The 56,977-nt window shown below is 38.2% G+C and overlaps 5 protein-coding genes across 9 annotated transcripts; 3 read left to right on the top strand and 2 right to left on the bottom strand.

Moving 5' to 3' along the window:
• The first annotated feature begins 345 nt into the window (after positions 1-345).
• ube2g1b (ubiquitin-conjugating enzyme E2G 1b (UBC7 homolog, yeast)) lies at positions 346-4,792 on the top strand. The gene is made up of 6 exons (XM_063478692.1): positions 346-490; positions 870-972; positions 1,069-1,166; positions 3,045-3,223; positions 3,494-3,604; positions 3,830-4,792. Exons 1-5 carry the CDS (start codon positions 448-450, stop codon positions 3,578-3,580), a joined length of 510 nt encoding a protein of 169 aa, XP_063334762.1. The 5' UTR covers positions 346-447; the 3' UTR covers positions 3,581-3,604; positions 3,830-4,792.
• A 190-nt stretch (positions 4,793-4,982) lies between these two features.
• arpc3 (actin related protein 2/3 complex, subunit 3) lies at positions 4,983-8,264 on the bottom strand. Its single transcript, XM_063478690.1, has 7 exons — positions 8,146-8,264; positions 7,673-7,772; positions 7,029-7,105; positions 6,465-6,533; positions 6,206-6,332; positions 5,576-5,670; positions 4,983-5,168 (listed from the first exon to the last, which is right to left on the bottom strand). Exons 1-7 carry the CDS (start codon positions 8,149-8,151, stop codon positions 5,106-5,108), a joined length of 537 nt encoding a protein of 178 aa, XP_063334760.1. The 5' UTR covers positions 8,152-8,264; the 3' UTR covers positions 4,983-5,105.
• Positions 8,265-8,371: 107 nt separating this feature from the next.
• Positions 8,372-11,642, bottom strand: gpn3 (GPN-loop GTPase 3). 2 transcript variants are annotated; one of them, XM_063478688.1, is made up of 8 exons: positions 11,472-11,641; positions 11,226-11,334; positions 10,874-11,041; positions 9,586-9,710; positions 9,348-9,463; positions 9,066-9,162; positions 8,829-8,957; positions 8,372-8,683 (listed from the first exon to the last, which is right to left on the bottom strand). In XM_063478688.1, the coding sequence occupies exons 1-8, from the start codon at positions 11,517-11,519 to the stop codon at positions 8,618-8,620; spliced, it is 858 nt and encodes a 285-aa protein (XP_063334758.1). In that variant the 5' UTR covers positions 11,520-11,641; the 3' UTR covers positions 8,372-8,617. The 2 variants fall into 2 exon arrangements, with proteins under 2 accessions (XP_063334758.1, XP_063334759.1); XM_063478689.1 differs by lacking the exon at positions 10,874-11,041 and having other exon boundaries at positions 11,472-11,642.
• Positions 11,643-12,087: 445 nt separating this feature from the next.
• Positions 12,088-17,355, top strand: rnf170 (ring finger protein 170). The gene is made up of 7 exons (XM_063480703.1): positions 12,088-12,319; positions 13,010-13,173; positions 13,478-13,553; positions 14,043-14,157; positions 14,527-14,600; positions 16,035-16,166; positions 16,602-17,355. The coding sequence occupies exons 2-7, from the start codon at positions 13,034-13,036 to the stop codon at positions 16,869-16,871; spliced, it is 807 nt and encodes a 268-aa protein (XP_063336773.1). The 5' UTR covers positions 12,088-12,319; positions 13,010-13,033; the 3' UTR covers positions 16,872-17,355.
• A 2,243-nt stretch (positions 17,356-19,598) lies between these two features.
• Positions 19,599-44,656, top strand: hook3 (hook microtubule-tethering protein 3). 4 transcript variants are annotated; one of them, XM_063478684.1, is made up of 25 exons: positions 19,599-19,770; positions 26,547-26,632; positions 26,888-26,960; positions 27,102-27,152; positions 28,502-28,634; positions 28,755-28,822; positions 29,112-29,174; positions 30,620-30,703; positions 31,205-31,267; positions 32,589-32,752; positions 32,860-33,000; positions 33,337-33,424; positions 33,694-33,807; positions 33,949-34,059; positions 34,415-34,499; positions 34,605-34,674; positions 36,155-36,295; positions 36,634-36,721; positions 38,280-38,314; positions 38,422-38,504; positions 38,661-38,761; positions 38,873-38,977; positions 39,124-39,195; positions 39,820-39,956; positions 41,508-44,656. In XM_063478684.1, the coding sequence occupies exons 1-25, from the start codon at positions 19,714-19,716 to the stop codon at positions 41,521-41,523; spliced, it is 2,229 nt and encodes a 742-aa protein (XP_063334754.1). In that variant the 5' UTR covers positions 19,599-19,713; the 3' UTR covers positions 41,524-44,656. The 4 variants fall into 4 exon arrangements, with proteins under 4 accessions (XP_063334754.1, XP_063334755.1, XP_063334756.1 ...); XM_063478685.1 differs by having other exon boundaries at positions 40,121-44,656; XM_063478686.1 differs by lacking the exon at positions 31,205-31,267.
• Positions 44,657-56,977: the final 12,321 nt, after the last annotated feature.

Raw genomic sequence — 56,977 nt, 5'->3', positions numbered from 1 at the left:
TCTGTAGTCTTAATGTTTCCCTGGTTAAATTAGAGGTAAAATGATAAAGTTTTTTTTTAAGCTAGCAGATAACAGAGGTTTTTATTTTTTTTTAATGCACGGCATTTGGCTGTTTAACTGTCATTACATGTGCACATGATTTAATTTACGTTACATTTTTTCTAAAAACCCAGTTGTATTTTTTATTCGATTTAATGAAATATTTTAGCAGTTTTAGCTTAGTTTTACCCTGACATCCGTGGTAGGCTACGTCCCTTGGAAGGAAGATTTGCCTGAGAGATCTGACAAAGGGTAAAAATAGCTCCCCAACTTCCTGAGACCACTTTTTTTTATAAGTCACTGACGGCGTTGTCTGAGAGAGAAGAAACGTGGACGGTGTACTTTAAGTCGTTTCCACAGCTTTAGTTTGTGTTAGTTACTTCTTACTGGAAAACATACATTTGTAAAATGACGGGACAGTCTTCGTTGTTATTGCGTAAACAATTATCAGGTAAGTTAGCTAACTGTTGCTGCTAAGTCTGTGGACACTAGCATTTCACTTTGTTTTATTGTCAGTCACAAGTGAGAAGCAGACGTGTTTCGTTTGGTTGTTGTTTAGTAGTAGCAGTGTTTGTCATATGTGACCTGTGTGTTTTATATATAAAAGCTTGAAAATGTAGTTGTAATGCACGTGTCGCGCGTAGATAGCGTGTCACACAGCTGTTAGCGGACATATGACTAAGGCTAGCTGCTATTGCTCAACAGCTACTATTTAAAAGTCAGTACACCCCCATTCATTACATGTGCTTACTCTCTCCATGTCTACCTGACGTTATTCGAAACACACAGTGTGGTGAGTTTAAACACGTTTGATCACTTTGAATCTGCAGAACTGATCAAGAACCCAGTGGACGGCTTTTCTGCCGGGCTCGTGGACGATGATAACATCTATCAATGGGAAGTGGTCGTTATTGGACCTCAAGACACATTATAGTGAGTGATTCTTGTTTATTGATCTTAACTAATGGATTTATATCCATCTGTAGCTAAAGCTGGTCTTGTTAACACCATCCTCTTTCTCGTTTTCAGTGAAGGAGGTTTCTTCAAAGCTATCTTAACGTTTCCTCGCGACTATCCTTTGAAGCCTCCTAAGATGAAGTTCGTCACTGAAATCTGGCATCCAAATGGTAAGAGCAAGCATCTCAGAACCTCTTCCTCTTTATGTAATCTACATCAAAGGCTAGGAAATTAGCATTGGGGGGGCGGCTGTCTTAAATTGTGGTTATGATTATGCAAACATTACTTCTAATCACAGCCAATGGCTTAGATGGTAATTTATATTATTAAAAAATACAAGAATTATGAGTTTTAAAAATATGTAAGCCTTAGCCTACCACTCGGGTATGTACAGTAGTGCTGTGCAATACTGCAGATTTTGGTATTGATCAGATATGAAGCAAATACAGGGCCAGCATTGCCGATACCACTACTTTTACCCTATAAATGCAGCTTATATACCGGAGAGCAGTGTGTGTGATTTATAAGATTAATCATCATCATTTTGCAATTTCTGAACACATTTTAATGACCACTAAACCACAGTGAAAACACCTGATGTGGCTGTCCAACACTCGACTGGAAGACCTACATAAAAAAAAAAAAAAGATGTTTACTTTGCTCCCAAAACACAGATGGGAAAGTAGCAACTGTTTGCTGCTTCTGTGACGTGCCAGCATGCCCTGAGCAAAGCAAGAGGCAAACTGTGTATTATAACTACTTGTAGTATTCAATTAGCTTTAGGTGTTTTTAGTTGTTTGGTTTGCATTCCCAGCATTAAATCAGACTCAATCTCAGTGGGTGTTGGTCTCCGCCAAGGCTTTTGTCACAGACTCGTTTTATGGGGAGAATTTCTAGACACAGCTAATGGGCGGAGGATATCGGGTCTTTTGTCTCAGCTTCTTGCAGATGAAATGGTTTTGTTGGCTACATTGAGAAATGACTTTCAGGTTACACCCGAGTGGTTTGCAGTTGAGATGAGAATCAGCACCTCTAGGTCTGAGGCCACGGTTCACAGCTGGAAGAGGGTCGAGTGCCCACTCTGGGTAGGGGACAAGTTGCTGCACCAAGTGGAGGAGTTCAAGTATATCTGGGTTTTGTTCTCAAGAGAGGGGAGTTGGGAAATTGACAGGCAGATTGGTGCAGTCTTGGCAGCAGTGTGGGTGCTGTACTGGTCTGTTGTGGTGACGAGACTAGTGTAAAAGTGAGTCTGTCTGTTTACCGACTGATCTATGTCCTTACTCTCACCTGTGGTCACAAGCTCTGAGTAGTGACTGAAAGAATAAGATCACAAGTGCAAGTGATGGAAATGAGTTTTTTCTGAAGGGTGTCATCTTTCAGCCTTAGAAATGGAGTGAGGACCTCAGAGTAGAGCTGCTATTCTCTTCCAGGATGTCTCCTTTGCCTGTTCTAGGTGACATGTTTTGGGTCCCAGGGCCGATTCAAGACACGCTAGATGGATTATGTCTCTCAGCTGGCTGATTGGTTTCATCATATATACATAACACAATTAATATTTAGTTGAAATGATTGAAATTGAGTGATACCGGAGTGAAAGAATGGTAAATCTGCTTTTTAAGTAATAATGTGGATTGTACTTGGGACAAAAACTAATTAATTATATTTATAATTAAATTACTCAAATTTTCATTTTATAAAGTACATAAATTGTAAATCTGGAAAAAATTCTTTAAATGACATTAAATACATAACCAATAACACTTTAAGAAGAAATATGTTTTGCTTTTATTATCATTATTTTGCTATTATGATTGCTTCTTCAGTTGGTAGTCCGTGTATGTTAACTATATCAGTAGGGTGAGGATCAATAGATCCATCAATCGTGCACTTTTAAGTGGTATGACATAAGCCACTTTTATCACAAGTGGTATGGAATAAGCCTATACCACACCACTTGTGGTAAAAGTCCCTTAATGAGCTTTTACTTTTTATTTTTTATCTGCAGCACTGTAACAGTCTGTTTATTTTCCTGTTTTCTTTTATGCCAGTGGCAAAAAATGGCGAAGTTTGCATTTCCATTCTGCACGAACCTGGTGAGGACAAGTACGGCTACGAGAAGCCTGAGGAGCGCTGGCTACCGATCCATACAGTGGAGACCATCATGATCAGTGTCATCTCCATGCTGGCAGATCCCAATGTAGATTCTCCTGCCAATGTGGATGCAGCTGTAAGTGCTCATGTTCTCCAGGCGATACTGGATGCTGTCTGTTTACAGGAAACATCTTAATCTGTCTGCTCTAAGTTTGGTTAAATGAGATCACATTTTTCAGAGATGCTAGCTTCAGACAGAACGTGTAAGCTCTAAGAGAAATGAAGTAAACGTGTTACAGGCATCTCTGATTTGTGCAGCTTGTGTGGCCAAGATGTAGAAACGAGAAGTGATGGAGGGAGTAAATGACACTGTATACAATCACTTTGTGTCTATTATACCCGGCAGAAAGAGTGGAGAGAAGATCCTACAGGAATTTTTAAGAAAAAGGTGGCGCGTTGTGTACGGAAAAGCCAAGACACTGCTTTTGACTAAGGCGTCAGTCTGATCATCAGTTCTGTAAGTAAAATCACCCAGATTTAACCTCTTAACATCTGCTAGGCTGCCTTTGAGCAGGTTTGACGTTAGCTGCATTTTAAGAAATGACAAGAAGAAGCTTTATTGTTCATGCATTACAAATTTTGGGGTTTTGAGCCCTCTGAATTCACAGCCTCCTACCATAGTGATTTACTTCCTTATGAAACTAGAACAGAAACTGAAATGTTTATTTTTTTTCTTGGGTAGGAGCTGGATGTGGATTGCCCGTTGAGGGAGATGGCTGGCAGATCTTCGCAACTTTTCGCCAGTGAAGAAACTTCATGAATATTGCTGAACAGCAGTAACATCAATGCTGCAGTTTTATATCGTTACCACTTTATCAGCATTTCACTAGCAGGACATGTGCAGCCTTTTTGTGTGGCTTGCATACTTAAGGAATTTGACAGTACACTGCTCCTATTTAGAGGTTGTTTTTTTTTTTTTAAAGTAAATGTATTAACATAAATTATGGAAATCACCCTAAATATTAAGTAGTGTAATGTTAAATTCTGTGTATTTTAAAAAAAAAAAAAAAACAGATTTTGGAGAAGGCATCTGGATAAGTGCACCTTCTCTAAAGCTTGTTTATATTAATCTATTTATTTGTAGTGAAGCTGTTGCTTGTCGACTGCTCGTTTTTTTTTTTCCTTCAACTTGCAACACTGAGCCACTCATTTCACTATATATGCAGTTTTTCATTAATCGCAGTCATTGATCAGATGGAAATCTAGAAACACATCTTCCTCTTTCTCAGGTGCTTCTTCTTTCCTTTGTTGGTGAACTTGAACACTGCCTTAACTTTGATGGCCAGGAAAAGAAACCCATCTTCAGCAAGGACTGTATTTAAGGGCCTTTTTTTAACTCAAGGAAAAAAAGGCGTCTCATACAAACCAAAGAGAACCCGTGATTTCTTTTTTTTTTTTTTTTTTTTTTTTTTAAATTAACAGACTTTCTTCCTATCCTTGTGATTGCATATGTAGAGTAAATGTATTCTCTCATTCCTATGGAAGAGGTCACAGTTCAGCAGTTATTTTAATACCTCTTACAGAAGTTTATATGTAACAACTTTTTTTATGGTTACAATAGCATGGATATGTCAAATGAAATATAGTTGTATTGATATAAGTGTGAATAAAGTCATGCAGATACTGTTCTGCTTTCTGTAGAAACCTTTTCTTCCCTCCGCTGTACACCAACACATCCTTAAACAGACGTCAAGTCACTGAAATTTTCCTTCACACCTAGTGGCACAACCTGAATACAGCACATTTGGTTAAAAACTAAATGGCAATAACTGCACTAGTTTCGCGTCTCCATAATTGCTTTATTGAATTAAGCACCAGCTCAATATAATCAGCATCCATACAAGTGAAGACATGCTTGAACATAAACTGTATAAAATCTTAACACAAAAGCAGACCCTCCTTTACCACCCCACCCAAAAATCCATCTTGCAAGTGTAGAAAACTGCAGTCCTAGTTGCTCACTGTCCAGGGGCTGACAGGCTTTTGTTCATGAACTGCTTCTTGACGAAGCAAACCCACCACTGAAAGAAAAAAAGAGTTGGTAAACTTTTCAGTCAAAAGGACACGTTTCAGCGTTAACTGCTGAAACCTGCAGATATTTAGTTTAGATTGTAGAAAGCAGCTTAAATCTAGCATTTGAGCCTGTATCCCTCCTGGGTTAGCTGTGTGGTGACCTAGTTTTGATATTGAGTTGTATAAATCTGATAAAGGAGGCAGGAAATCAAAAGAGGAACAACAGTTAATTTTCGTTCGTCTCTGATCCAAATTTGAGCTATGCAAGTTCTTTTCTGTATTGCAACTTAAATCCTACTGGATGCATCAGACACAGTAATTAAGGAACAAGGGGTGCATTAGCCCTGAGACATTTCCCTTACTTGCCATGTTTACAGACCGCAACAGCCAATCACTTTGGACATGCCAGACTTACCTTGCTGGGTTTATCTGTCTGGGGGTCAAACACACGATCGCATAGCCTCAAGCCAGTCTCCTGTCGGAGCTGCTGGAGGTAGGCCCTCATAGTCTCTAAAGAAGGATGAAGAGCAAATATTATCAGTCCAGCCACAGACAGCAACAACTACTGCTTAACAGCAGGAAGGCATGGCTTTAGTAGTCGACCTTCCACATAATATACTGTACAAAAAAAAAAAAAAAAAAAAAGATCCAGGCATTTAGATTTAGGAGTAAGATTGCTGTAAAAGATCTGAGAGGATTCACTTGGATATGGAGTTCAGTAAAATAACTCGATATTTTCAGGAGTTTTTAAATAGGGTGGAATTCCATTAGTTTCATGTGTAACAGAGTTGATAAATAATAATCACACAAGTATAAAACAACATTTTCAGCCCCAGACCCCTAAAGCTTAAAGGTCAGCATTTCTATTTTTGGCTTGAAATATAAGAGGTGTGCAAGGGAACCAGTCTAATTCAGAGTCAGGGAATTGAAACAACATCACCAGTTGGTATAAATATGGTGAAATGTCAAGTTTGTTTTTACTTCTTTACTGATAAACACCCTAAGGCAGACAAACATGTACTAATCCTAGCTTGTGGCTTCTTACCTTCCTCTTGCTTGTTTGCAGGCTTGACATACATAGCATTAAGGGGGAAGCCAGGTTCTCCAGGAATGGGAAAGTTTGTGATGCCCAGAGTGTACATCTCCTTTTCTCCCTGGCTCCTGGAGCTGCACTGTAGAGCCACATATCCCAATGGAAATAGTTTGATTATGTTTTCTGGTCACCTACTTGAATATATATTTAAGTAGCTCATTGCTACAAGTGATGAAACTGCATTAAGCCCTTTGTGGGGATTTCAATTTACCTTCTGTAGTTTCTTTAGGCATTCAGAAATATAGAGTGTGACATAGATCAGTGTCCTGTCTGCCTCATTCTGAAAGAAACACATGAACACACACATTTTTGAAAGATTTATTTATATAAAGCATTGAGGTTACTGTAATTTGTAGTAGTTAGGTCTCAGAATTGAACAGCCTAAACCATGCAAACTATGAAAAGATTGCACTGTTTGCAATCACAGGAAGAGGCAAGCCAGGGCATGTGGAAAAACCAAGTGCTCAGCTGCTCCAGAGAGAGTAAGAGAAAACACAGAGGAAAAGGAAAAAAAAAAAAAAAAATTATATATATATATATATATATATATATATATATATATATATATATATATATATATATATATATATATATATATATATATATATATATATATATATATATATATTTTTTTTTTTTTTTTTTTTTTTTTTTTTTGATACAATGGTGAGGGCACAAATACAGCAAAAACACCGTAAGGTTTATGACTATTTTGGTCTCCTTAAACATGGAACACATGCAATCAAAACAGTGCAAATATCAATGAATTGCTTACCTTGATTTCATAGTTCTTGAAGAAAACATTGGCCTTGAAGTAGTAGATAGCCTCGTCAATAATATCAGAATCTACGCCTAAAATTTAAAAAAAAATTAAAAAAGCAAAGAAGAAATCAACAAATTTACGGTTCTAAATTCAGTATTTGTGCATGTGCATATGTATGTGTCACTGTTAAAATGTCATTTCCCGTTTTGGCCATGCAGGCCTTTTTTGCTACCAGCAGAGCTCCATTCTTGATTTATGAGCTGCTAACAAGCAACTAGAATCACCCAATCGCAAAATATAATAGCTTTATTATTCAATAGCACTGAATCTGTCAAACCCACAACACCATGGAAGACTAAAATGAACCTTTAGGTGGATTAGACACTACAAATTGCACCGTTTTATTACAGAAGTGCTCATAGACTCTAATGAAGAAGTTAGAAGTTGAGGATGAGCTCTTTACACCATATAAGGAAGTGTATCTGATGCATGTATCAGGAAATAAAGTAGGGGTCATAACAAGATACAACCCATTGCCTAAAAATGACTTAACCAAATCAAAAAACACTACTAAAGACTTCACTACAATTGATATGCGTTATGTGAAGGACATTATCGACCTTTTGACACAAGTAAAAGACATCGCATAGCCTTACCGTCTCCTCTGGCTGGTCCTTTAAACTGAGTTTTGACGGGGAGCAAAGCCATGTTCCCCACCAGCCTCGTTTCGGGGGCCATCAGGTTTGAGTGATACGCCTGAAAAATATTAAAAGAAAAAGTTGCTGTCACCTGATTTCTTTGGGAACATTTCTGCCAGATAGCATCATTGCTACTATGCTAGCCTGGTTTAATGGTTATGTTATCGTAGAACCAAATAATAATAAGAAGTATAGGCAGCGTGCTAAAACCTATTTGCAACAAAGCATCAAACGCGAGTTTGCGCTTTCTGACATGTCAAACATCGTTAAATTGCGACCCAAATGGTTAGGTAATTAGCGAACTATGCTAACGTTAACTCGGAGGCCCCTTTTTCCTACTCAGTGGGATTTCAGCGCAATATTTTTGCTCTAAACCTAGCAGTAAAGTTCTCTGCTCGTCAATAATAGTGTTTCTTCTTATTTTTACTCACCGGCATGTTGAATGATAAATATCAGTCCAACTGCTCAGCGACAGAAATATTCCAACACTTGCAAGATGCTGCTTCCGTGCTGTCCCACCCTTCGGCTTTACAGGAAGTGGCCACGTGTCATGTGGCGTATCAACCAGCCGGGGGCGCTAAATAAACACTTTACATCACACGGGCGGCAAAACGTGTATTTTGCGTTGCATTTTATTCAAAAAAAATATAATAGCAATATTTTTTAATAACTGCTAAGCATTTAAATGCATCAAACCACTGTTTTAAAATATAATTTTAAATGAATAGCTTCATTTTCATCAAAACAAACAAAAAAAACATGAAACATTATTCATGATATCCACAATCTTCTTCACGTGTCCATTTCTCAGTATCCATACAGCTACAACAAACAGTCCGATGGAACTCCTTTGCCAGTCTTACTACACAAAGTCTGTATTTGCAGGATTGGCCGTACTCCGCCTCAGCTGTTCGCTTTGTCTTGAAAAATCTCATCATAATTTAGGTTAGCAGGCTGTTCCTCAACCTCCTGTAGGAAAAGAAGGTACAGAACAAAAAAAGTGGTTGATCATGAAAAGCTATATAATGCATCATATAAATGTATATATATATAATTTTTTTTTTTTTTTTTAGTTCTATTTAATTGGGGTGGGTGGGTTGTGCTGTTTCTTCACCTTTGGCTCCTTAAACTCCAGGTCCTCTCCATACTGTATTGAGAAGTCAATGTGTTGCAGTACTATGTTAATACCTTCTTCATCAGTGCGGTCAAAAGGGAGGAATCTTACTATACTGTAGTCATCAATCTAGATACACAAACAGATACAGTCTCATTAAAAACAGACAAATATATTAATAAAAATATCAATCTGGTCATAAACGTGATGCAGTACCAAATCAAGGCCTTTACTTACGAGACCACAAATAGCTTTGGTTAGCTTCTTGAACTTTTTGCTTCTGATTGTGTTGGAGCCGTCTTCCATCATTGAGTACATGTCTGGGTCCAGGTATCTTGTGAAAAAATGCAATGCATAAAAATGTAAGTAAATTAAAACTAAGAATTGTCTCTTCAAACATGTTCAGGTTTTGAATAACACGAAAAGAAAACTCTAATCTAGTCCTAGTACAGACAACAAAGGGAATTACTGTTGTAGATTTTGTGTGCACTTAACATTGTCAATTCATATGAAACTTACTTTTCAATCTCCTTCTTTGCTTTGGGGCTAAGCAGATCCATTTTTGTCATGATGTTTACCTGAGGAATCTCTAATGACACCATAGCACTGAGGGCAGCCATGACTCCAGAGATAAACTACAGTAGGAGACAAGTAAAAGGTGTGCTGTCACTATTATATTATGTGTGTGTTTGTACAGAGATGAAGTTAAAAAAAGGAAAATCAAATAAATCAGAGGAAGACACTGTGAGACTGTTACCTTAAAAGACTCCACCATGAACTGCGAGTCAACAAGGAAAACTCCACAAACCCGAAACTCCCACTGCTGGAGCTGCTCCACCAGCTGCTTCATTACAGGAAGGTGTGTGTACAGCTCAATCTGCCCTGTAAAGAGAAGCCACGCTTCACACCAGTTCTATGAAGCACACACGGACAACCACTTTTCCAACGATAACATACCTTGTTCCAAGACTGGAATAATGAAATATACACTCACCTGCCAATTCAATAGGTTTGTTACTCTCTAATGGCAGCAGCTCAACTACATTTAAGCATACAGACACATTCAATATGCTGAAGTTTAAAGCAAGCATCAGAAAAGGGAAATATGGTATGGTTATCGATGCCAGACGGGCTGGTCCGAGTATTTCTGAAACTGATCTGCTGGGATTTTCCCCAAACAGCCATCAACAACCATCCGTAGGGTTTACAGACAACAGTCCAGAAAAAAAGAGCGGCAGTTCTCTGGGTGAGAATTCTTGTTCATGTATGAGGAGAAAGACCAGACTGTTTAAAGCTAATATGAAGGCAAGAGTAACTCAAATTCATTACAACCTAGGTTTACAGAAGAACATCTCTGAATGCACAACATGCTGAACCTTGAATCGGATAGGCTACAGCAGCAGAACACCACACCAGGTGCCACTACTCTCAACTATGAACAGGAAACTGAGGCTATAATTTGCAAAGGTTCAAGAAAACACAATTTAAACCCCACAGCCTACCTGAGTATTGCTGCTGACTACCTTATGACCACAGTAAACCCATCTTCTGACTGTTGCTTCTAGTAGGATAATTTGTCATGCTACAAAGCTCAAAATCATCTCAAACTATGTCTCGCTGCATGCTCAATCATCCAGGTAATGAAATCCCAAAACATTGATTCTGTCCATCAAAACCATAGCACTGTCAGTGGGAGAAACATTATATCACTCATCCAAGTGCCTTCTTCAGTCTCAGATGGACAAAATCAATGTTTTGGCATCTCAAACAAACTGACAAATCTGCAGCAACTGTGTGACGCTATTCTGTCAGTATGGTCCAAAGTCTATAAGGAATTCACCGTGTTGAATGTATGCCATAAGGAATTAAGGTAATTTTGAGGGTAAGTGGCCATGAGTGTAAATCTATTTTGGTGATTTAAACAAAATTAACAAATAACAGTGCCCAGGATATGTTGAATCCCATCCACACGCCAGCACAAACAAGTGCACTGTGCTGAAGCCAATGGAAGACTGGCTTCAGCATACCCTCTTTGAAACATTTACCTGGGCAGTCAAACAATATGTAGTCATCTTCCACGTGACCCAGGCTTTCCTCCAGCCAATCAAAGTTGTTTGAGAAGTACTCCATGCAGAAAACCAGACCTCCGTTTGGGCCAAATCTTAAAGAATCGTCCTCCATCACGTCATCCACCTGAATAAGCTCACGAATGTCTGAGAGCACCGAAACATAATAAAGTTACCACGTGGGTCGTGTAAAATAACTCCTATATGCTAAATACTAAAGCAAGAATTAATGTTAGAGCCTAATTAAAAGCCATTTATCAGGGTTAATCGTATCCTCCTCTCTTCTATGGACACTACTATGTCATGTAAACTAAAACTATGCTGCATTTACCTGCCATGACAGGGTAATCAAAGTGCTCAGCTGCTGGGTCCAAATTGACCACCTGAACTGAACGGTTTAAGGTCTCTGAATGCTGGACCATGGTGGAGCAGTAGGTACTCTGAAATGAAAGTGAACTCCAGTAAACAAAAAGCAGATGCAGTCTGTGTTGAACACAAGACAACCTCATGCCTTAGCATTAGCCAAATAGCACAACAAGGTATTTCAACAAGTTTAACTGAATGAGTGATAACTTACCTTACCGCTACCCGCAGGACCCATCACTAGCTGTGCATAACGAGGCATTGTGCCTCAGTTAAAGAGAGCTGTGTAAAACTGGGTCCTTTTTGTCGCCAAAAGTAGCTTCGTAGAACTGTTCGTAATATTGACGCACTAGCGGTGGTGGTGCTTGTGCTTCTTCTTCTCCTTCTTTTTCTTCTTCGTCTTCTTGTAAGAAACATCTACATTGTATTAGCACTTCTGCCACCTATTGGTCAAAGCATGGTTAACAAGTCATCGCTTGGATCATTAATATGGCATGTACTAAGAAATCTAATAGGAAAGTTATACACTATATGAAGACGTCTTTCTATTTAAGGCAAGACATTTCCGTCAGTAGAGACAGAATATAAGTCTCTCATAAATAATTAAGTTAAATAAACGAAGGACAATACATAAATTAAAAAGCTAAAACTATTTTTCTGAGCAGTTAAACAATTTCAGAAATTACTCTCTCTGTGTATAATATGTTTAATTTATGTAAAATAAAACAAAAAAACTAATGGGATAAAGGATAAAGTACAAAAATAACGTCATTAATAAACACTAGGGGGCAGCATTCTGTCGTCGTAGCTTCTAACCTGCATACCTCTAAGAGAATAAGAAGGAAAGGAAGTTGTTGCAAACCGAAACAGTAGCATCGGCATGCCAAGCAAGAGCAACAACACGCAAGCGATTGCTCCTGGTCTCCTAATTTGACTGAGCCTCTAAAATCTGTCATAATTGGGGGGGGGGGGGGGGGGAAATGTCTCGATAGAGTGGATGGAGCGGACAGGTGAAGCTTTTGGAAAGAGCTTACCGAGTGGAGGTGGACTTCTTATTATCAGGTGAGCTCTTTCATCATAGTCCGTCTTGCAAAACGTTTCAAATTACTTTGCACGTTACGTAAACAGTCTTAGCTTCATTATGCTCTGTTCCACACTCTTCTGCTATAACTTAAGGCGGCCCTGCTAAGCCTGTCGTCAAAGGGTCGTTATGCGACTGATTTGGGGGCGATAAATGTCCCGCAAGAGCTCAGACTTAAAGACAGAAGCTGTCCTTCTTTCACTGGTATATAAATAACTACAGGGCTCAATATTGTCTATGGTGGAGGAGTTTCCAAAAGCCACACACTGTCATTACCAGCAGTAGCTGTGCTCATTAATGTGTTAAAAGCTAATCTACGCCAGCGCTAAACTTGGCAAGCGGGCGTTGCTAGCTGATAATAGCAACACAGTGAACGGAAGAATGCTACATGCAGGGACAAGTAGGCTAGTAGACTGGACATAAAGTGTCGCTAACCTATTTTTGTAACGTTTTGGTAAGAATGGACTGCTCGCTGCTATTGCTAACAGGTCACTTAAAAACAAGCCTTTAATGTCGCAGCTTAATCCCGTAAACCCACAGATTTGTGGCATTCACAGACTTGGGAACACATTAGTGGAACCTCATAGTCCGTTAAATTATATAGCTTTTACTAACATTTAAAATTATAATTAGTGATATTTTTTTTTTCTCCCCCCCCCCCTGTTTTCCAGAGTTGTAGGCTATGAGTGTGGGTGATGGAGGACGGTCAGCATGGGGACTTGGACTACTTGATCCAAGATGAGGACACTCTCATTGAAGGTGTCAGCAACCAGGTCTTATTTGTGGTGGTGCTCAGTGTCGCCTTCCTTGCAGGCCTCCTCACTCTCCTCTGCAGGTAAGCAATTGATTGTTTAATAAAAAGAAAGTACCGTTTTCTTTTTCTTTGGATGACAGGTGTTCAGGACTGATAATATATGCATATATCTGAGGGTTGTAATCATGTAGAATATTGCACTTTAGGGCTACTCGTAACTCTGATGATGAAGTTCATCAGTGTTACTGTTTCATTACTGTGTTCACAGGCAGTTAGGTAGTGTATTAAAACTTTGCTCACTGTCTTGGATTTGCATTGTCACGCTCTGTTTCATAGTTTACGCTGACAAACATCTGATTGCCAAATCATCCTTTGACATTTGCAGACAAGAGCAGCAAAATATTCATCCTGAGAATCAGGAGCATGTTAGAGCCGTCCGACAACAGCTCCAGACCGAGCAGGTAAAGACGCAAGCGCAGCTCCAGCCTTTTTAGCCCTACGTATTACTTGGAATCCTTTGAGTGGTTTGAAACATCGCCTGAACATTTCAAACTCAGAAAAGCAGAGTTTTGAGGATTATATTTTAATTTGGAGGATGTCATCCTTTACTAAAACTATTATTTTGTTGGTGTTTAATTTCTATGTTATCTTAAGAAAGCAACCTTTAAAATTTATATTTATATCTCTGAAATTTAAAAGAAGCAATTAGTTTTTGTCTCTGGAACTGGCAAAAGTCCAGAAGAAGGAACTGAAAAGGTTTAAATTGTCAAGTCACAACAGGAAGTTGCAAAAGGGCTGATTATAGATAAATATTAATATTCTTTTACAGCTAGTAAATGGTTTATAATGTGTATTGTTCATTTGCAGGGAATGACTCTCAAAATTGTGCGCTCTGTTATAACAAATGTGCTAAACGTTTTAATTTGTATGCTTTTGATTTCATTTTGCAGGATGAAAATCCCCAGGCTGAAGCCAGGCAGCAGTATTACACAGACATGTCGTGTCCTGTATGTTTACAGCAGGCTGTTCTGCCTGTGGAAACCAATTGTGGACACCTTTTCTGTGGTGAGATTATTGTACAGATTTCAGTAATGTGCACTAAACAAAATAATATGATTTCATTCTTTTAATCGCTTATTTCATTACTAAAAAAGTAGTACAAAAAGTACAAAATTGCTACAAATGTCGACATTATTTGAAAATATGCACATTAAGGAAAACATCATTTGGAGTAAATATATATATATATATATATATATATATATATATATATATATATATATATATATATATATATATATATATATATATATATATATATATATATATATATATATATATATATATAATATATTTATTTTTTTTTTTTTAGCTAATAGCTATTGTTTTGTGCTTTAGTTTTACTCATGTGCCATATCCTGTATTCTTACACAGGCTCCTGCATCATAGCCTACTGGAGGTACGGCACCTGGCTGGGAGCTATTAACTGCCCCATCTGCAGACAAATGGTGAGTCTTTCAGTACTTGTTAAAATGCACACTAGGGATATTCATAAGTTGCCAGCTGTTCTGTATTCATATCTTTGAATGCACAAAAATACCTTAATTTTTTTTATTTAGGCATTTAGCTACTGCCACAGTTGTTGGAAATGAGTGTTAAATGGAATAAGTGATGTGTCAGTCAGAGCGGTGCTGTGTGACCTGTCATGCACTGTCATGCACTGCTCTACATATATATATTACCACCCAGTTGATTTATAATATCAACTGGCCGATATAACTATAAATGAGTACATTAAAAAAAAAAAAAAAACTACACATGGCAAATTTTGGGGAAAACTGTTATCTATGCCTCTAATGATTCAGGACTAGATGTTACAATCCCGGACAATGCATTGCTTTTAATGGAGAAAATCTTGAGGGATGGCTGTTATGAGGAAAGCAGCCCAGAAACTTTACCAGCAGCACACATTGTTGTGTGCCTCAACTTTTGTTCTTTTACCCAAGCTAGCCTGCCATTTTCCCTGGTTAGGTTTAGGGATTAGAGATCTGATCTAAATTGTTAAATTTGCGACACATCGTCAGTGGTGGACCTTGGATTCATCGGGTGTTTCAGCCATTATCACTAGACACCCTCATCCAAGGAGGCCCTGCCAGGGTTGATCAGGCCCCAGAGTGTGTCAATGGTTTATGTTAAAATTGTTTTTCTCTTCTTCTTTCTCTTGTTTAATTTTCTACAGTTTATTTTTTATCTATTCACTACAACTGAGAAATACTTACCTCTTTAGCATTTATGGAGCCTCATTTCTTCAAAGGGACAGAAAAGGTGACAGAGAGGAGTAAGACAAGTAAGATAAGATAGGAGAGCCGGAAGGGGGGCGCCCGATCTGGCTTCCCACACCTCCCCGCCGGATCGGGCTGTGCGCTCTACCTCCCCACTGCCTACCAGAAAAGGGAAGAAGAGCAGAGGGGAGAAGAGCAGAACATTTTTCATTCTTCTTTTTAGTTAGTACTACCATGAGGTTAACTGCACAGTCCCCAGGAGGCCCTGAGACAGCTGTAGCAGTCAACCAGCAAAACTTCTAATGTTATGTTTTACCCTTTCGATGCCCCCTGTTGAGGAAGGCCCACCACGAGTCGATCAATCCTTGGCATGTGTATCGCGGTTAGCTGACTGCCTTAGCTGCCCAAGTGATTTCAGCCCTTTTTAGCCATAGCCAGTGACTGCTCCTCTCAGCAGTGTTAGCTAATTCTCTTATAGCCTGCCGTTGTGCCCATCCTCTGATCCCAATCTCTCTAAGCAGTTTTGCTGTTGTACTGGCAACAAAGCCAAAAAAAAAAGTGTACATATGTCGACCGATGTATGTGATTATCATCAATATCAGTATTGGTATCCTTCTTAAAAATATCTTTATTTTATTTTTATTTTTTTTTTAATTACAGGTAACATTGCTCTTTCCACTATTTCATGAGCACGCCAGTCCTCAGAGGGTACAGGATGGGGAAGCTGAACCTCAGCTAATATTAAGAGATATCAATGATTACAACCGCAGGTTTTCCGGCCAGCCGAGATCTGTGAGTATTTCACAGTGATATTTATTTAGATTGGGGCTTTAAGTTTGAATATTCATTCTGTACAACCCAGAATATGGTTATATATTGGGGGGGGGGGAGAAAAAGGGAAAAAAAGAGGGTGCTCACCAGATCGTGACCTGATCTGTCTCCTTTGGTCTTGGGAGCTGTGGACTTTTCCACTGTATAACTCCTTCTTTGTCTCTGTGAGTCATAGTCTGAAACCCAACAACAGTTATATTCTTGATACAAAAGTTAGGAAAGTTGTTAAAGAAGTGGATGTTTGCTCTCTCTACAAGTCTATCATGGGAGACATGCGAAAGAGAGGGATTTAAAATTAGCAGCCATCCATGAAATGGCCGATATGATACTACCTTAAATGAGATAAACGTGAGTTATTATTGACAACTTTGTTTCTGTTTCTGTGGTTTACCTCAGTTTATGGACAGGCTGCGGGATGTGCCCACTCTGCTTCGTCACGCCTTTAGAGAGATGTTTACTGTGGGTGGCCTCTTCTGGATGTTCAGGATTCGAATTCTTCTCTGCCTCATTGGGGCAATCACCTACCTGGCCTCTCCGCTCGACATCCTCCCCGAAGCGCTCTTTGGTCTTCTGGGATTCATGGACGATTTCTTTGTAATCCTACTTCTCTTTGTGTACATCTCTATCATGTACAGAGAGGTGGTTACACAGAGACTGAACGGCTAGGCCTTGGCCTGCTCATATGAGCCTCGGGAAGAGTGAAGTCAACATCTGAGGACGTGCAAAAAACTGAATAAATGTTCAAAGAGCAGTTAGTCGATAATACAGTCTCTCTCTCTCTCTCTCTCTCTCTCTCTCTCTCTCTCTCTCTCTCTCTCTCTCTCTCTCTCTCTCTCTCTCTCTCTTGGATGGAGATGGGTTAGCAAAAAAAAGTACTCTCAATATTGACTCTGTATATAGAATTTACCATTCAAGATTCTAAGGTCATATGAGTCAATACCAACAGAAGTGGAATATAAGGATGCGATGTAAAAATCTACTTGGAGTCAGGCACTGAGGTCAGTCAGGAAAGTCTTTCTTGCCCATCAGTTTACACCCTTAACTAAATAGTCAACAGTGCCATGAACGGGCATTTGGTTAATGTGTATGTCATCATTATGGAGACAATCGTGTAAAACTGTAATGTCTTTATTAAATGGATTTAAAGTCATCAGTCTACATTTGGATTGTCAGTTGACAAGCAAAGGTGTGTTACAAGAACTCTGTTAATGGGGTTATTAGAACCTGCTTTATTCACTTATAGTTATGCCCATATTTCAGTGATCTGTAACCTGCATAACCATGACTTGAAACCAATGTTTGTGTCAAAATCACTGAAGTGTTTTACCTGGAAACGTCTAGATTTATTCATCCATTCTAACATGCTTCGAACTTTCCTGGGCTTACCCACGTGAAAATATAGTGAACAACACCAACCAGTCTGATGATGACTTCTCAGTTAGAGATGACTTTGTTTTTCAAGAAAAGAAAGAACTGATTAAAGTTAATTTTTAATCATCAGCTCACTCAAGTCATGAATGTTAATGTCATATTTCAATGTTTAAAGATTATTTTGAGGATTCTTTTTTTTTTTTTCCTTCACATTTCAGGATCTTAATCAGTTTGTCAGTGTCAGTTCAGCTTCATGCACTACAGAGCTTTTCAGAACATCCAAGTCTCTCAATCTGTCAGATTTTGAAATATATTAAAGTCTTATTTATGTTCAAATTAAATTAATGTTCTATACAAAATGTGTTTTACTGAGGATGTAAATAAATGGGGGATTACCAAACTGTTCAAGTGTAAATCCAGCTTGAACTTTTGACTGGTGCACAGTAAATATCTCCACCTCAACTACTTTTACTTTTTATTTTATTTTTTTTTTAGCTGTGATTACTTAAATAGGTAGTGTTGTCTAGTGGAGCCAGAGATAGAGAGACGTCATTATCTGCCCTTTTCCCTCAAAGTTACTGTGCAACCATGGTTGCTTTTTGAGCGATGAATCCAGGCTATTTGGTTTCTGGGGATTCAAGCCAATGTTTGATAAGCTTGTCATGGTAGGCAAAGTAAAAGGAGCAGGTTAACTGTAAATTTCACTGTATTTCAGAGATTTAGATTACCAAAAAAGGAGACCAGCAGCTACCTCGTGGAATTTCTTGTTTTAGGGTGTGCCACATACCAGTATGTGTCATACTTGAGTACTGCTCCACTAGTGTCCCTTTCAGTTTAAACTAAAGCCAGAGACAGCAGCATATGTTGTAATGCTCCAGGTGAACTACATTTGAGAGGTCTTTGGGAAGTCCCACCCTGATGTAATCTTTATTTTGGAAGCATCATGCAAGGGGCACTTTGTGCACAGACTTTGTGTACATGCCAAAATGCATATCAGAAATGTGTAAAAATGCTGCTTCTCTCATACAATCTATTAACATAATTTCAAAGATATCATGTGCACTCATTTTCTCAGGGTTAGTGGGATTCCATCTAAATTAAATGGAATTATGACAACTGCATGAAGAAATCAAGTGGTTTTCTTTTATGAATCCTTAGTTGCTTTTAATGGGACTTTTTTGTGTGTGGTTAGACCTGCTCCAACTTTTTTCTTTTTTCTTTTTTTTTTAGAATACAATAGAACAGAATAGCCCTTTATTGTCTTTGTGCATGTACAACAACATTTTTGTGTGGATTGATTCTGTGTGGATAATTTGAAAGCAAGAAAAATGCACATCTGAAAAAATATTCAAGACAGTTGCCAATCTTCGCAGGAGTGGATGTCCCCAAAAATCCACCCCTAGGTCAGACTATGCAATGCTCAAAGAAATTACAACAAACCTTAAGAGCTACAGCTCAACAACAATATCATCAGTTGAACAAGTTATTGAATCATAGGTTGCACTTAGTTATTAACAAACTGTTTCTGTATTTTGGCTTAGTTTTCTTTTAAACCTCACTGGGTGTCTCACTGTGAGAAACACCCTCTGGTGCTCTCTATAAGCATTTAGACTTGTGCTTTTACGCAGCACTGAGTCAGCTGTATGTCTCCCCAAGCTTATGCGCTGCTTCCGTTTTGCTTGCCAGAAAAAAAAAGTAATTTCATTGGATTGTTTTGTTTTTTTGCCTGTGATTGTGTCTACATATTTTAGAACCATAAATAGATGAATGTTTCATTTGGTGCTTGTTTTGTGCTAGTTTTCAAGCAAAGGCTAAATCAGCTAAACTGGCACACATGAAAGGCAGAGCAGGTTAGGATTCTTTTGAAATAATAATTGGTTGTGGACTAGCTTTTCCTGTAATTAATACCTGACAGTACATTCAAAATAAAATTGTGAGAACTGCCCTTTAAAACGAACTATAGACTCCGCCCACACAGCCCGCCTCTGGTAGACGCCGGACTAGCGAACCAGCGAACCCGACCATTGGCCGACGGATTGTGAGACACCCAGAGAGCCAGAGATCTCGGGAGTGTATGAAGCTGACTATCAAGTTCAGGCTCTCTTCGCCACGTAAAGTCAGTCTACGTTAGATCACGATGAGTACATCAGAGTCTTTGGATCGTATGGAAGTGTGTGAAAGCCTCTTAACATGGGTAAGTAATCGAGTTATAGTTGTTTTTCCGCTGACAGACGGTTCTCCGGCGCCCCGGCGACGCTAGCTAGGCTAATGGTAGCTCGATGAGCTAACGGGAGTAACGTTAGCTGGCTAGAGGAAAATGACTCGCCTCACAGTGGTTACGTATGCAGGCCAGCTGTTTGCTGTGTTTAGCTGCTGATGTGTTGCTTGCTAGCTGCCAGCACACCACATACCATGGCGTAACTATTGATTTTTGATTCATGCGCTGTGTAATCGGGCTTTTACCTAACGTTATTTGAGCTTTCGTTTACTAAACCCCTACCGAGTGCTGTGCCAAACCGCATTGGCCTTGTTATGATTTAAAGCTTCTTTTGGTCAAGCCTTTTTTCTTTTCTCATGGAATGAGGATAAACGCCCGGTGTCTGCTTTGGGGTTAAATTCCTGTCATCGTTGTTCAGTGTAGCATATTATTATGTTCGCCTTTCTTCCTCATTCCTTCTTCTGAATAAAATGTTAATGCTAAATAACTTCTTGGGCTTGGATTTTAACCAGACATTACCCCATATCGTTGATGCTCAGAGGCTGAAAACAGGGATTTAAGCTAAAGGCGTCGGACTGTAGAGTCACGTGCTGCACACTGGTATATGTTTACATTGATCAATGAGGTCTCCCAACTCTGGGTTTCTAGAAAAGGGATAACACGTTGTACTTGGAAAGCTGTCACATCCTCATTTATCATGGTATGACGTGACAATTGCTGATGTTAAACCAGTGACCTTAAGGTTAATAAAGTGCTGCTCAGACATGTGACTGGATGGAACGTTATGAAAACTCTGCATGGAAAACTTACATGTTGTCACAATACTCTAGTGGTAGAAATGTCAGAATTGTATAATGGAAACATCAATCTGGTGCTGGTTATATTGGAGCCGAGTTCATGCACGCTACCCTGCTTCTCTAATGTCAGCATATCTGCACACAAGCTGGTTTCTGAGCAGGTTCACTTGGGTCACCTGGAGGTTGTTGTGTGATACTTGAAGCCATAAAACATCCAGCGATTCCAGAAACTTCACTGAAGATGTGTCAAGAAGAGCAGTAGATGAACCCACAGATTAGTTTTACACACATAGCATAAAATAATTGATTCCCCTTTGTGAAAAGGCCCGGTAAACCTTTGTCATAGTGATAATGGATCTGGCAAACATGCCTCACATACCTTACATGCCTATTAACAGTGAAGATACATCACTGACTAATCAGGACTAAAACGAGACAAGTGTTACTGGTTTAGATTAGTGCAGCATTAAGATCAAGCATGGCTGATTTTCATGCATGTTCTTTGTGAATTAAATTTGCAAGTACTATTTAATGACTTTGTAAATACTAGATTTGTTTGGAGAAACACTATTTACCTTCCCAGCTTTCTAGTTCAAAGTCTATAATATCCAATTGTGTTTGCATGAAGAGCAATGCAGGCAATTTGACTTCACGGTGAGCCATTCAGCTTCATGTATCCTGCCTGCTGAATGGTCCGCCTTGCACGCGCCCACAGCTAAAACAAGTGGAATATTTCCAGGAGTGAGAACACATGTGATTATCTCCCACTGCGTGCTACATGTGAGAGTGTGTAGCTTTGGTCATTATCCAGACTGTTAATGAAAAATTAACTAGATATTTAGTATATAGGGATATTTCTCAAATTAAATATATACTTTAAATATAAAGGGTTGCACATGACTGGAAAATACACATCATGTACTTTTACTGTCACTATATGAAATTACTGGATGTTTAAAAAAGAATTAATGAATAAAAGCCACAGGATTGAAGGTTTTTGTTGTTTTTCATTAATTTGCCCTTGGGAAGGTTGGGTATCACAGCAGGTAGAGCAGGTCATCTACTAACTGGAAGGTTGGTGGTTCGATCCTTTTTGCTCCAGTCTGCATGGCAGAGTGTCTTTGGGAAAGATACTGAACCCAGAGTTATTCTTAATGCATGTATCAGAGTGTGAATGTGCAGCACTTAGATATAGAGAGAAGTTATTGTGTGAATGAGACATGTTGTATAAGGCCAGAATGCTTGAGTAGAAAGCCCTATATGAGAATCAGCCATTAACCATTAAATTTGAGAAAACACAAAGGAGATGGTTAGTCTGGTGTATTTAACAATGTTGTGATTTAGGGTTTCAATGCGCTGCGGATTTGAAAAAGGCTAATCCGGCCTCTTAATACATGATTGCTTACATTCTAAACTTTATTTAGTCGTGCATACATTCTCCACAGCTGAGCATGTCCTGACCCAGCTGTTTCTGCAAACTTTTAGGTGTGGATTTCCTGTTGGGTCTCAGTCCACCCCATGTGTTACCACCAACTTATGTACTACAGCTGACATTTATAATAACATGATTGTTTATTGTTTTTGGTTGACTAGCTGAGTTTTTACTTTTCACTACACGCTCATTTCCAAAAGTACATATGAAACCAAGTTTACGTGTTGCAGTGGCTTATGAAACACATCTTGATGAAGCATTGTTTTGGTTCAGTGACCCTTTATGGTCTATACTGTCAGTCAATGTGTTCTTATTAATGCAAGAATTATCTGTGATGGCCAAAAATGTTTGTGGTAAACCAGGTAGTCTAATGCGAAGTTCCTGATCGACCCTTTTAATACACTGCTGACTCGTGAGCTGAACATGAGCAAAATTAGAACCTCCAAATACCTCAGTTTACACGATACTTATTTCATAACTATAGTTTGTATCAGTTAATGAGCTAGTAAACATGTCGCTTTTGCCTGGTTTCTTTTAACGCAGAGAAAAATCCAAGTGAGCGCCAAGCGAAGCAAAATTCATCACTACAAATCACATGAGAATTTTCACTCCGCTTATTGGCCAGATGGATCTGCGGCAGGAGCAATAAAAGTAAACTACAGCAAGAAGGTGCTGTGTTCTGGACATTTGGAGAACATGGAAAATTTCTGTTTTTTTCACGGCTAATTGCTAGCCCATACAGACCTTTACACATCTATAAACAAACTGCTCTGTAGTTCATTTGGAGCCGCACTGAGACCAACATCTTCAAAGGGTCTCGAATTGGTTGTTTTTGTCCACACCTGCGTGCGATTATTGTGTTCACAATCTATAAAAGTGAACCACACCAAGGGGGAAAACAAACCAGAGTTCGGTTTTAAACATAGGTTAGGGACTATAGTGGATATCTAGAAGGTATCTTTGGACCGCTTCCCGCTTGCCCAGTGTGTAGTAAAATGAGTTTCAACTTAAAGAAATAACTTAAAAACTCTTAACAGTAGTGGAATCGAGATTGTGCAGGTGTTGTAGGTACTGGTACATGTTCACATTTATGTTTAAACTGTTTAAGGGAAGTTGCCTTGAGCAGGACAAAAGGGTATCTGTCGAAGCAGTTTTTCATAAAAATTCAGGGTGTGCAGACGGTACTATTCCAGTAGATGCTGAAGTGGTTGTTGGCCTTGTTTTGCTCTCTGGTAAGTGCTTCAAGGCTTCTTGATTAGTATAATCGTAACAAGCTGAATGGAAGGTGATCCTGATAATTAAGAGGACATTTATTAGCCTAGTTTTGCTCTTTGATGAGTGCTTCAGGGTTCCACGATTAGTTTAATTAAAATAAGCTGATTGGAACATGAGCTGATGATCTCATCCAGAGGACATTTAGTAGCCTAGCGCTATCTCAAAAGTTGACATCCCATCTGAAATCAATAAAGTTTGAATTAGGCTTATATTATAAAATATAAAATATTATATATAATATTTTACACTGGGGCTCATATTCTGTTGCCCTTTAGTCGAGGCAACACAAAGGTCTATCACCGAAGTTTTCTTTCCAAGACAGTATTTACCAAAGCATAGTAAATACTAACTAGATTTAGTCCTCTGTAACTACCGATTGCATGTATTTAGCTGTTGATTCACATAAACGTAGAGACTATAAAGAGGATGGATATAAAATTAAATCATATTTTTTATATTCAGTGATGTAATCCAGCATATTGGCGATAAACATTAGGTTTGATTGAAGGCTGATTGGCCTTTTGTGACTGATGTAATTACTGGGTTAATTGTTTTTAGATTTGTGCCTGATCAACATTCAAGACACCAAATGTGACATAATTAACTAATCTCTAAAGGCGTTTTTATGAGGATAAGTGTACTGAACAGAATGATACTTGGCTTCATTCATGGAAAACGTGACTGCACAATGTCCTACACCTGCACATAAAGCAACCCACCTGCACTGGTCAGCTTTGGCTTTTATTAGAAATCACATGAGCATACATTCCTTTCCGATGCTTTGTTATATAGTGTTACTGTATGTATTGCGCTGGTTTGGACAGTGGGACATAAAGCTAAAGCTGTCAAGCTCACATTACCATGAAAGCCACTATTGTTTAGAAAGAATAGTGTAGGATCTTTTTCAAGCTACAGCCACATGAAAATGAAAGGCAAATTTTATCAGTCAGCAAAGTGGAAAAGTAGCTGATTGATTTAAGATGACTTGAGGTAATACGTTAAATCAAGCACAAAAGCACATTGCGTGTCAGGGGCCGTGAATTCATTTCTTTTGTACAACTCTCACAGCGTGTTGTCAGCTAAGGACTGCCCGGCATACTGTCACGTTTGTTAGTGGTCAGTGTGGTTTTTGCAGGGCTGGCTCATCCTTTATTTTCTTTCCTTGTCTGCCTTTCCTGCAAAAGGAAACGATGCAGACCAAATATTGCTGTTGTGCAGTACTAAGTTCATAACAATAGGGATCCATGCAGCCGTTTCTACTTAGATGTTTGTCTTGTCTCAGTTCCTCTTAACTCAGTGGCTGTTCAAAAGAAAAGGGATTTGTGTTGTGGTCGTGCTCGTATTTTAGTAACATATTTTTAATACTGTCTAAAAAAGCTAACACATTTAGAAGCTACAGTTTTATGATTTTATTGCTACTTTAGCAAATGTTTTAAGAGGCAAGTCTTGCTATTATCGTCTATCCCAGTTGCATCAAATATAGGAAGTTGGTAAGTAACTGTATCCTGTACTTTAAAGCTGGCAAAAGAGTTTAAGTGAGCTGGTAGATGGAGTGAAAACTGTGGGTGTGGGTAATCAGGTGAAGTTTCTCTGCCTTTTCCCCAGTAATTGGTGTTACATAATCACGACTACTGTTTAGGTTCTCTTTTGTGTTGGCTCTTGGCCAATGTCTGGCTTTCGGTTCTTGCTGCCTAGGACTATTTGACAAATCGCTTATTTTGAAAGCAGTGATAGATAAAGTTTTGCAGCTAATTGGCCCCCCAATGTAATTACAGTGCCAAAAAAAAAAAAAAAGACAAGCGGAAAAGACTCTAAATTGTAGCGTTACCTTTCATGTCCAGCCTAAATACAACTGTAGTCTAAAAGCTTTCCTTGTAGAGAGATGTTACTGCAATGTCATGCTGCCCTCATACCACACGAGCTGTGTCCTTCTAAGGTGTACAGTGTCAAGTGTCTTCTTGTTTACTAATCTTGTTCTTTCCTAATGATGAAATAGTGCTGTTAGTTTCTTTTCTGTGACATAATAACACACTTCCCATGGTCCCAGACTTAAATTGTTAACTTAAAATATAAATAGGTGTGAAACTGTTAAAAATAGTTAGAAATCAAATTAGTTTAGTACAGTAAATTGATCCATCCATCCATCCATTTTCTTCCACTTATCAATAAGTATGTGTGTGGGTGTGTGTGTAGAACAGTGAATTCACTTTTCATTTTTAATCTTGTTTTTTAAAAAAAAGATAAAACACTCAGTTTTAAATAAATGTTAAAACTCGGTAGTGACAGCAAACGCTTGTAAAAGTCTTGGTTCAGTCAGTCTCTCAGACTTGCAGTGAGATAAACATGTATTCGGTTCAGCCTTTTCAGTTTCAACCCCGGCATAACAAAGCAGGGTGGGAAAACATACCAGACATTAATCAAAATGATGACACTCACAGAGACAAGCAGGTAGAACCGGGACAAAATTTTTGGTGTCTTTTTGGTACCTCTTTGTCAACTGAGAACGTTCAGTTTGTTATGTCACTCACAGAAAAATAGATTGACACAAGAAACAAACCTCACTAACCTGTGTCGTTGTTGATTAGCAAAATATTTGGACAGCTGGTTGGCTTTTACTTTTAATAGAGGTCTTGTATTATGTATATACTATACTATATAATAGAAAGTGAGAGAGACAGAATGATGTACAAACAGGATTTTAACTGGGTTTTTCTTCCTGTTTGACGTTTCCAATCATTCCTTTTCTTAGTGTCTCTTCTTCCTTTGGCACTTGTAAAGTTGGCATGCAGACTGATATCACTTCTTTCTGGGCAACAGACTTTCTGCCTGAGGGGTATGCTACAGAAAAATATGGAGGGTAGGAAGAGAAGACATGTGAAATAGTTAGAAGGGACATAATGAAATAATAATATAATAGAAATTGAGCAGAATGACAAGTAAAGTCTGCAAGAGCAATAAGTGTGAGTTCTTGTTAGGACTGTGGATGATTGAGAGTTATTAAAAGACACCATTATAAAAATTTACAGTGGATCTGCTCAGTGGACAGCAGATAAGTGTGTGATGATACTGGCCAGCATACAGCTGTGACAGTATGATTGTGAGCAAGGGATTCCCTAAAATAGGGCGTTTAATCTTGTAATAGGTTTTTCTAGTGTTTCAAAAATGTTATACTGTTTTCAACACACTGGTTACTCCTGTATAATTGTATAGTTTAGTTCTGTAACCAGCACTTTGTTTACTTATTTCAGATCCAGACATTTGGAGTAGAGGCTCCATGCAAGACTGTAGAAGACCTGACAAGTGGTGTTGTCATGGCACAAGTTCTACAGAAAATGTAAGTAGTTACTGTTAATGTTTGTGTAGAAAGAAAATGCAATGTTTCTAATCAGTTTTTGATAAATTTTATTACATCATTGTAAAGTTTAGGTAAACAAATACAGTTTCATCTCTGTAAAATTATATTAAATCCATAGTCCACAAATGAATAAAAAACCCAGTCATTTCATTTGGTCTGCTTTTTTTTTTTTTTACCAAAGCCCACTTTGCATTGTTTTGTTTTGTTTTTTGTCTGTGTGTCTGAAATCTCTAGAGATGTAGTGTATTTTAGTGATGCTTGGATTAGTAGAATCAAGCCAGACGTTGGAGACAACTGGAGGTTAAAGGTAAACATCACTTACTCTTGATTTCAATAATAGCAAAGTGTGCATGACATGGGCTTTGTCAAATGGTCTCTTTTTTTTTTAATCAGTATTTGCTGATTAAACCTGAATTTTACTAATAATATACGTTTTTCTCTTTTACAGATCAGCAATCTAAAGAAAATCTTAAAAGGCATCCTAGACTATATCCAGGAGGTAAGAGTATTAATATTACTATAATGATTTTAAAATGAACTTTCAGTACTTTACATCCAGACGTTCTTGTTGAGGAGAAGTGATTGTCTACTCTACTCCAGTCAGCTTAAGTCATCACAAGTCATAATAATCCAGTTGTTCTTGAGGTTTCTGATGTGATTTTATTGTTTAAAATTTACTGTTTTATTGGATGTGATACAACTACCGATTGCTAGGTTGCTAAGACGTTGCCACGGTGGTCTGTAGTTAATTGCGTGTACTTTTCAGGTTATCTGTCGTGTTGTTCTAGCTGAGGGGTAGGATAACTTCATAAAGTGTGATACCTACTGGAAATGGAGACCATTCGACTTGAAAGTAAAAGTTGTGCCCTTTGAAACGTGTTGGCTGCAGCACTGAGGCACAACTTTTACTTTGTAAAAAGACCTTCATCATTTCTGGTTTGTTTCACACTTTGGACAGTTTAACAGCTCGGAGAGTAGCTGGCAAGAGTTTGTAGACAAGTCCATCACTTCCAATCAAACTATAAACGCAACAATATAGTAGTGACCAAAACAATCACAAGGCGGTATTGCCATCTGGTTGAGGAATACACATTTTTCCCTCGCGACAGGTTACACAGGCCTATGTGCCTGGGACTCTAGCAATCGTTTTCTCAGCAACTACAGTCAACTTCCAGCAATGACTTGCAACTGGTCAGTGAATACTATTTCTTTCACTCATCTGGTTGCCGGATGGACTAAATCCCAATACACTGTTTATGTGTGTATATAATATATAAAATACAATAAAAAATTCAGATATACAACTCACTTTTTTAAATTGTTCATAATATTGTGCGCCATCCCCCAGAACACACAACCAGAGCTTGGAGCTCACAGCTCGAGGGGACTGTGAAGTTCCTAGAAGGAACTCTGCTTTGTTCCAATCTGCCTTTTTGTTTAAAGCTGGTAGGAAGTGGAATAAGCTCATTGAACTACTGTTTATTCCCACTCTTTCTCATGTGATGTTAAAAGGGGGATTCTCTTTTATCCTCTAGATGTATTTGTGTTTATGTGCGACAGTAATTGTTATATGGGATTTGGTGCTGTGTTACAGTCTGTGTTTTATTGAAGGAACTACCAGTTGAATTTGTGTTAGGATAATTTTTCCTTGCTTACGTGATTTTGTGTATTTGTGTTTATTGCTTGATCTCCCCAGTGACTGTGGATAGAAATGATCTAGTAACTGATGTAAATCTGGTACAATGCATCTCTTCTCTTAGGAGATTCATGTTCTTGTGCATTACCCCTGATAAATAAATACAAACCAGTACAATGTATAGCCCTTACATATTTTATCCTTGTCTCTAGGTATTAGGCCAGGATATTAATGACTTCCCACTACCTGATGTTAATCTTATTGGAGAACACTCTGATGCAGCCGAGCTTGGAAGGATGTTACAACTTATATTGGGCTGCGCTGTCACCTGTGAACAGAAACAAGGTGAATATTGGATTTAAGAGGCCAATGTTCTGTGTTGTCTCCCTGCTTTACCCACTGATTCAGAAAGTTATGTACTACTTTATACTTACTCATAATTTTGGTTTTCTCTCTAATCCCTAGAATACATCAAAACCATAATGGTGATGGAAGAATCGGTGCAGCATGTTGTCATGACTGCCATCCAAGAGGTACCTTGTTATCTATTTTAGACCTTTAAAAAGTACTATGTGCATATAATAACTAATAAATGAAAGTAAGAATCTTTGATTCTTGCTTTTTAGTGATCAACAGCTAACTGGTCACATTTTTATGGATAAAAAACGCACTCTGGTCACTGGTAATGTTAATTATAAATTTTAAACCTATTCGATTCAGGAATGATACTGATGATAAATAGTAATATTGATACCAATAAAACTAATGGTATCCATCGCTAGTGTTGTTTGCACTTCTAACCATTTTTGTTTGTATCTGTAGCTGATGACTAAAGAGACTCCAGCTACAGGAGGAAATGACTCATATGTGGATCTGGACAGACAGGTATGTAGATTTCAAGCTTTGACAAGATCCTATGCAGTCCTGTGGAAAAACTAAGTATAACACATGATTCATGAACTTTTAGAACAATCTTTAACAAAAGTAACTTGAAGTAAGAATTTTCTGTATCACTATCAGTTTCTCACATTGTTGTGAAGGATTTTTGGATCACTCTTCTTTTCAACGTTGCTTTGGTTCAGTGAGGTTTGTGGGCCTTTGATTATGCAAGGCTCTCTTAAAGTCCCAATACAGCATTTCACTCAGGGTGAGATCTAGACTTTGACTCCGTCATTGCAACAGCGTGATCGTTACTTTTTCAGCTATTCTCTTGTAAATTTCCGTCTGTGCTTAGGATAATAGGTCTGTTGGTTGACCCAATTTTGGCCATGCTGTCAGACAGATGGCCTCACATTTGACTCTACAATACTTTGGTATACTCAATTACTATAAGGTGCCTCATACCATCTGTCAGCCATATCCTGTGGCTGACAGATGGTAGGAGGTGCGCTGATAGGCTGTATTTGGTTTTTCCTGTGCATTGTCACCAAACATCTCCGCTTTGTGCTTTGCTCAGATGTAGCTTTGCAAACCTAAGCCTTGTTTCCATGTTCTTTTTAGTGGGAAAAAAATCCTGGCAACCCTTCAAAACTATCCATACTTGTATACTTGTTCAGTCTTTTTCTATGAACTTTTTCTCATAAACATGTTAGAGCGAAGAACAGCATAGGCTTGAACAAAGTTGTGAGGGTAGCCAGCAAAATAATAGTTTTCCCACAGACTACTCCCTGCTGTATATGAGCAGCAGGTAATGTGAAAGGCCTGAGCTATTGTGCTGAGCCAGATTCATCCCCTTCACAGAGAATTTGAACCACTTCCTTCAGGCTGCAGACGCAGAACAACACGAGTAAGATGTCATAGGATCTAAACTTTTTTATTACCTCTGCAATAGCGTTCTTTAGTTTTATGTCTCTCTTATTTACCTTGTGGATTTTTGTTTGTTTTTTGGGGAGGATTTTTTTTGGGAGGATGATGTCTTATGACTTTATGTACTTGGGATCTTTTGGATGTAGATTTAGTAAAAACAATAAAAACAACGATGTTTTTATTGTTGTGTGTAGTTTTACTGCTTTTATATTGTTCATGTGGATGATTTCAGAGTCTTTCTATAAACCTTCTTCTTTGCTATTGGATTAGATTGAACTAAAATTTGTTTTTGCTTTTTTTTTGTCTTTTGTTTTTTTTTTTGATCAGTGAATCCACTGATTAGCAGCACCTGACTGCTACTTACCCTCTTAATTTATATGACAATAGTAAGGATGTACTTCATTTTTCACAGGTCTGCATAGAATTGTTTTCCTTTTTTTATTAAGTAGTACACTATATTAAGTGTGCTACATAAAACATTTTGAGGAGCAGCAGTTCTTGATTTATGCTTAATCTGTTTTCAGCTGAAGAAGACAGTTGAGGAGCTGAATGATGCTTTGGCTACCAAGGAAGAGATTGCCCAGAGGTGTCGCGAGCTTGACTTGCAGGTTGGTTTTGTATTAATAACGCCCAGTGGTTTTAGGCTCTTCACAGCTAGCACCGTGTACATTTACTCTGCCACTACACCCCACTGCAAGCTATTACAATATGGTTGTGAACAACTTGGCAAATTCTTACTTTTTCTGCTCTAACTCATTTGTTACATAATTGTCATACTTCATAATATAGTTTACAGATATTTTTAGTTACACTTTAAAAGCAGCTCCATTTTTGGATTGATGTCATCAAAATTGTTGATTCAGTTGCTACTGATTGGCATGTCCCATAGTTCCTTATTTAATAATTTCCTTGCCAAATTGGCGATCCGACTCACCAGCCCAAAATCTTCACTGTAAATGAAAGACCGAGATGCTTTTTTCTGTTAATTGCAGTTGTTGCCAAAAAGTGGAGCTGTAATTTAAAGGGATACTTGCTCTCCACTTGTGTTGAATCAGTTTCCTCTTATCTTTCCTCTTTACTCTTTCAATACCGTTTGCCTTGGTTTAAAGGCTCTCCATGCCCAAGAGGAGCGTGATAGACTGAGGTTAGACTTTAATGAGCTAGAAGAGAGGGTAAATCCAAACTTTATTTTCTTTATTTCTTTCTTATGTTCATGGTGTGTGATTTTCTTTAGCCTGCTTGCAACAGGTTCCCCTTTTCCAAATTCTGTGTGCATGTATGTGTACACATTTGTGCACAAGCATTTGTGCAACTGTACACATTGTCCTGTTGGAGCACACCAGGCACAACTGCAGTTTGGTCTGGCTGTGTCAGATGTGGCTTTCTTTTACCTTGGTGTGTCCCATGCTTTTCCACAGCAATAGTAGAAAGCGAGGGAAATAGGTTAACATTTGAATTCAGAAATGAGTCACTTCTTGGAACAATGCGTTCATCACTGTTTAAACATATGCAGTCTTCAGATTATTTTTTTTTTGGTTGCATAACTCTGATCAGCAAGCAGTCAGCAAAATTATTAAGCCTGTACCTGAAGGCACTTGGTATCTTTTGAGGAACCTGTGTGCTGGTTTTGGAATTAATTGCAGCTGATTTCCACCCTGTTTCCTGCTTTTTGAGCTGTCTGGCTCGCATCTTTGATGTGATGCAGTTTTGTTGCCGTAAGGGAATTTTCACAATGCTGCAAGTTCCCCTGCTTCACATTCACAACAGTCTTCGTAGGAATTTTAGACGTGGAAGTGTTAAGCTTTTTAGAAGAGAGAGTGAGTCACACCATATTCGTTTAAAATATATTTTTAAATAAAATAAAAAAGAGAAAATAGATTCACTAGATAACTTTCCTAAAGTCCCAGAAGGATTAAATTATTTTTCCAGTGTTTTAAGGCATGTTTATAGACTTGATCCAGGCAAATTAATAAAAATCCCTTCCTTATTGACTGATTATATTCATTTTTTTAAAGAAGGTTTGTATTTTCTCTCAACAAATTATATCAATATAGCTAATTTTTACTCTTTACATTAAAATGCAGCAGCACCTAGCTTTTGCTTTGCTTTGCCCATCACACTGAGAAAACACCAACCATGTAGCCCTCTCTGCCATGTTGGAGTTAATTGATTTGCCTTATTAAGGTGTGTTTGGTGTGTGTTTGTTAAACTAATGGACTGGATGCTGTAAAGGAAACAAGCAAATTAAAGTAGCTTACCTACATTGTGAAAGTTATAAATCATCTCTAACTTGTTTCCCTTCTGCATCTCTTCTTTTCATGTGTTTAAAATCCCTTCAATCGATCATTTTCCACACCTTTTGTGTTCCCGTTAATCCTTCTTTTCTCCACGCTGTCCCATTTTTCACCTTTTCTTATCCCATTCCTCTCATTTCACTCATGATTTCGTGTATCCCATTCTTTGGCCTTTTCTTCAACACTTCCCTTTCTCCAGGTGGCAGCCCTGCAAGAGGAGAAGAGCAGTTTACTAGCAGAAAACCAGGTCTTAATGGAGAGACTTAACCAGTCTGACTCCATAGAGGATATAAACAGCCCTGCTGGACGCAGACATCTTCAGCTGCAGACGCAACTGGAGCAGCTACAGGAAGAAACCTTCAGGTCTCGATTTGCATGCAACGTGGAAAGGAATTTCAACAAGTCAGGGTTGAATTGATTAATGCCAAAAATCTGCAGGCTCAATGACACTTGTTTCTAATTCCCTCTAGGTTGGAGGCAGCAAAAGATGATTACCGGATCCGTTGTGAGGAGCTGGAAAAAGAACTTTTGGATGTGAAGTCCCAGAATGAAGACCTTACATCACTGGCTGATGAGGCCCAGTCTCTAAAAGATGAGATCGATGTCCTCAGGTATTGTGAGGATGCAAAACAAACCCTTAACATATTAAGATTATTAAATTAAAACAAAGTAAAAAAACTAATAAGATAGGAGATTTGTTGTTTGTAGTAATTCTAGCTAAGGTGCTGTGAAGCACAAGTTTTAATTTTAGCATTCATTCATTAGTAGATTTATTGGCCTAAAGACAGAAAATAAAAGAGCCAAGAAAACACTATGGGTTAAAAAAAACTTTTAGCTTTACAGCTTGTTATCTGTCCATAAACTAAACTTTAACTAATCCAGTGTGGAAATCAGTAGGATCAGTATGACAGTGGTGAAAATAAAACTGCTTGTTGTTTTCCTCGCAGGCACTCATCTGACAAGGTGTCAAAACTGGAGGGCACTGTGGAACACTACAAGAAGAAACTGGAGGACATGGGACTGCTCAGAAGACAAGTACAATCTCTCTCTCTCTCTCTCTCTCTCTCTCTCTCTCTCTCTCTCTCTCTCTCTCTCTCTCTCTCTCTCTCTCTCTCTCTCTCTCTCTCTCTCACTCACACACACACACACACACACACACACACACACACAGCAACTTTAATACAGCTTTTATTTTCATGAGTGCTACTTGACTTTTTTTTTTAACACTGTAGTTCTTGAAAACGTGTAAATCAGATTGTGAAACATGACTTTCAGTCTAAAAAATCTTTGTCCGTATTTTCCAGAACAAGCTTATGGAAGAGAAAACTACAGCTTTAATGCAGGCTAATGTTGGCTTAGAGGAAGAGCTACGAAAGGCGAATGCTGCCAAAGCCCAGTTGGAGACATACAAGAGACAGGTACCTGTTCCTAAATAAATAAGTTTTACATTTTCCCAGGCTTAGTACTGTAATCCAATTCTGTTTAACATGTTTTCATGCTTGTGTAATCATTTTTTTTAGAGATCAGGTCTTCTTTTGAACTGTCATCTCTCTTCACAGGTGGTTGAACTTCAGAACAGACTGTCAGAGGAGTCTAAAAAGGCAGACAAGATGGAGTTTGAGTATAAACGCCTCAAAGAGAAAGTCGATTCTTTACAAAAAGAAAAAGATGTACGTATATTTAATGTGACTAAAATTAGGACTGATGAAATACAAAAGAATTACTTTCATTTTTTGTTTGTTTTGTTTTTATGAAATATGCCACTTTATTGTTCTTTCAGACCTGTTTTTCTTTTTAGATGAAATCAAAGTTGTTACAGCTAGAAAAGTCAAACCTTGTAACTTTGCATGAGAGGAAATTTTGACCAAAGGCTCTTGATAACTGGTACTTGTGCCCAGCTGTCTGGAAAGTATTTTACTGGAAATGTTTTACTACTAAGCACACTGATGTTGATTCCAGATCCTGCACATCTGTCCTTCTGTCTGTCTCGCTCATTCACACGTTTGACTCTTTGTCTCTTTATAGCGTATGCGAAGTGAGAGAGATTCATTGAAGGAAACTATTGAGGAACTACACTGTGTTCAAGCTCAAGAGGGACAGTTCACATCAGGTGAAGAAATGTCTTTGTCCTGAAATATAATAGGTGTAGCTTTGCCTCTTATAAGTTTAATGAATTCTTGCTCATCTTATTTACAACTAATATCTGCATTTAAAGGTTTATTCCCATTGGGTAGCAACGATGGTTCTGATTCACTGGCTGCTGAGATCACCACTCCAGAGATGCGGTATGTGTGTGTATATATATGTTTTAACCCATATGTTTTTGTGCCAGTTTGATGATTTTAAATGAAAGAGAAGAATATGATGGACAGATCCAATAATGATATTAGATCATCCTAGAAGTTGGTTTTTAAAATAAAAAAGAACAAAAAACTAATAATTGAGTAACAAATACAACAGCAAACTATGCAAAAAGAATATAACTAATGCTCTGGTAAAATAGCTTTTTAAGGCTTGATTCCTAAATTTTGGATAGTAAAGTATGTCTCTAGTGTAATATATTTTACAACCAGATAGTTTCAAGCCCGCTTCAAGGCTTTCTCTGCTGTTATGGTGGATGGGTTTAGCTTAAAAACCCTGTAGAGCGTTATGTAATAATTGAGTGTGAGTTACATCAGACTGCCAGCAGCTTTCCAGGACAGCTGGATTTTCTGTTGGCTGGATAATATGCTTAAATTTTTATTCAGTACTTGTGAACCCAGGAAAAATGTGAGTATACAAATCTTCTAAAAGCTACTTTCAGGGAGAGGGAAGGTTAACCCCATCCAGGCAGTTCATTTACTGTAAAGGTAAATGATGAAAACATGTTGTTTTGTGAATGACTAATGACTTTTTGTTCCAGTTTATGTCTTTTGGGGACTTTTCAGTATCAGCATGCTGCTTTTATAAGAGGCACCTGTTGCCTGTTAATTTGATCTGAACTGTAAAACAGTGAGTCGCACTCGCAGCTGAAAATTCAGTCCCTCAGCCAACTGCACCTCACCTGAAAGTCGTAGTCAGTACCTGTAGTCAGTAATAAATTGTTTGGAAACAGTCAGTTCTTCATTTAGAATGGATTCATGTGCCATGCCCTAAAAACAGGGCTTGACACAAAGCTTCCTACCCATCCTGCTGTTTTGGTGATTAGCTGAATGTAAGGCTCTCAGGTGCTTTATATTCATTTGGCTGTCTGTCACACTAGAGCCCAAGACAAGGCTGACCTCAAGCTTTATCTCCTGCTGTATTAAATACAGGGTATATCCAACCAAATTTGTGTAGATAACATTTTTGACTCAAGTGTGGAATTTGTCAGATTTAACCCACTACTGTAACATTGTCAGGAGCACTAAAAGGGAGCAAGCCATAGGTATAATTCAGTAAGCAGACAGTGTTGTAATAAGGTGATTCGCTACAGTGATTAGTTACGCTGAAGTGAATATCTCACTTACACTCACTACTTGACCTGAGCTTGCTTGTGTATATGTTTCCGTGCACAAGAGTACACCATTTCAAAGTGAGCCCTCTTCCTGTTGTGGTTGAGGTTTCCCTTTCTGCACGTTGTGCCCTATACTAACATGAGATGATTAAAAAAAAACAAAACATAAAATATTGTAAATTTTAAGTTCATCATTTAGGTTAATATTCTGAAGCATTTTTGAGACTGTGGGATAAAACAAGTATGGTTGTTATTTGAGTTTAACGCTCGTGATGCTTCTGTGTTTCTAGAGAACACGTGATTCGTCTTCAGCATGAAAACAAGATGCTGAAACTGGCTCAGGAGGGATCAGACAATGAGAAGATCGCACTGTTGCAGAGTCTACTCGAGGATGCCAACAGGAGAAAAAATGAACTGGAGACAGAGAACAGGTTGGCATCGAGCACATATAGCTTATTGTATTAACAGGAAATCACCTATTACTGAACCCAGTGTCTCACTGATATAGAATCTGAGAAGAGCAAACAATAATATTGTTCTTCCTTTTGGTCTGTTCATGAGCCACATTTTCACTTGTGTGCTGGAGTGTGGGTCATTCTCGCCTTTACTTCTCCACACAGATGTTCTTGTCTTTGTTGTATTTCAGTGAATGACTTATCAGCTAAAAATCTCCTACTAATATTGGATCTACAACAGTTTATTTTGCAGTTTGGTCATTGATTTGTTGAAAATAAAAACACTGTCGTGAAACTTTGTACTTGTTATCTAGGTTGATAAATCAGCGCTTGATGGAGGAACAGAGTCAGGTAGAGGAGCTACAGAAGAATCTTCAAGAACAGGGTTCAAAAGCAGATGATGTAAGTAAATGCTTGTACTCTTGTACTCATACTGTACTGTGTGTAATTCCAGCACCAGTTTACTGGTGGCAGTAAACACAGAAAGCAATCAAACTACACTTCAGAGAGTGCAGTGCTCTGTTTCTACTGACGGCTTAAGGTCATGGAAAGTCATGTGCAATAGTGAAAAAGGCAACGAACATTTTTTTCACAACATCAGCCTTTTTGATTCTTGTGCTTACCTCAATGCACTGTAAACATTAACAACTTCTAACAGCTTTTGCATTCCCCTTTCTGCGCATATGTCATTTTATTTATTCATTTTATTGATATACTTTATTTATTTACAATTATTTCTGCTGTAGCATTAGACACACTAGCTTTCTTGGGACGATGTCTAGCCATGTTAAAGACAGGTGTTTGAGGCTTGATTGCGACAGTGAACGAGATTAATACAAGCTCCCCAGCAATTCAGCAACTCTGATTTTTCTCCATCATATTAACACATTTGCCTGCCGCCTCACCTCTGATGCTAAATGTTTTCATGGCCCTACTCTCTGTTCCTTGTCTCTTCCAAACTAGTTCCTAGCATGGGACAACAGATTTTTAAGAAAATGCGATTTGGAGCATCTCCCAGGAAGGTTGATGTGAGGAAGAGAGTTTACGTGCATGTTTAACTTTGTCTTTACTGCCTGATTAACACTGATCTAAAACTTGTTTTCTTTTGTGGGGTTTCTGGTTTAATTTCTTGTCCGTCACTGTAGATCTTAGATCTCAGTGTTAGCCTCATCTTTCCTTTCACTCAATATCACGAGAACAGTGTATAAAATCATGCAAACAGAAAGAAGAGAATGGAAAACTATTTCCCTCAAATAACATTGAAAGTACAGATGCGACATTTATGTGAGAATCAAAGATGTGAAACTGTCAGATTATTATATGTCACATCTGGCACCTCTTTTTAATTTTTGCCATTTTGTTCTTTTTTATTATTGTTATTTTCAAACTGTTCTCCACTGTCAGACTATAGTAAGTATATCTTTGTGATTTCAGCAAGTTGCAGCTTTTAGACTTTTCAGTTCTGATGTTTGCATAGCTTTTTAAAACATTTTTATATTGACAAAAATGTGTAACCGAATGTAGCATTTACACTTTTGAGTAAAGTAGTAGCAAGTCGCAAATATTCTCTGTTCTTGTGAGTAGTTTTAAATCCCCACCCCTGATAGAAACCCCAAAGTCCTTGTCTTCTCCTCTAGCTTCCCTGTAGGAATCAGAGCATGTAATCTTTCAGTACTCTGAAAATGAGTTTTGTCTATACTGGCTGCACGTCGCCTTGATGTCAAATTGGGGACTGGTGCTGATTCAAAATGTAAAGAAATTAGGTTCCTGTTTTAATTGTACATTCTCAGTATCATCAACACGTTGACTATACTGAAGGTCTCTTCATCTCTTCATCTTTCCACATCTTGGATCATGATCTTTTCCAAAAACAGTTCAACGTACAGGACTGATTGAATTTTGATACCACGATTTCTAACACGTTTGCCTGTTTTGTTTTTTTTTCTTCTTTCTCTTCCAGTCTTCTATTTTGAAAAAGAAATATGAGGAGCACATGTGAGTGGTTGTCTGAGCTGTGTTTTAACTTAATTTGCCCATGTCGCCTAATTCTGCATTTCATATTGTGAACTACCTGATATAAGGTGCGATATTCTTTTTCTTAGGGAAAAAGTACAAGAGCTGAATAATGAGCTGCTGAAGAAAAATGCCTTCATTGATGAAATGGAGCCGAAATACAACACCAGCAGTGAGTTTACGGTGATATCTGAATATGCAAAGCGCGCTGACATTTAAAACATTTTGTGTGTAATGTTGCTGTACAGGTAACTCTTCATGCACTGACATTAAAATGTATGAGTCAGTTTAAAGGAAATCTAAACTAAGATGCTGTTTCCCCTCTCAGTCCAACGAGTGGAAGAGCTGGAAGAGGCCTTGAAGAAAAAAGATGAAGACATGAAACAGATGGAGGAGCGATACAAGAAATACCTCGAAAAAGCCAAGAGTGTGAGTACATGTTTACTAGCAAAGGGCCCATAAATGAATAGTCTTCTGTAGGGCGGGCTGTATGGGACACAAAAAAAAACCCCAAACATAACCTGAATTTGTCCTTCACAGGTAATCCGAACGCTGGACCCCAAACAGAACCAAGGTTCAGGTCCTGAAGTCCAAGCCCTGAAAAACCAGCTGCAGGAGAAGGAGAGGATGTTGCATTCACTGGAGGTAATCAGTCCTCTAGTTGGGAATTAGGGTGCCTGAAAAAAGGGCCTGGCAAAATAAGTAATAGATAGACTCACGTGCCAATATTTGTTTTAGAAACATCCTCCACTCTGTAAGGTTAATTTTGCCTTCATGTTTCCTCTAAATAGAAAGAAATGGACAAGACAAAGAGCCAAAGAGATCATGAGGAGAAACTGATTGTGTCAGCCTGGTACAATATGGTAAGGAGCACCTATACAGTCTGAAACAAATCCTGGTGATACAGGCGATTGGTCTTCTTTTTAAAATGCACTGTGGCACATACAGCTGAGATTTGTGGCCAAGCAAGTAATAATAGCCAGTCACAATACACAGAAATAGCTACTGTCAGGAAGTATTTCATAGCTGAACATAGCATCTACTAAAGCATTGAGAAACAAAAATGTTATAATAGGAGCTTTTTTTAAATGTTGCGTATGTTTTCTACTGTAGATAACAGATATAATACGTTTCTCTAACACAGACGGTAAACACCCCTTTTTATGTTTGCCCAAGAAAATCACCACTAGATGGCAGCACAGACTATTCAATAACTTCAACGGCTGTTTGCTCATTATATATCTGATCAGTTGCTGGTATTATTGTTCATGAGCTGCTAAATCAGCACTAATGTTGAATGTCAGCTAATTTAATTTCCTATACCTCAAGCTTGGTGGACTAACTAGCAGATAATCTAATGACTGTCTTAATATGTGTGTTAACAGTCTGTGCTCCTTCTTGAGGGTTGTCTTTGACTTGGAGTGATGCTGATTTGTAGTGACTTTCAAATGGGGCCTTAAGCTTTCCTCCTCTGTTTCTTTTACCAGGGTATGTCTCTGCAGAAGAAGGCTGCTGAAGATCGACTCGCCAACACTGGTTCTGGTCAGTCTTTCCTGGCCCGGCAGAGACAAGCCACCAGCACACGGCGCCAGTATCCCGGCCACGCCCAGTCAGCTACTGCCAGGTAGATGGCAGTAGGGCACGAAATGCTGCAGCCAGCTATTTTACAAGTCCCCCGAACAATGTGCCTATTTTGAGGCATTCTGTTTTCATTCATTTCTAATGGAAGTAAATGTTTTCCTGCATTTCCTGCCGATTGATTTTCTTTTTTTTTTCCTTCTTGATCAGATCCATGAGGTAGAGATGCCAAGAAAGGTTGCCCCAAATCTTGCACCTTTTTTTTTTTCTCCTCCCCCTAAGCGTATTTTACCTTGACGCCCATGATGCAAGACTTCTACCTTTTATCAGGCTTCAGCATATTTAATAGGTTCTGACCAATCACACCAAACATCCTTTCTCCCTCCCTCTCTACCACTGACCTTCTTGAACCTGTGCTATGTAGTAAACTTGTGCCATGCAGGTAATCCAGACCGCAAGGCTCAGAAGAATCGCGTGTCCTTGTCAAGTTACTGTAATTTTTGATAAGAGGAACCGCTCTACCTGTTCATGCAGTATTTATGCACATCTCTACCTGTAGTAACATTTTCAAGTTCAGCTTGTTTTTTGCAATGGACTTGACAGCTTTTCTGTCCTGCGTCATCTATTGTAACTCTTTATGATGTAGCTTTAAGGAGGTAAAAGCAACTTTTAGTTTAATGTGTCAGTGTTTCATTTTACAGTCTCGACCAGCAAATACATCGAAGCATAGGATTATGTAATGTCTCGTGTAAATCTTTGATTTGCTTGCTAAATGTTCTAACTGATTTAATTGAGTGATTTCAAATAGGAGTGCATGATTGTTGGTAATGGTGCAGCAATAATTGTGAATGGTAGCTTTTTTTTCCCGAAGAAAAAAAAAAAAGACTTCTTTAGGTTTTGAAATTGTTCCAGGTGGTGCAATTTAAGACTTGATAGATTTCCTGTGCTAGTGTACATACTGGTGTAAATTAGTTTTAAGTATCTAAGAGAACAATGAGCCACCAGCATTTACGGAGTTGACAGACAACACCTTATGTGCCATAGTGTTTGATATAAATGTCTGTACCTTGGCAGTCTGTCAGGTTTACCTTCCCCCTAATATGACGTGACAAAAAAATGTATTCACAGAACGTTTAGCCGTGCGATGGTTCGAGAGTTTTAGACCTGAGGGATGTCTTTTGAAAGAGATTTAGTTTCTGGATCATCTGCAGAGTGGACATGAAGATCTGTTCAGTGTCACACATCAGAGTGGACTGTTCCATATCACTTTCTATAATCAGCTCATTGCTGTCACAGTAAAAAACACTTTTTTTTCCAGGTTCGCTAAAGGGTGTTTAAAATGCACACTACATACAGGTATATAACTTTAAATGGGAGTCTTGAATAGGGTATGCTTTTCTCAATATGTGTTTAACCGATTGTTTGTTCCGTTGTCATTTTCCAGTTTTAACGCATATCAGGAATCATAACTTACTAACCTTGAAATAATTTTGCTTGGTGTTAGATCAGGGGCAGATTGTTGATTTTAGGCTAAAAAGCCCTGCCATCTGACCATTACTTCTTTTCTTTTTTTCTTTTTTCCCCCCTCCCTCAACAGCAATGTCCCTGCATGACTGGCACACCAATGACCTGCCCGAGCCTTGCGTAGCCTGGCCTGTTCTTTATGTGGCCTACACTGACCCCCAGCTGGGCTAGGCTGTGGCACGCGTGCATGAACTACCTGCCTGTTTGCATGACTTTGCATTGACTCAAGTCTGCGAATAACCAGCCCACTAGCAGCAACGCGAGCACTAACAACCCTCTGCGGTGTCACGCATTATAACCTCCAGACAAGCCCGGGGAGGAACGGGATTGGAAAAGAAAACCTTCGCTCTCCTTTCCCCTGTTCATTTTTCCACCATTCCAACTCCTTTCCCCACACCCTGATGCTCTTTGTTACATTCTCTCCTCCTCCCCTCTTGTAGCCTTCATAAACATGCCTGCTTGTTTGCTTCCACACTGCATCAAGTCTGTTACACCTATGTTACAAACAACCAGGAAAAAGGAGTGGAGTAACTCAGTTATCTGTCAGTCAAGTTTTGGGCTTAAATAGGCCTGTTCTCTAGTATTTATGTCTAAGTTGATTTTGTTTGGCTGCTTAGGGATACCTCAATGACATATTCCTGCATAATCTGTTTATTTGTGTGGCTCGAGGATTGGGGTAATATTTGAGGGGTATAACCTGCAAATCAGTCTGCATAACAAAAAAGGACTCCATTCTGTTTTTAACTTCTACAGTAAGTATTTTTTATGAAAGCCCTGAACATGTTGCTAGATTGCATCTTAAAAGTGCTTTTACCTCAAGTATTGAATGCAACCAGTTTTGGACTAAAGGCAACAATGCTGCCCGAAAAGTGTTTGCAGAGATATAAATATAAAGTGTTTAAATGAAAGACATTGTTACAGATGTGTTTTGAAAAGCAGTAAAAGCCCCCATTAAGCCTGCTTGCAGTTTTTTGCTGTTTTGTTTTGTTAAACGCACATCTACATAGTGTTTCTGATATTAGCTAAATTTCAGTTGATTGCTAATTGACTAATAATTTTTCTTAGGAGCAAATAACCTGTGCCCTACCATATCTCGGTGTATTTTACCTTGCATTTGACCTGCCTTTGAAAATTCCTGGTAGTATGGACATGAAACCGTGCATTAGCTCATGCAGGCTAATGTGCTGTCTATTCACTTAAAGTAAAATTGGTTCATCGTACTAAAAGGGAAATGGTCTCCAATGGTCCTGCTGACCATAGACTCTCCTTTAAAAAAAAAAAATAAAAAAAAAATTATATATATGTATATGTATATATATGTATATGTATATGTGTGTGTATATATATATATATATATATATATATATATATATATATATATATATATATATTTTTTTTTTTTTTTTTTTTAAAAAGCCCTTCACATCAGACAGTTGAGAGGCGTCCTGCAATACAGTATTAGTAATGGAGAAACATTGATGTTACTGTGAGTAATATTGTACATTTTATGTAGCTTCTTTAAATAAATGTCATTATTTTCCCTAAAGATTATGAAACTAGTGAAAAGCGGGGACTCAAGGTTATATGTATGTCAAAGGTATGACTGCATACATTAATTTATATAAGAGGGATGGTTGCGTCATCCGATTTAGTGCCTTTTTTATTTGTTATATGAAAACATTAATTTGGTTCTTTTCTTTTGGTAACAATAGATCTTACACACACATTTATTTTGTTATTTGGGGAAAAATGTTAAATATGGATTTTAACTTCATAAATTATTATGTTGGGCTTAATGTGGGCTTTTCTTCTCTGCTTTTAATCTATTTTACTTCTATTTGATATGTTACATAAGCTTAAATGGTTCATGGTGTGCATTTTTTTTTATCTTAACAGCTTATTCTTTTGCTGCTTGTACAGCAGTGTTAAACTTTTAGTAGTATTATAGCACCACTCATATTGTTACAGTGGATGTAATATATCCATAGAGATCATTTAAATACTTGTCTTATGCAACAAAAGGAAGATAAGGTTTGTGAACAAGTGCAAAGTTACATGTACCTCCGGTTTCTTAAGTAGGAGAATTTTCTTAGAAATCGTTTTATTTAAAAAGTTTTTTTGCAAAGACTGGTGGGTTTTTTTGTTTTGTTTTTTTCTTTCTTTTTAGTGGGAAAAGAGGTTCATTAGCTCTTGAGGATGGATGTTTAACTGCATTAAAATGTTATCTCTGCAAGTCATGTTTGTTTTCCAAAACTGAGTAGTGGATGAATATTTTCAAGTATGAAGTCAGTAGCAAAGTACGGCGGTATCTTGTCCCAGAGTTTTCGAAACCATTAGCCTGTGACCTCTGCAGTTTCAGCTGTAAATGTTATTCCACAGAACTCTTAACCGTCCATCCCCATACGCTGGTAAGAAATCTGTATATAATGGAACACATCCACATTGTGGTTGACCTGTTGAGATTTATATCAGGGATTTGAGGAAAACTTTTTTTTTTTTTAAATCTCCCTTAAGAAAAAGCACAATGTCTTAACCCCTTTTATCCCAGTGAAATCAGCTCCTGTGTTTTGTTGCTCTTATTTGCATCTGTTTGTTCTTTAATAATACTTCAAATCGGCTAGTTTGGACTACTTTCAGACCTCGTCAATGCCACTTTGTCAGTACAAACATAAAGTTGGCATCATTATCTAATGCTGAGGTTATTACTCATTGTTTTCTAATTAACAGAACTCTAATTGAGAAAAGCAGTAATCCTACAAAACTCTGTCCTAATGTGGTGCATTTTTCTTTTAAAACATGCTTAAGATGAAATGACTACCCAGTATTCTCGATTGTTAGCTGGTTGCGCACCTACAGTGGAGGCCAGTCAAACTGTGTTAGAAAGAAAATATGAACAGGGAGCTGTTAACAAGTCGGAATCATAACGTGCAGTGTTTGCTGTAGGTTTTTGTTTTGTTTTTTTTACTCGGTGAAAAAGAAAAAAATTCGTATTGAAGTAGCAAATAACCTTCCATTTGCCAAGTTTTATATAGCTTGTATACAAACACACTATGTACATAAGTATGTGACTTGGGAAGCGTGTAGACATTTTAAGAATGAGGAAAGTAGAAATCCTGTCTACATTGGATTTCATATAGCATCTGTCCAATGAGGGCTTACTGATGAAAACGTGCTTCCTACACTGCTAGAAATGACATTGTAAATAAAGCTTGTATAAAACTGGCTGCTGGGCTTTCTTTTGTTATCACCTAAAACCACACATTTCCATTACTTGCTGTCAAAATTAATCTCATTTATTAAATAAATTAAAATGTGTATTTCTCTTATAAGACAATGATCAGTCAAGGGAAAATTAAAAGATTCTATATGTAAGAGGCCATAAATGTCATTGCCTTATTAATCTCTTTACAACAAAGCTTCTTTCATTAGATCATGAGACAAATTCTGATGATTGTCTCTTAAAATGGCTTTTAAATCGAGGATGTTTGTTATTCTTTTGTCCCTAATGCAGAATCACTCTTACCTGCAAAATGCAAGTGTGGCATTAGTGTGCTTTCCCTATTATTGCACTTTGCCTAGTCCATCACCCCATCTTTGTTCTTCAAAGTCACTAACGCCAGAAGGGGTAATGTTGAGTTTTGATTCTACATGTCTGCTTGTCTTATAAACTGAATTTGCTCATTCATAATCAACCCGGCCTGGGAAACAAAGCAACAGATGCCCCTTGAGGCTGCAGACACCAGAACTTCCCTGTATCAGTGTCCCATTCTTCATTTCTGAGATCTTCTTTTTCTCACTCTAACCTCAGCCTCCGGGTTCTTCCTCGTGACACGTCAAGGCAGACGTCCAGAGTCAATATAAATACACTTCTCTGGTTACTCACTTCTCACACTGACAGTATGATTGAAAGGAGGAGAGGTCGTCGTTGCAGTCCACAAAGTTTTACTCATCTCTCAGATGATGTTTCCAAAGATTATCCTCTTGCATATACTTATCGTTACATTAGGGCAACACTGTGATCTTTAATGACGTCTTGTTGTCACTCCTAGGATGAACTTTGTGCCATAAGTTTTTTTTCTAATACTTTGATTTAGCCTACAATCTTAAAAATAAAAAAATCCTATCAGCCCTAGGCCTTTTTGAGAGCTTATTCTATAAGAAAGCGTGCATGGCTGTATTTAAGAAATGTGGATACCATGAGTGGCTCCCACTCAGTTGAATGAAAGTCTCCCCAGAAGGCTTTGGGAAATTATCAAGGATGAATGACAGCATAGTGTGTAGGTAGGAGGCCATGGTGAACAAATGGATCAGACACAGGCCTGTCCCCCAGTGGGTTTGAATGTGTGCACCATTTGAAAATAAGGATACTAAATATTTCTTTTGGACTTACAGTTGCGTTATTATCTTAATGTCTTCCTCTTTTATGGTTTCTCACTGTGCTTTGGTTTGCATGGTCATAGAAAACTGCTGGGTTAGGTATAGGAAATGATTATGGGTTGGGTCAGGCGAGACCCTTTGACAGCATTACTCACATGTTAGAAAGTCTTGCTGCTAAAGCCCTGAAGGCAAGCTTCTCCCATGTTCACCAGGAAAGAAAGTGTAGGTTTACCTCCATGTCATACTTACTCCCTGTTGGGCTGACTGAACTGACCTACAAGTTACTAACAAAATTGTTAACGAAACTTCATCTGTTGTATATCATATCACAATTTGTCGTGAGAAAATGTTAAAAATCAATATATTAGTGTTTGAGTTTATATGAGCTGGAAAGTATGGACACTTCACATTGTGATTGTTGTATTGCAGTTTGCTAAACTTGATTTTGTATAATTCAACTACAAAGAATTGGAGAGGAAAAACTGAGGCCAGTAAAAGTCACGGACAAAAACTGAGTCATGAACAACATGAATAGAGACTAACCAGAAGTACTGAAAAAAAATGTGTGGATCAGACAAAAGCCATAAATTCTTCTTCTGTCTTTTGAAACATAAATACATACTGTAGTGTCTGCTTCATTATAATGCCATCATGGTCAGACCTTCTCTGAAATATAATAAACTCAGAGATGAATTCGTTTTAAAAAAAAGAAAGAAAAACAATGTTTCACATACATAAAATGATGCGACTTTTTTTTTTACCCACTGTAATTTTACAGTTAAACTTTATAAGTTGTTGGCATGGATGGGGTGATTCTCTCTCTTTTTAATTTATTTTTCTAAAAACGTTGAACAGCTTGAACGCTTTCAGGCTGTGGAGCCATTGGAAGTGTGACCTGTACAGTAAGGTACACCTATTTTAAAAAACATTGTTGCTCTTAACATGCTGTCAAAGAAACAGCATTTTTTTAATATCCAAAGAAAATGTTGTCATTGATCCCAGATGTTTTTTTCTCCCCTCCTTTTTCCTCTCTCCATTTCTCAATATTGAAGTCATTACGGAAACATTCCATTGAAAGGAAAATCAGAGCAAATACGAGCTGTCATTCCCTTAATGAAAGAGCCTGTTACTATTTCTTCATAACTTAGCATTTGGCTGAGAATATAGGCTTTATGACACTTTCAATTTACATTTCAATCAGGCTGCTGGGTGGGTGCAGAGGCCTAATAACACAAGGCTCTCATTGATGCACGAACGATAACACGCACACACACACTCGCAGGCACACACGGATCAGGTGGTGGCACTTTTGGATCGAAGCCTGGTGGGTACCTGACCTGAGATTTTGACATGCACATGCACACAAAAACCCATGGGCGCACACACCATCACCGTCAGCTAACACACAGGCAAGCCCTCCAATTTTCCATTATCATTTCTGGCATGACTTCAGTGAAACATAGGTGAGAAGTGCACCGGTGTAACTGAAACCTCATGCTCAGCCTGTTGACACAGTCAGAGAGTGAAAGGAAGGCAGAGTGGCTCTTTATATTGTGTTGACCCCTGTGAGAAAGGAGAACTGAGCAGAGTTTGAAGGGATCAGTTTGACAGACAGCTGCTGTGCGCAAAAGGCTGCGGTTTATAAAAAAGGTCCAAGCAGGCGATGCTTTTTGGAGACACAAGGCTTTCATTTGCCACGAAGATTTATTTTTTTCTGTCATATTATTGGCCTTATCACAGGCTTGTTAAAATGCCTTTGGTTGAGTGATAGGTTACAGAGTTCAGTAAACAAACAGAACACTTCTGCTCTACATGAAACTCCAGCCTTTTTATGTATTGGCCTCGTGTCCTGTATACAGATTGCTCATTAACCTCTTCAATTTTATTGCATTATTTATATATTGATTTTGACTTGCATCTCATTGTCATAAAACCAGTATGTACCATATGATGTTCTTGGTTAACCACATGCTTTGAAAAATCTTATTTTCCAAGTAGTAGTGCGTGGCTTTTACTACTGATACCCATTTATCTATTTATTTATTCATAGTAATAAATGCTAATAGGAGATGTGGAGTATTCCTACATATATGGGACCTTTGATTCTATAATTCATTTACTTTTCTATCGTCAGCACAGAAACAGCATGTCACATCATAAACATGAGTGGTTACCATGCAGAAAAATGTTTGAAATGTTTTAAGTGAGATTCGCACAGGACTGCACAAAAGTCTTGAGCCAGGCCTCATTTCTTTCTTTATTTTGCTTTGAAAATTTAAAGCATGTGTAGGTATTTCAAGGTACATTGAAATACAGTATATAAGGCAACACAGATCTTGTACAATTCTAACGAGCTTGTAAGTCAATATTTGGTATGAACGCCTTTATTCTTCAACACAGCCTGAAGTCTCTTAGGCAGCTTTCTTTTTGTTTCTTCAAGTAGTCTCCAGGTGTAGTTCTCTGGACTTCTTAAAGGACATTCAAAGCTCTTCTTTGGCTGCTTTCTGTTTTGATCTCTGTGAAGATGATCCCACACTGCTTCAGTAATCTTGAGGTCTGGGCTTTGGGGAGGCCAATCTATGACTGGTGTGTTCCATTGTGTGTGTTTTTTCTGTCCAAGTATGCTTTGATTGCATTGGTAATGTGTTTAGGATCACTGTCAGTGTGAAAAATGAAGCCAATCAGATGCTTTCCCGGTCGATCAAAATGCAATGGCCTGAAATGCTGTTCCAAACCATGACAGAGCCTGATGCTGATGACAATTTTAACCAAAAATGTCAAATTTGGATTCATGACTCCCATCCAGTTCTTGTGTAATTTGGCAACCTCAGTCTTTTCTCCCTGTTTTCCTTCCACAAGACTGGAACTGAGATTAAAAAGCTCTCTCTGATAAGGCTTCGGTGATCAACTGAAGGTCCAGGTGGATTTTTTCCTGTTCCTTAAGAACGTGACTTTGGATACTGTTCATCTGTTGTAGACAGTTTTTAATGCCTGCTACTTTTTCTTTGCCCTCCACTTTCCTCAAATTTCTTAATTGCACGCTACAGATCAGGCTGAAATATGCTAAGTTTTTGGCTAATAGCTCTTTGGGACTCACGTTGTTGATGTAAAAATACAATGTTATACCTATTTAAACTGTGTAATCTTTGGGATGATGTGTTTTTGTAACAAAACAAAGTGCCCAAAGCTGCAATTTAAGGTCAGTTAAAAGATCTGGACTGTAAATGAGTGAAAAAGTAGCCAATGTCCAAAGAAAAGCTATGAATGACCTTCAGAAAGCCTGGAGAACAAGACCACTTTAAAATTACAAGAAAGTCTGGCTCCTTGGAAACAAAACATTAAGAAAGAAAAAAAAAACCCCAGTGCTCTACATCAGCAATTTTGCTGACTTTTGCTTTTTAAAAATCTTTGTCCTCGAGAGGCTCTAAGCTGCGTAAGTACATTACATGAACATTAACCTTTACACCATGTATAAGTAATCAAGTTCAGGTACTGCAGATAGTACACACACACACACACACACACAGAGGTCAACAGGGAGCAGAAATCCACCGGGCCAGAGGGATGAACGTCTGAGTGATCTCCATGGTGTTTGAGCCAGAGTGAGTCACACTGGGCGCCGTGACCACTAAATCAAAGAGCTGTTTGAACAGCTGCATTCCTTCACACCCCTTCATCCTCTCTTTCTCTTGATGTGCAGTAATTCTAATTCTGGCTTTGCTGCTGACCCAAACCCTGTCCCCTTTCCATGTTCTGGTGTGATGGAGATCAAACTTAATGGAAAAGGAGTGCAAGCAAGTTTAGTCATCCTCTGATAATGAAAAGGTGTCTGTTTGAGTTCCAGTGTGATGATGAGACAGAGAAAGTGCAGCAGATTTATGGACACATGACAGCCCGAGTGAGTCGGCCTGCCGTTGCTTTTCACATATACAGCTGCCCTCCTCCACAGTCATTTACTGTTAGGCCTTTAGTTTTCAGTGACAGGCGTGGTAATTGGAGCGGTATGGACAAATCTCATACTGAAACAATTCTTTTGTTTTAGGTTTCTGACATTTTACTGGTTCAGTACTACCTAATATTACAGTGCAATCGTGTGTAATGATTATATTAATGTTTCTGTTCAATATTTCCTCCACGTTCCTGCCCCGATTTTTTTACTTGCATGCTTAGGGTGACGATCCTGATCACTAGGCCAGTTTTATTCTACTGTCCATGAGTATTTAGAAACATAAACAACTTATCAGTAAAGTCTGGCATTTGACATTGTTCCTCCTACTTTGTGGGCCTACAAGTTCAACGTCAGGCCATGCAAACTATGTTACATCTGGCACATTTAGTGATAGATCCTGAAAAAGAAATGAAGCATCACAGTTTCTCCATTAAAGTGTCATCTTTGAAGTCATCTGTTAACAGGACCAAACACAGAGATGCTTACACTGGCGGTTTCAGGTGGTAGTTTCAGGTGGCTCTTCATTTTGAGAAGTTGTTAGCTTTTTTTTTTAATGTAGGTATTTCCTATTGTTATTCACACTGCCTGAAATAAAACAGTGGTTTAAAAGAGAGAGCTAGGGGAAAATTTAAGAAACATATGTGTATTTAATATCCCACCATTATGACTGCATCCTTAGTGAGTATTTGTTGCTACAATCTCAGGAGAATTTTTTGGAAAATTGAAATGTAACTCTGAAACAAGTCATTTAAAAAAAATCTGCTTTAAACCTGAGGAGGAAAAAACACTGAAGGAGTAGTGCCTGCTGCAGCACTAACTCAAAACAGATGAGGTCTCTCAGCTACCATACTGGATTATAGGTTGACTTCTGTAATCATTCATCAGCATGGTGGACCCTGGCTCAGGCTCTGGGATGGGTTTCATTGGTCTTAGTTTTGCTTTATTTCTAATCAAGTTGCTCTGCAGTTCTGTATTTTTATTTTTGAGTCTTGTTTTATTTAACAATATAATTAAAATCAAAGCAACATGCAATGTATGTAAAAGATGGAGGTACCACTGTGATGTCACCTTTTGGACTTTGTATTTTGAAGCCTCAGCATCAGTGTTTTGATCTGATTTGGTTGAGTTAATTCAATTTCAGCCTCAAAGAAAATGGATGAATTATTTTTTTCCCACAATCATTCTAAACAAAATACCCTGCAAATAAAAAATGAAAAAAAAAATACATTAAAACTTCTTAATCTAGGTGTTTTAATGAGATTGCCTACACCTAACACATAACATGTACATAACATGTACATGTTATGTGTTAGGTGTTTTTACATGTTTATTTCCCAAGAAATTTAAATCTTAAATCAGACCATGCCATTTGAAATCCCAAACTTTCTATTGTGTGATATAAAATTAACAGTTTAAATGACAGTTTTAGTGATTTTACCAACATCCAAAATAATGCTCTTTTATATGTGTTTATTTTTTTAAAGAAAAGATTATCTGTTTCACTATACACAAGTCCGTGAGGAGAGGAAGCACGTTGAGCAGGTACACAGACTGAGAGAAGACAGCGCTAATAAAAAGGGTAATCAGGGAATTGAACACAGGAGGGAAACAAGACACAGGTGAAACAAATAAAAACAATCATGCAAGGGGAGAAATATTAAATGGAACAAACAGGAGACAAATAAAAAATAAAACAAATAAAGTAATTAACCCTTTATTGACCGGCCCTTCAAATTTAACTGTAAAATGGGCCCGCCGGTGGGCCCATGGTCAATAAAGGGTTAACAAATACAGAGGTAGATAGTCAGCAACTTTACAGTGAGGAAAACACTGAGGGAGCTTGTTTCCACCACTTTTTTTTTTTTTTTTTGTCAGTGGTGGAAACAAACACGACTTTTGGCCAATGCCAATAAGTTAAAATTTCCAGCCATTATCCCAAAACTCAACCCACCAACTCAAATTTCTGAGAAAGTAACTTGACATGTTGTGTTATCAAGTCGAAACTCTGACATAATAACCCCAAACCTCAACTCATTGAAGACAAACTTTTTTTTCATAGCGGCAGTAATGACCTTCCTTAAAAAACTGCAATTCACAAAATCCAAAAACACTATACAAACCTCAGAAGAAGAAAAAAACACATTTATTTGAAACTAGAGGTCAAGGCCACAAAGAAAGTGTCCAGTGAGGTCACAGATCATCTGGTAGAGTTGTCCTCCGGCTAACTTCCATGCAGGAAACCCTCCTTGCAAACAGAGAAGCCGCACCCGTCTGTATTAAACCAAAAGTGCAGATTTAAGACCTTGTCACCTTCACCTTTTGTTTCACAGTCGTAACCACACTTTGGTTGGTTCTTCATTAACTTTTTTAAAGATTTTTTTTTGACTTGGTATAAATGCAATCCTCTAGATATGTTTTTAAGTTAAGTTATTAAGCAACAATACCTTGAGAATCAGAAAACTACTTCAAATTGTCACAAGATCAACATTTTTCTGCTTTTTTACACCTAAGGAAAACCACACCGCATGAATGTGAGTCAAATATGAAAAACATGAAAAACAGAATTCAACAACAAACACTGAGAGGAAGGTGGTTGGGTGATGAACAATTACGAACATAAGCTGGGATCAGAGCTTTGGATCAAGTATACAAGGTATGTGTGTCTGCCCACAGATCCGCCGGGACACCCTGGATTCCAGTAAGTGCTTTTTACCCTGAACACCACTTCTGCCTTTGAAGCTGTGACTAAAGGCTCAGTCACACAACCACTTCCATCACAGCTAACCATACAGTCATGCCTTTTCTGCTGTGTGTGCCATTTGCCATTAATGTCATGTTTGTTTTTGAAATGCGAAACTATAGATGTTTACAAGTACCAGATAATTAAATGTGCTGTGACTATCAAACGCAACCATCGTGTGGTTTGTGTCCCTGCTAAAACTAGAAACTCTCCATATAAATCTCATTGAAGCTGAGATATCTGGGAGATTGGTTGTCTTGTGTTGAGAAGTCACAGATTAGAATAGATGGGATTACTGTAAGCAGAGAAAAACAGCATTAGGACAAATTATCATGTCATAGGAAGAAAATGTGTGTGGTTTTCTTTCTTTTTCTTTCCAAAACCCAAAAAGATGTCATTATAAAAGTCAAATATCTGTGCAATAAAGTCATATTTTCTCTGCCTGACGAAGACAAATACCCTCTGGGACTCATTTATAAATACTCTAAATGGCTTTGATTGGATCACTATTTTATATGACCACCTCAAACTCCAATCAGAAAACGGAAAACTCTCTTTATGGACACAACCTAGATCAGGATTTGCCTGTAGAGGACATTCCACAAGGTACCTCTGTGTGGTTTGTATAGTTAATAAAAACTATGAGTCACTGTCTTGATTGTAAAAAAATTAAGAAGTCTCTTTCAGTAAGAATCTGCCCAAAGGACCTAAAATACCCTTACCCTAAATAGCACAGACATTACAGGCTTTGTTACTTTCCTGGACATCTTCTGAGTCCTGTGTTTACCAAAAATATACCAGATCTATAACAGGTGAACAGATGAAGTGAAGCAATCAATGAGAAAAAAAAATAGCCATGTTGTGACAAACAGTTTAACATCCAAAGCCTTGTTTTTTATTTTATGCTACCTTGCTAGCACACAAACTGTCCCTCAGCCTCTGGATCTTCTGTTTGGTCTAGTTTCTGTAAGGGAGACATAATGAAGTCTGTCTTTGTATATGATCTGTCTGACATCTATGCATTACTTACTTCTGATTTAACTTGATCGACTGATGTTCAAAGTGATGAATGTAGTTTAATTGATCCAGTGAGATTTTGGCATGAACATCTGCATCTGCAGCCATTAAAGCAGGGAGATGGTATTGGAAGGTCACTTCTGGTCTGGCTCATTTGTTATTGAATCATCTATAGGAGCTCAGAGGACAATCAATAAATCATTTATCACCCTTTATTTAATAATAAATTCAAATGAAAGTATTATTTTATAATTCACAAAACTCTTTGAAAACTAAAAGTCTTTATCTATAACTCGAAAACGTCTGAGGCTAAAAACGAAATATAGTGTGTACTATATATATTCTGTGGCTTAATATTTTATGAGAATATCAAAACTTCTCTCATATCTGCACATAAAGACCCACTCCAGGTTTAACTGAACACACACACACATGCTTTGTATAATAATGTGTGTTGGAAATAAAAGCCAGCCACCTCCACTAAAACCACATAGACCATTTTCACGCATGAACTGCCGCTCTGAACTTGTCTAGACATTACCACACAAAGGTGCACGTGACAACACTTGGGACAGTCTTTAATCTGCCAGCTCCCTAGTAAAAGGTCCATGTGATGCCTGATTGGGCTGATGTGAAAAATATCAAGCAGGTAACTGTCCCGAGAAATCCCAGCTAGCGAGTGGGAGTCATGTGTCCTGGGTCCTGTAGGCTTTATCCGGGCCCCTACGTGCCTAAACCGAAGAAATCTTTGGAGCGAGAACATCTCCAAAGATTACTGTGCTAAATATCAAAAAGGGCATATTTGGATAATTTATCAACTGGATTCCTCCGACATTATCTGGAAGTCATGTGTGAAAATGTCTACAGGTAGGCAATGCAAGCATGGAGGCAATCAGGCATCTGCCAGCACACAAGCCGCAGATACTAGAGCCAGGTCTTTTCAATTAGACACAATAAGACAGTGGTTTATATGACTGACCATCTGTAATAGGACAATTACTGGAACTGCATATGCAGTCCATATGATTCTCATCTCTTCCTGTTCTTTTTTTCGTGCCTGATTCAACACTTCATCAAAATGTGCTTTCCACTACCAATATCCACAGTTTAGGTCAGCTATTTTTTTCCCTGATTGATTACAGCTCAGGACAGGCCCTGGTTTCCCATCTAGAATCATCTGTGGATTTGCCAAAACCTCGTTCAAGTTAACTGAACTGTTCCTACATCACAGCTGTAGTCCTTCTGTCCCGCAGGTACTTGTCTACTTCTTCTGGAGGCCTCTAGGTCAGCCAAGCCCAAATGGTCTTCTTTTTCAGCTTGACAGCTTCCTTCATCATCAGTGTCCCCTTGATGATTCTTAGTTTTCAGCTCCAACAGGCGCTGACAACCTACTGACCACAATTCAAGTAACCACCACCCCTGGGTCTAAACGTGGCTTTCTTTGCTTCCATGTCTCTAATATCCTCAGACTGTATCCAAAAATGTCCCGTGGAGGAAAAATGTGCCACAACTAGATGTTAGCTGTTCACCCACCCAAGTGTCCAAGAAATCTCGCATCATATCTGATGATACAATCAGAAGGTCAAGCTTTGAACTTTGACCTTAAGTGTTTTGCTGCAAATAAGTAAGCCTGTGATTGCTAATAAGGTGTTTTTAGCACCGGAATCCAACCATGAGGTCTCACAAACATTCAGGAATATTCTCCAGAGACAAAACACACAACTCAGGTATAGTGTCCATTGGGCACCAGAGGCCACAACAAACTCTGGGAAATGGAACTGCAGGAGAATGGAGGCATAGGCCAGACAACTCAACCACTCAACCTCCCACACCAGCACGGGGTACTTCCCCACCAGAGTGGTTAGCATGCCAGGGTTCCATCTCACAGGTCTGAAAAGCTCCACACCCAGGTCTCCCTGTTTAACAAGCCCTAGTGGATTTCAGTGGAGAGAGCCATCTCAAAACATGACATGTTTTGTTTATGTTTTTATGCATTTTTCTTTTGACCCAATATAAAAATGTAACTTCTTCTTCTTCTTTTTATTTTTTATATCTTGTTCATGGTGTTTCTACACATATATGACCCAATTTTCTCATTTTACAATATTGTTGCATGAGAAAACAAAAACCCCAAAACAGTGTTGTATGAGTCACCTGTCAGGATCAAATGCATTCACCACCCCATCTTTAAAAATGAAACATATGTGGTCATTTCCATACTGTGAGACGCTTTTGAAGATTTTTCTAAAGAGGCAGAATCGGATGTTTGCTCAGGATCTCTCAGAAGACCCCAGTTCTGTTTGATCTTCACAAACAAAGCCACTTTAAAGTGGAAATATACAGATGTAATGTTGCATCTGTATTGACAGGAGGTCACTGAAATCCATTCCAGATTTCAAACACACTTTCTTTTAAAAAAAATACTAAGAGAGAAATGGTTTATGGTCTACTCAGCCTTTTATTATTGTTGTATTTGAATGAATGTCATTACACTTATTACTGCACTCAACTTGAACAAAATATCGTCAATGTTTTTTGGAGTATTCAAAATTAATTTAACTAATAAAACTGTGGATTACTGGTTTAACATTTAGTTCACTTGTGCAAAAAATCTGACCATAAAACCAAATCATCTTTAAAGTCACCTGGTAAGGTTTAACTTATATCATTACAATAAAAAAACATTTTTCAACCCACAAGAACATAAAACTAGGTGCTTTGTAATCTCCCCACATGCTGGTGTGTCATATGGTTTTAAGTTGCAAAGGTATTTTGCTCTGACGTGACATTTTTAGAAACGTGTTAGTTAATCTCTGAGGAGTCATGAACCCCAGACTTCATCCCAAGCAAGGTACTAAAACTGTGACTTCTGCTGCAATAAAAAACCATAAAAAGCACACGTTAAGGGCTCTTACACCAGGCATGCCATATGTGATGCTACATTGAGCTGGGGAGGATGATCGAACAGCCTTTGCCAGATAAAAAACAGGTGTGTGCTTAGTCGCACACAGATGATGTTCTTTTAATCTTTATACAGATGCACCACACAAATGATCAAACACACACATGCGTGCACGCGTGCGCGCACACACACATTCAAAGTTGTTTTTGCTTCTCTCAATGTGTCCTGCCAACAGATTGGACAAATTATCTTAAGATAAAGATCATTTCCAGTAGATTGTTTATGTACATGATTGACAGTTTCCTGTTAGTCACTAACATCATTAGACAAATGCAGCGATGTTCAGAAATGAGTGAAGTCGAAATGGATCGAAAATAGCACGAGTAACCATGTGTTATAATTTATATTTACAATTCTGGATTCTAAAAAGATGGTGAGAATGATCTCCAAACTATCTTTGGGCAGAATAAACTCAGAGGGACCGGCTTCTTCCTCAACGTAACACTCTGTCTGACACCGCTGCTTCTTTTCTGTCTTTACTTTTCTTGACTGAATTTG

Source organism: Pelmatolapia mariae, linkage group LG7 (genome assembly GCF_036321145.2).
Source record: "Pelmatolapia mariae isolate MD_Pm_ZW linkage group LG7, Pm_UMD_F_2, whole genome shotgun sequence".
NCBI lineage: Eukaryota > Metazoa > Chordata > Actinopteri > Cichliformes > Cichlidae > Pelmatolapia > Pelmatolapia mariae.
This window is presented reverse-complemented; position numbering and strand designations above follow the sequence as displayed.

Excerpts from the sequence above, each read along its gene's own strand:
- ube2g1b (XM_063478692.1), top strand. The coding sequence starts at position 448 with ATGACGGGACAGTCTTCGTTGTTATTGCGTAAACAATTATCAG. Across the intron at positions 1,167-3,044 it reads TGAAATCTGGCATCCAAATG|TGGCAAAAAATGGCGAAGTT; the intron begins GTAAGAGCAAGC and ends CTTTTATGCCAG. Across the intron at positions 3,224-3,493 it reads CTGCCAATGTGGATGCAGCT|AAAGAGTGGAGAGAAGATCC; the intron begins GTAAGTGCTCAT and ends TATACCCGGCAG.
- arpc3 (XM_063478690.1), bottom strand. Across the intron at positions 6,333-6,464 it reads GCCTAAAGAAACTACAGAAG|TGCAGCTCCAGGAGCCAGGG; the intron begins GTAAATTGAAAT and ends GTGGCTCTACAG. Across the intron at positions 5,671-6,205 it reads TGCAAACAAGCAAGAGGAAG|AGACTATGAGGGCCTACCTC; the intron begins GTAAGAAGCCAC and ends ATCCTTCTTTAG.
- gpn3 (XM_063478688.1), bottom strand. The coding sequence starts at position 11,519 with ATGCCTCGTTATGCACAGCTAGTGATGGGTCCTGCGGGTAGCGGTAAG. Across the intron at positions 9,711-10,873 it reads CATATTGTTTGACTGCCCAG|GGCAGATTGAGCTGTACACA; the intron begins GTAAATGTTTCA and ends TTCTCTTTACAG. Across the intron at positions 8,958-9,065 it reads CCAAAGCTATTTGTGGTCTC|ATTGATGACTACAGTATAGT; the intron begins GTAAGTAAAGGC and ends TTGTGTATCTAG.
- rnf170 (XM_063480703.1), top strand. The coding sequence starts at position 13,034 with ATGGAGGACGGTCAGCATGGGGACTTGGACTACTTGATCCAAGATGAG. Across the intron at positions 14,158-14,526 it reads TTGTGGACACCTTTTCTGTG|GCTCCTGCATCATAGCCTAC; the intron begins GTGAGATTATTG and ends ATTCTTACACAG. Across the intron at positions 16,167-16,601 it reads TTTCCGGCCAGCCGAGATCT|TTTATGGACAGGCTGCGGGA; the intron begins GTGAGTATTTCA and ends GGTTTACCTCAG.
- hook3 (XM_063478684.1), top strand. The coding sequence starts at position 19,714 with ATGAGTACATCAGAGTCTTTGGATCGTATGGAAGTGTGTGAAAGCCTC. Across the intron at positions 28,635-28,754 it reads CACCTGTGAACAGAAACAAG|AATACATCAAAACCATAATG; the intron begins GTGAATATTGGA and ends TCTAATCCCTAG. Across the intron at positions 31,268-32,588 it reads TTAATGAGCTAGAAGAGAGG|GTGGCAGCCCTGCAAGAGGA; the intron begins GTAAATCCAAAC and ends CCCTTTCTCCAG.